The 63,728-nt window shown below is 32.1% G+C and overlaps 2 protein-coding genes across 2 annotated transcripts; one reads left to right on the plus strand and one right to left on the minus strand.

Annotated features, from left to right (window-relative positions):
* The first annotated feature begins 42,466 nt into the window (after positions 1 to 42,466).
* On the plus strand, positions 42,467 to 46,192 carry LOC139841611 (pentatricopeptide repeat-containing protein At2g30100, chloroplastic-like). Its single transcript, XM_071831824.1, has 2 exons — positions 42,467 to 43,297; positions 45,241 to 46,192. The coding sequence occupies exons 1-2, from the start codon at positions 42,596 to 42,598 to the stop codon at positions 46,012 to 46,014; spliced, it is 1,476 nt and encodes a 491-aa protein (XP_071687925.1). The 5' UTR covers positions 42,467 to 42,595; the 3' UTR covers positions 46,015 to 46,192.
* Positions 46,193 to 58,267: 12,075 nt separating this feature from the next.
* LOC139841262 (uncharacterized) lies at positions 58,268 to 59,251 on the minus strand. Its single transcript, XM_071831489.1, has one exon. The coding sequence runs from the start codon at positions 59,249 to 59,251 to the stop codon at positions 58,268 to 58,270; it is 984 nt and encodes a 327-aa protein (XP_071687590.1).
* Positions 59,252 to 63,728: the final 4,477 nt, after the last annotated feature.

The following is a 63,728-nucleotide window of genomic DNA, read 5'->3' on the forward strand; positions in this document are numbered from 1 at the left end:
ATGTCATTGAGTTATCGAGAATCTCAAAGACATTATAATGTCATCACTACTCATATTCATTACTTTTAAATCTTTGATTTCTCGTTATTTTTTATCATTGAATTTTCTTGACGGATGGCGTCTACGAAACTCTAGAATGGAAGGGTTTGGATTACCGATTTAAAGGATCCTATAGCTCAAGCCCCTAGACCTGAATAGGCCATTACGAATTGAAAGTCTTTAATCATTATCTGATTACATACTTATCATTTTTAATCTAGACACGTCATACTGCAATTATTGCATAAATGGAGTATAGACAAATCATATATTATCATATCTATCCCAATAAAAATTTTCTAACACTTTTCCTAAATTTCCTCCGTAAATTACGAAAATCTTTTTGCTACATATACGTATTCAAGGGGACGAATATATCATTCAGTATTCAACACCCACTCATATCAAAAACCCTAATTCCAATCACATAAATGGATTTCTCACTTGATTCCTCGAACTCCTCGAGCTCCAATGGCAGCGTAACCGGAACAAATGAACCAATTAGCTATCATATATTTTGGATGAATTGGGGATGGGTTCATAGTCTACTTAATCAATGAAGAAGTGAAGAAGGTGATCCTTTTCACCCACCACATTGCCCTATTGGCGAAGAACTTGAAGCACTTACCGGCGAACCAATCCGGAACACCATTTTCACCCTCATTTCCAGGATATCTCGTCACGAGTATATAATATCTAAAATTCTAGATCTTATTCATCCCCTTGTCCGAACCGCCAATCATCCCGGGATAATAGAAGAAGTCAAAGAGCTTCGCGCTCGAGTAGTGGCTTTAGAAAATATGGTGCAAAACATACGAGCACCAGCAGTAGCACCATCACCACCAGTACCATCAGCATCACCACCAACAGTGTCAGCTTCACCAACAACAACATCATCAGCATCTCACGTCTTAACATCATAATCGGTACCTCAAACATCGACATCATACGCCCATAGATACCAAGGAATATTAGTAATAATGAGTTAAGATGTATTGACTCATTCTTCCTGAAGAATTATATATGTATACTTTATATATATATGGTTTGGAACAATAATAAATCTTTTCGTACTAAGCTATTACGTGTAAATCTTAACTAGTATGTACTACTTGGTTAATTCATATCACTAATATGCTATGATGTACATCCTTCGTTAATGACTTAACAATCTTTAATCACTGCTTCAGCACAATAAACTCCATTTCATAATAAATCAAGTGTATTATTCAGATACATGTTTGATTTTACACTTCCATTTTCGATGTACTCGAAACTTTTTAGAAAACATTATTCGTGTCTTGTGAATTTCACAAGAATTCCACGAGCACCAACATCATATACCGAGGTATATCAATAACAATGAACGATGAAGTATTGATTCATAACTCCATTAAAGAAATATTGCACGACGATTATGTAATCTCTCAAGTTTTGAAGATTATTTATTCTCGTTCCAACCGTAAATCAAATGAGTTTAATATTATATTAACTCATTAAATCTATATTATATTTGAAGAATACATATATGAACGTATATCTCCATAAAGATTGTAATTAAAGTTCTTTTGTACAAACTGTTAATTGTGAAAATATTTTAACGGGTAGGTAATATTCGAGAAATATTTATATCTCACATTAATATGTTGCATTGTACATTATTCAATTCTGATTCAATAATCAGTAACTATACTACTTACATTCACAAGATATATGTATCCGTTCACTAAAGAACAACCATTTTCATACAAATTCAATTACATATTCTGATTTTGACATATCAGAATCCAAGTAAAGCTTTAGCAGGTGTTATCTTCCTAAAGATTACTAAATTCATATATATATTCATTCGTATTCTGTGATGAATTATCACGTCAAACCACTGAAATTAGAACCATTGATGGTTACATCCTACGCTTAAACACTTCAAATTCAAAATTCTTGAAAACACCTCGGATTGATAATCAATGATTCAGATTTGTTAACCTTGAGAATGCTGACGAAGCAGCAAAAGCTATAGATGGTCTTAATGGCCAAAAGTTTGATGATAAAGAATGACTTATTGAAAAAGCTCAGATTTGGAACTGAAAAACGGATTGAGCTAACCATGAAGGAGACCAAGGACAAATACAAGGACCAAACCCTATATTCAAAGAATCCAGATAATTCTGGATCCGATGAAATCTTTAGAGAATATCTTGCTCCGAAGTCATGTTAAAAGCTTGCGAAAAAATTTTCTTCATCAACTTTCGAACTTAGAAATTCCAAAGTATCATCATAAATATCTTCAATATTTCTGAAGATATTTTCATAAATATTCTCGTCCGAAATTATATACCTCTTCTTGCTATCTGTATTACATTATATTGGAAACTTCTGTAAAACCTAAGTATAAATTATGAATGAATTCTGGAGAAGTGTTAGGAATTGAAGCATGAGTTAGTATAATATAATGACGTCGGGGCCAACGTGATAATATTACAGTAAGTCATGCTGAGTTTCTAATGGGACGTGATAAAGGTTCACAGATCATACCCTCATCATGAACCATGTTACATAACTCTTTCATTCTATTTAACCTCTAAACATATCAAGAAAATATTTTTCTTGATGATTCGGTCTTTTCCGGATATTCTGGTAATTTGACAAATCAAATCGTACTATTACCTTTCCTTTCTGCTTTGTATATTATGATCATTCGAAACTTCATACCTACGAATTCTGGACCATTATTCGCTTGACTTGAAGTCGGGAAGGAAAAATAAAAGCACGGAGCTCTGAATTATAAGGGAAAATATAAGGCCCGATAACAACACAGAAATTACAAACCGTGTATATCAATACGTATTGCAATGTAAAGACAAGGGAGAATTAAAAGCATTATAACCCCAAGGGAATAGTAGAAGAAAATAAATTCCTCTGGTGGTAAATGAAAAAGAAGAATGACTGTATATATGGTCAATATAATAACAAGGATCAATACGGGATTGAGCATATTAACAAATCTTTTAAAAATATGAATTGAGGAAGAAAGTATAGAAGTGGTGAAGATAATGAGATGGAAGAAGCTAATTTATAGCAAAATTCCGAACACATCAATCGAGGCAATTCACCGCATTCAAAGAAATCCAAAAATTCCTTAATTACCGGAGAATCAAATCTTATAAAGATTATGAAGATTTCTTTAAGTCCCTTGAATTCCGAAAATCAACTTTAGCTATGTCAAAAGTTAAGACGAACATTTATTTTCCTCATTTCACTTTTTTACGATAGCTTCACTCGTACTCTTCACGTAATCGAATTGTTTTATTACTCTATAGTGATAAAACTCTATTTTCCAACTCATATCCGTCATGAAAACATACTTATTGTCAACCATGGCGATCTCTGTCAAATTTCGGGACGAAATTTCTTTAACGGGTAGGTACTATAACAACCCTCACATTTCCATACTTGAATTGACTAATTTGCCCCTAGGGTTGTTATCCATACTTAATATATGATTAAATTCGACGTTGATTAAATATTTATTTTTTGTCGACACGTTTTGTTAACTAAAGTTTATACTAATTATATAAAATAACTTTAGTTAATATTAATATTAATGTGTATTATATATAAAACTATATATAACATAATTATTAATTAAATGATAAGTTATTTTAATCATTATTTATATTTTTAGCTTATAAAAAAATAAGATTTTTTTTATAAATTAAATAATGAGCCCATGAATTTTGACTACATATTTTCAAAGACAAAACATATTAAAAACATTTTTAACATGTTTTCTTTTTTTTGTCAAAATTAGCACCTTTATTTTATTTATATTTTTTCTTTTCACCAACTATTTTTTTCCTATAAATACCCACTTCCATTTCATAAAAACTTGTATCAAATCTTTGGAAAAACTCTATCACAAACTTGGAAAACTACTTGAGGTATTTTCTATATTTTTTTATCGAATTGCTTTTATTTTTTGTATATTCTTTATAAATTCGAAATTAATATATATAAATTATGTTTATATATTATAATTAGTATTATAAGTATTATGATGTATAAAAATAATTTTGATAATTTATGGAATATTATTTATAATTAAATACGAATTATGTAGTATTTAAACATAAAAACAATGTAAAATTCGTAATAAATATTTTTAACCAAAAATAAAATATATATAATTTTTTTTGAGTTTATAAAACTTATATAGATGTGAAAAAAATTATAAAAATAATTACTTGGGTTTAATTGGTAATTATTATATAATTAAACTCTATTATTATGTAATTTGAAGGTAAATTAAGAATAAATATAAAATAATAAAAATATTTTGTAAATATATTTTTCAACAGGTTACTAGACTGATAGAAACTTATAATAATTATAAAAATAATTTTTTGGGTTTATTTAGTAATTATGTAGAATTAAACCTGTTTTGTGAATAAATTAAGGGTAAAAACAAAAATATAATAAAAATGTTTTCTTAAATTTTTTTACTGATTTCTATGATTAACTAAGACTATAAAAATTATGTATATAATTTTTAGGTATTTAATTAAGTATTTAGACATTTTTGAATAATGTTTGATTAATAAAACACTATTATCTTTGAAGTAATTTAGGTATTTATTTAAAGGTAATTATATTTAATATATATAAGACATACTAAGGTATAACTAAATATTAAATAATACTTAGGTTATATTATCACATATATAATTATTAAGTACATTAATAATTCGTTGTGTGTATACACCTATAACGTGAAGGTTATAATTAAAAGATAATGTGCACTTTATACAAACCTCACCGCTACTTGTGGCCTAGGGTGATCCTTGTTACCATTATGGGATGCTTGTGGATCTCGAATGCCAAGACTTAGATTCTGGTCAAGAGATCCTGGGCCGCTCGGTAAAAATAGATCATTCGAGTGACTTGCATGTTACCAATGAAGTTTGGGCTAGATTGTACAAAGTCTTTATTGAGGATTATAACCCGAACATTCTTAAACTAGAAGCTTACTATAAGTGAAAGCTTTCCATAAATAGTAGGTTTCCAAAAATAGAAACTTTTGAAAAATAGGAACTTTTCTCGAAAACCGTCACTGTTAATATAGTTGCTATATTAATAAACAAACTTTATGTCTGTTAGATATTAACTAATCAAAGATTATATCTCTAGGTTAAGATCTCCGATCACTTACTCCGTTCATTCTTCTTTGCGTGGAATAACTTACTTGCTACTAAGGTGAACTTCATAGCCCCACTTTTTACTATTTCATAACTATTTTACAACTTTGGGGTGAGACACATGCTTGCTTTTAAACAGTTTTACGCTTAGACACAAGTACTCAACTGTTAGCTATGCTATCTTGCTTTGATTCATCCTAAATCCCTACCGAAATATCGTTAATTGCTACGTATAAATGAAAACTTAATTATTGTGAGTAGTCCTATTGAGAGTAACGTCTCTAACCATTCGACCGTTGATCTTTGGTTACATAATAATGATTCCACGACACTGACAGTACAAGGTGTCATAGGGTAAATTGTTTAGTAGCGATATTACAAACTGCAGCAACACTTTTAGATTGATATATCTATATTGATCAACTTTAAACTAAATCTTGTAGTCTAAAACTTTGGATATTATTTATAAACCTGTGAATTTCACTCAACCTTTTTGGTTGACACATTAAGCATGTTTTGTCTCAGGTAATGATTGAGCTAGCTGTTTGCAACTTTGTGATGATAGATTTGATGCTTGCATGGAGTACACATCGCATATTATATTTCAGTTCATAAACATTTATTTTACATTTTAATAATAATGGTAACATTTATTACTGCTTCCGCTGTTTTATTAACAAAGGTTTTATTTAAAAAGTCTCATATAGAGTCGTTCTCGTTTATACAACTGTGTTATGATATGATTGGTCACAATTACCCTTGGTCCATTTTGGGGGTGTGACACTAATCCTGTGGTTGAGGATTCTCTCGAGCCTACTGAGGAGCCTATTGAAAAACTCGTTGAGGTACCTATCGAGGTGCCTAGTGAGGACGATATTTTGAGAAGAATCCTTCCGCCTCTCCACTTGGTCCATCTGTGACCGCGAGACATTAGAATCCATCTGCTAGACCGCGACCCCGTGGGGTTCCGTTAGGTCACTGGCTTGAGCCGATTGTGTTTATATGTCATATAGGAGGGTTCTATGAGGATGACTATAATTCTAATCCCAAGGCTTCTTAGTTCAGTGATGATAGCCATAATTATGTAAAGAGTGCAAGAAAATCGTGGAATGAAAGTTTGACTTTTTAACTTATGCTCTATCGATATTTATGGCATATTCATCCATCTTCATGCATATTGACCGATATTCATACATTTTGGTACCTACATGTGGTATCAGAGCTTCAGAAACACATATGTATTGCTTTCGTTCCAATTGAATATCATGAATATGTATGAAGATTCATCAAACTTTCTTCTCACCGAATATCAATTTTACCGGATTTCTATAAAAATCACTGAATCCTTTTCTAAACACTAAACATTCTGAGATTTCATCATTCATATCTGATTATCATTTATCACATTCATATTCATAAATCAGAAAAACAAAAATTATATCAGATTCATATACATCTACAGCTTGTTCGTGTTCATCTTCATGAACTCAAAACTCATATTTTCATTTGATGTTCATAAACACAAATTGAACTCAAAATCATGATCCTGAACATAAACCTAGCACTCGACATCTTCCAAGTCGCATGAACAACAACAAATTCGAAGTGAATTGAATCGTGTTTATCATTCACCAAAAAGTCAAAGTGTTTTGGCCTCCGGATCGATTCAGAACAAATTAACAAAAGGTAAAGTTACAGGTCTGTTAGAATTCATATCGTGAATCTCTCTGCAAAGTTTCAGAGTCTAAGTCGATGTATTACGTTCGAATTCGAAGGTCAAAGTTCGAATTACAAAAGTCAACCGACTGTTCATCAGTGGCGGAGCCACATAAAATTTAGAGATGTCAGTTGACATCACTCAACTTTTTGGAGAGCACAGATATGTCTATCAATAATAGGCTAGAAGTATTGGCTTTTTTATGTTTGACCACAACTCAATTCATCAAGACCCCATTAAAAATTACTAATAAATAATTTAATTCTCTGTATATTTTTTAGAATACTCAAAAGTGAAAAATGGACTGAAAAGCAAACTTTTAAATACTCAAACAAACATCCTAAGTTATTGAACATATATGGTCATATTATTTACTAAGGCAATATCAATAAATAAATACTCCGTAAGTACTCGATAATCACTTGATATAATTTAAAAATACGTTTACTTTATCTTTCGTTGATTTTTGAAGACTTTCTTTTCAAACTTTGACTTCAATTTGTTTTGTCTTTGTTATATAATACTTAATGAAAGTTATACCAATGAAAACATTCTTTAAAACACAATTCATGCATATAAATTTTATCAAATATTACATAATACAAGTAAAAATATTTGAAGTCAAAGTTAGTTCAGTTTGACTTCAAAAGTCAAAGTAGGACAATTATTTTAGAAATGGTGGATTAATAATTTGTCATTTAAATATTTAAGATACGGAGCATTATATTATGTTATGACACTACTCATTTGAAATCCTGAATTCGCCAATCATGGATCAAATTCGAATGTTATGTGTTGTTATAGGTTATGAATTCGATCGACGAGTGTTAGGGAAGTAATTTTCAACATTTTTCAAGAAGAAATCACGAGACTTGAAAACATTTAGATAAGGAGTTTGTATTTTGGAACTCAAGTTCAAAACGCTACTACTGTTCGTCCTGAATTTCGAAAATCTATTGAGGTTTTGTACTTAGATCATAACACAACATGTTCGATTCGAGTGCTGAAGAGTGTGTATATCACTTTCTCTTTGAATTTAGTTAGAATTTTCAAAATTAAACTCATTGGAATCTATTGTGTTCTACAACATCTCAAGAACAAACTTGGTGATGTTACTGGATCCGAGGTGCTGATCAGTTTCCAGATTTACAGAATCCGGTAGGGTTGGATTATTTATAAATATGGTAAATGATGTTATTCGAGGTGTATACGAAATAGTTATATTTTTATTGCGAAATACTATTAAATACGATACAATTTTACACAAGTTATTTATTTATTTATAGAGTGGATATACCTAAACCTTGCTACAACACTATAGGCAGTGTACCTAATCGTAGAGTAGTGTAGTTTTTAGTAAGTCCGGTTCGTTCCACAGGGAGCTAGCCAAGTTTAACGCTATATTTTTAAAACTATATATATATATATATATATATATATATATATATATATAAAAGTAATATTATTATTATTATTATAAAAGGGGATTTTTTACCGTTTAATGACAGGTTTGTCGATTTGAAAACTTTAGTCACAATTAAAACCTAATGTAAAATATTAAATATATAAATAACTTAATTTAAAGCGTAAAGTAAATGACGATAAATAAAAATGCGATAATTAAAAGTACGATAATTAAAAGTGCAATAAATAAAATGACAGTAAATAAAAGTGCGATGAGATATAAAATAAAGGAATTATGCTTATTTAAACTTTCGTAATCATGATGTTTGACGTGTTGATTTTAATTTATTACCATAGGTTAATTGTCCTTTGTCCTTGATTATTCGATATGTCCATACGGTTTTGTCCATAATAGTCCATCGGTCATAATTATAAAGTGCGCGGATCTTCGTCAAATTAACCTTATATCTAAAGTCAAATATTTCAACTAATTGGGGATTCGAACTGTAACAAGGTCTTAATACTTTGTTTAATGAATACACCAGGTTATCGACTGCGTGTAGTCCAAAGTTTTACTACTTTGTTAACAATTACACCAATTACCCTTGAATGTAATCCACCCCTGTTTTAATGAGTCCATTAACTATTAATCCATCCCCGTGTCCGCTCAAATGAACAATAATTTGTATTTATAAATATTCCGCCCACCAAACCCGATTAAGCGTATGTGGTTATATATAGATACGTCAAATTGTAACATTTATATTAAATTAATGATGTATCGTTTAGTTAATATAAAGCCCATTAATATCCCATAGTCTAATTTTCACAAGTGTCGTTCTTTTGTCCAAACCCCAATTATAGTACAAAGTCCAATTACCCAATCTTAATATTTAGCCCAACATCACGATTACTTCGGCTTAAATAAACATAATAATAATTTAGCTACGAGACATTAATTTAAAAAGGTTGAACATAACTTACAATGATTAATAATAGCGTAGCGTTACACGGACAGAATTTCGACTTACAAACTTACAACATTCGCTACCATAACCTTAGTATTATTAATCTTAAATTAAAATTAAAATTATAAATATAAATATATATATATATATATATATATATATATATATATATATATATATATATATATATATATATATATATATATATATATATATATATTGAGAGTATGATGATAGATGGATATATATTGGTGTATTTATTCGTCGACCAAACTCTTCAATTTATAGGACCTGACCTGCTACAGCAAGCCATGCGATCGCATGGAATTTAGGCAGGCTAGCCATACGATCGCATGGCAGCCTTTTCCTGCACACAATGATTCCAAAACGTGGGCTGCGCGTATTTATTTAATATATAATATAATATATATAATTTTATATAATTAATTATATATTATATTATATTCTTGTGTATTGTTGACTTGTAATTTTAGCTCCGTTGCGTCGCGCGTTGATAGTTGGTTCATGTCCCGGTTCTGGATTTTCGAACATCCTTGCGTACAATATAATATCTTGTACTTTGCGTTCCGCGGCTTGTACTCTTGTAACTTTAGACGTTTCTCATCAATAATTTGAACCTCTTGGATTGTACTTTGTACTTTTTAGCGTTTTGGTCATTTGCGTCTTTAATTCGTCGAATCTGTCTTTTGTCTTCACCTTTTAATATTTAAATGAATATCACTTGTAAATAGAACAATTGCAACTAAAAGCTTGTATTTCTTGAGGGATAATGCTATGAAATATATGTTCGTTTTTAGCATTATCAAATATTCCCACACTTGAGCATTGCTTGTCCTCAAGCAATATAGATCTTGAATATAACTTTACTAGAATCACTTCTTTATTCTTCACACTTTGTACATCAGTGATTTTAATATGGCGGTATGAACAATGGTAGTAACGATGTGGTTTACAGTCCCAGATGACTATAAAAATTTAGATCCTTTAAGGAAATTGGATCTTTATGAAAACATTTGATCATTTTGAAAATTCAATCTAGCTTTTACTCTAGATAAGTTTTTCAGAATAACCCTTCACCGGTGTTTGCAAAATGTTTATGGGTTTTGTGGGTTTCAGATTTGAAAATTTTAGCTCAAAACTTGCGGTTTTGTGTCACCCACTTGCTAACCTTGTATTAGGAAATCAACACGTCCAGTTTACTTGCTCCGTATATTACCTTTCGGTAAACTACCATTCGGTTGTAAAGGAAAGCGTTGAACAAGCAACTGTTTAAGGCAATGTCTAATGACATACTTTTGATTATGGTCTATATCGTGTCGGATGCAATTACTATCCTTTGTAGGAGCAATAGTAAAGATCACCATATAGTTTTTCAGCCTGGCACAAGGTCCTGTCTTCGACCATGCTATGCAACCACCGTTCTTATGGTTGACACCCTATTTGGTTCAGGTGACCTAGTGAATTCCAGGTGAATTCCTATGATTTTACGTTCAATGGTAATGAACGCATTGAAAATGAGTTTTCAGAAAACAAATCGGTTTGTAATTTGATCAAAATATTTTTTCGTTCAAGCTCGAGTTTAGATATCATCGAATTTTATGAGTTTGAATTCTTAATCTTTAAAGTCAATCTCAAGGATTGAGTAATATCAGGCTTAAAAGCTGATTTTTGATCTTTTAAGGAGATTATCCTTTCTGGGGATCTGATTCATTAGTCTTATAAGCTAATTTGCATGGTGCCCCCCCATTGTACGAGAAAGATCCTCTCATGGTTAGGATAAGTCTGACCACTTGGCGACCCTGTTTGATGCTGAGGTTCGTGAATTTCCAGCTGTTTTCGAGAAAACTTTTCAAGGTTTTTTGTAGACTCTACAACTGGTCTAGACGACAACTTCCTGACCTAAATCAAGAAGCGCGTGTCTTTTTCTCGGAAGACTTTACTTCCTTATAAATTCAATTTAAATTACAATAAACTGGGTAAAACTGATTAATATCGTCCAAAACAAAAGTATTTTCAATTATTCGTACAAAAATATGTGATATATGTTCTAAATAACTTGGTAAATTTTTCCCACACTTGGCTTTTATTTTCCTTTCTTTGCCTTTTTATTCTCCACTATTCCATTTTAAATGAATTCAAGCATTTTGGGTTGTTTCTCAATTTATGTCCTTTCCGAGGTAACAATAATTTCGGTGTTAACACCTAGTTTTATCGTTCATAAAATGTATAAACATGATTTTGAATTCATTTATTTGAAAAAAAAATTTTAAAAAATTTACTAGCAGTGGGTAGTCAGTATATAAGACTAGGGTTGTTCTTTATTATCAGAGAGCACTAGATTCTAATACAACTACTGCGTTACTAGTATTTTTAATGGTAACCAAGTGTTTAAATTAAAATTTTAAAACCCGAAAGAATTTAACCCCTTCCCACACTTAAGATCTTTCAATGCCCTCATTTGCAAGAAATCAGTAGCAATTTAAATTATTGAGGGTGATTAGCGTAGAAAAATGATTAAATTTTACCATAGTTTCCAAACATATTGTTGATTGTGTTGAATGATAAATGGTGCACATCATTTGTTCATTCCGTCTGTTGTTACATCACACTTGTTTTTCATTTTATCGTCAAAATTAATAGCTTTTGCTGAACTTAATGCCAGTCTTTGAAAATGTAATGTTTTTCCCTGTTGTGTACATGAGATAAAATTCATACAATACAAATATAAACATGCATGGTAATTTAAAATGGGACTTAATATCCCACTTTCAAATTACAAAAATGAAATATTAGTACAAAATAATAAAAATATTAAACATTACATTAAAGTATCAAAATGTTAAATGTTTAGCATAAATAGATAAAAATAATAGAAGAGAAGACATCACCAATGGAACACTATTGATTTAGATAGGGGTTTCAGTTCATATCATCGCTCGGGTTCCATGGTTGGTGATAGGTGTTCTGATAGGCTTGATTGGGGTCGTACAGGTCATAGGGTGGTCGCATGTCGGGCTGATGTGGTGGATAGTAAGTTGGTCGAGTTGGGATGTAGTTATTTGGAACATGATATGATAGCTGGCTCATGATTTGGTGCTGATGAACTTGCCAGCTATCGTGTTAGCGTCGCCTGGAAGTCTCATACTCATTCGCGGCTTGCCACTGCTCATACCGACGATGCCTATCCTCATTTTCACCTCATCTATACGCTGGAAAACGTCAGTAAAACTATCCCTAATGACATCCCTGATGTCATCTGCTTCCTCCATCTCCTCATCCGAACCTCTCTCTACCTGTGGATGGTTTCCCCGATATGGCATTGCTTGATTGCGTCTCCTAGTCAATACCTTTGCACCTTGATAGACTTGCAAACTTAAAGTATCTTCTTGTTCCCGAACCACCATCATTGGACCCCCTTGTTCCCTATCTACACCTAAATACTCTCCAATGAGAGTAACAAAAATGTCTCCTCCTATTATTCCCCCGTCCTGTATTCCTTCTACCATTTTGGACAGATAAAAACCAACACAGTAGGGGATATTAACAAAGCTTCCAGTGTCTCGAATGCACTTAAGGTAAAATAAATCGTGTAGGGTCATTTTCTCCTTGTTGTTACCTCTTTATGTAATCGAGTTTGCTAAGAATCTATGTATTATACGAAGCTCGGCTTTATTAATATCTAAATAGGAGTGTCTTCCTCCCCGCGTAAAAACATTATAATTTGACATACGCCTCCAGATGGCGTTAGCGTCAAAATTTCGATCTACTCTCTCACCATGATAAATCAAATTTGTACAATCAGGTGATAGTAATTCAGCAGGAGTGTAAATCTGTAAAGCCCTGGCCATGTCCAGCATGGACATCCTGTACATCCTACGGCCAAGTAAAAATCTAAGAAAACTCTTATCGTCTAACCTATCTACATCCTTATTAAAAGCTATAGTACTCATTAGCTCAACACACCACTCTTTATATACAGGCCTACGAGTGGTAAATAAACTTTCTCAATCGGAAAAAGAAGAGCTGCCAGACCTTTGGATTAGATGCTGCCTAACTGGGTTAGCTAGGTGGACCCTTTCCAAAGGCTCCCAATCTATTACCCTTGGTACTTCTACATTTTTGGTCCAAAGCTTAAATTTGTTACTTTGGTACGTCGGGTAATCTCTCCAACTTCTATCAAATCTTAAATTGGGATGCAACTGTTCTTCATGAATTATTGGGTGTTCTATTATATGATGAACGGGAAATACTACGTAGGCAATAAAAAATTGTGGTTCTGGTTCATAGTATGGCACATGTTGATCATAATGTTGTTGTTGTTCAGGTTGTTGTTCCGATTCGTGATATTGCATCTCTGGCTGTGGTTCCGGATCAGGTTGCCTAGATGATGATGCACCGTTCGTATCTGTAGGTCTCTGCAAAACACATTAAACACAAAATTTGTGCATCCAAATATGCATTAGTGTTAGCAACATAACAAATTAAAACAATTACAATAACATGTTTAATCCATATTAAACTTATACTCATTTTCATATTTTTATCAATTCTACACATTTTTAAATAATCATATATGAAAATTTTTACAAAGTTCATAAGCTTTTATCTCAAATAACATGTCAAAATAATCATTACTAGCAATTAAACAAGTTTCAAATGACATTTATATCAAATTAATCAAGTTCATGAATTTTAGACTTAAAAAGTCCACTTTAATTCTCAAAAATCATGTTTAGGATCAAAGTTTGGATCATTTAGCTACCTAAACATGTTACACTACTTAATTTAGCAATAATTCATGACAAAAATTGGCCATAACTTGTTTATATCAAAAAGCCCCAAATTGCTCAAGAACACAAACCCTAGATTTCTAAAAATTTTGAAGTTTAAGGCTTCAAATCTTGTTAAATAGCATCAATCTAGGTTATACATGCATAATATACTAACAATTTAACTCTAATTACACTAAAAATTATCAAAATCAAATTAGGACAAATATTTGTAATTATCACAAAAATTAGGAAATTTATGAGTTTAGGGGTGAAATTTTTACCTTTCTGCTTCCCCATCTGAGAAAAGACATGATTATAGCGGATTATTGTGACGAATTTTGTGAATTTTGGTGAAAAAATGATGATTTTAGAGAGGGGTTGGGAGTATTTTCGCATATGTGTGTGTGTATTGTGAGGAGACAGAGACCAGCGACTGGAACTTAACAATCTGTCCAGCATTTTGATGCCATGCGATCCCATGGCTTTGCTGTGTAAACCCCATGCGATCGCATGGGTCCTATTTCTTTTTTTTTATATAAAACCTTTGACTAATAAAACAAAAATTAAATTAATTAAAATTTTGTTTCTTTTAAGAATGAGGGCGTTTCGGTACGTCGACCTAGTTCGTCTCTCGACAAAATTTTAAAATTTGTCATTTTAAAGCGCTGTTTTAAAAGAAAAGATTTTTGGGTTTTTTTTTAATGTTTTTGGCATACTTTAAATCAATAAAATTAAAACAATGATAACAAAATTTCTCGTCCCGCCCTTGGGTAAAGCAATTTCGGTTCAACAACCTAGTCTTCAACTCACGACGAATTTTATAAATCAATTTTTAACTTGATGAAGTAAAGTACATTTTTGTTTTTAAATTCACACTAAACTTAAATTTAAAATGCATAAAATTTCATATAAATATTATTAATATTTATATACATTAATTTTACAAACTTTCATTTAAAATATTATAATTATATAATAGTTTTAAAATTTTACAATAATAATTTAATATTTATATATTAATTTTAAAAATAAGGTAAAAATAAAAATCTTTTTGGTCTTTTATTCCACTTTAATCAATCAAATATTAATAAAAATATACGTCCCTCTTTTGGGTAAAGTAATTTTGGCTATATTACCTAGTTTTACTCCTGACGAATTTCTGAAATATTTTGAATTGATTGATTAAAGATATTTATGCCTTATGAATAAACGGTAAATGTCGTAGTGATGTAATAAATTTTTGTATGATATCAATAATTTCGGTTTCGCATACCTAATTTTATTGAATATCAATTTAATACTTTATAGCGAACGATTCAGCGTTTATTATCAAAAGGTTAAAAGTAATAAATAAAAATAAATAAAAATGTACATACTTACCTGTGAGATAGAATTCTCAGAGACCTGCTTTAGCCGACTCATAGGAGAGTCGTGTGATTTGGTTTTCCATAGCTACATAAGCGTAACCTCGATTCTTCAATAACTTTTCTTCTAAACATATGAACGGTCCTTCTCTGCATAGAGTAACAAATTCGGTATTTGAATATGTTTGATTGTTCGAACATTTGCCTTCGTGTGACCATTTTCCGCATTTATGACATCTTTCAAGATGTCGTGCTCTTCTTTTTGTTGCGGATTTTGATTTTCCTTTACCAAAATGTGTCTTATGATGATCTTTCCTGAGTTCTTTCCTTACTTCGTCCATTTTTCCTCTTATGAATGATACCAGTTCACTCGGGAAGGTGTTATTACTACGTTTAGTAATCATAGCGTGTAGTAGTAGACCATGGTTCAGATCAAAGGAATTCTTCATCTCGTAAAACCTAAAAGAAATAAAAATTTAGAATGGAGGGAGAAGACTAGTTCTTTAGGGTCTGCTAGGGAAAGACCATTCGAATTCCATTTTTGAGAACTACACGAAAACAGAAAATCTAACTCTAACAGAAATATATATAATCCTTAAAAGACTTGATTCTCCCCAAACTTAGTTAGCTGTGGTGTTGAAATTATGATTAACTTCATTGTTATCTTCAATTGGATCATCAACAATTTGCATATCTCTGACTTTGGCTTCAAGCCATTGATTGATTTCTTCTGTAACATTCACAAATTCAATTAACATTGCCTTTTCTTTAGGAAACAAATTAGATACTAATCGGTTACATAACTTAAAGTTCCCCTTAATCCTAGCATCTTGAATCCGTTTATAAAGTTTCTTCGTTGAACTGTCAAAAACGGGTTCATCTAATTTCGTATCAACAACGGGGTTCTTCGTTATCGGTTCATCATTAGGTGTTTCTTCATCTTCCCCACACTTAGGCATTTTTATTGGTACAACAGTTTTGGTTGGTGGAGATCTAAACTTTCGGTTCACAAAGGTGACCGATTTGTCACCATCCCTAAGTGTCATTCTACCTTCTCTTACATTAATGAACGCTTTGGTGGTTGCTAAAAATGGGCGACCTAAAATTAGAGGAATATCAAGGTCTTCCTCCATACTAATAACTATGAAGTTTGCAACAAAGGTCAAACTTTCCACTTTAACAAGTAAATTGTTTGCTATTCCAACCGGATGTTTAATGGTTTGGTCGAATAATTGAACACCTATTTTGGTTGGTCTTAATTTACCCACACCTAATCTTTTGTATAAGGAAATAGGCATAACATTTGCACTTGCTCCTAAAGCTGCGAGTCCATTATACATAGCACCATTATTAAGCAAGCAAGAAATGATAAATTCACCTGGGTCTCCTACTTTAGTAAGTAGAGTTGGTTTGTTAACCTTTTCCAAGTGGTCTTTTCTTGGTTCTTTCACTCCTACTTGAACTTCTTGTTCACATTTTTCTTCGTTTCTTGGAATGGGAGGTTTGTATAGGAATTCTTCTTCATCACTCCAATTTGAAGCTTCCCTGTCTTCCAATTTTGGTTTTTCATATGTTGTTGATAACATATTTATGTTTTCATTCTGAGGGTTTTCTTGGGTGGTGAAATTATGATTGACTTCATTGTCAACTTCCATCGGACCATGTATGTAATGTTTAACTCTGTGACCATTAACTTTAAATTCAATCCCATTTGAATTTATTAACTCTATTGTTCCATATGGGAAAACTCTTTTGACTATGAATGGTTTAGACCATCTTGATTTCAATTTTCCAGGAAATAGCTTGAATCTTGAATTGAAATGAAGAACTTTGTCTCCTTCTTTAAATTCTTTTGAACTTCTGATTCTTTTATCATGTCATTTCTTTGTTCTTTCTTTATAGATTAACGAATTTTCGTATGCTTCATGTCTTAATTCTTGTAATTCGTTTAGTTGACTTAACAATAGACATCTAACTTCATGTAAATCAAGCTTACATGTCTTCAAAGCCCAAAATGCTTTATGCTCAATTTCTACTAGAAGGTGGCATGCTTTTCCGTAAACGAGTTTAAAAGGTGTGGTTCCAATTGGAGTTTTGTAGGCTGTTCTAAAAGTCCAGAGTGCATCCTCCAATTTTATGGACCATTCCTTCGGATTTGATCCTACGGTTTTCTCTAAAATACGTTTTAAAGCTCAGTTGGTATTTTCAACTTGTCCACTTGTTTGTGGATGATAAGCGGTTGAGATTTTATTAGTCACTCCATATCTTTTGAGAACTTTCTCAAGTTGATTATTACAAAAATGAGTACCCCGATCACTTATTAAAGCTTTCGGTATTCCGAACCTTGCAAAAAGACGTTTTAAAAAATTAACTACAACTTGTGCATCGTTAGTTGGGAGAGCATGTGCTTCCGCCCATTTAGATACATAATCAATGGCTACGAGAATGTAGAGATTATTATGAGATTTTGGAAATGGACCCATAAAGTCAATACCCCAAACGTCAAATACTTCACATACTTGAATGACATTTTGTGGCATTTCATCACGTTGACTTATTTTTCCGGCCCTTTGACATGCATCGCAGGATTTACAAAGAAGGTGTGCATCTTTGAAAATTGTAGGCCAATAGAATCCAGCGTCATAAACTTTCCTTGCGGTAAGTTGAGGCCCATAATGCCCTCATGTTGGTCATGTGTGACAATAGTTTAAGATTTTACTGGCTTCATCTCCGAATACACATCGGCGTATTATTCCATCGGGACAACTTTTAAATAAATGTGGATCTTCCCAAAAATAGTGTTTTATATCACTAAAGAATTTCTTTCGTTTTTGGTACGACAACCCTTTTTCAAGGAATCCACATACTAAGTAGTTTGCATAGTCTGCAAACCATGGAATTTCACTATAATCATTTTCAATAGATATTCATCAGGAAAGTTATCTTGTATGGCCGATTCATTTAGAACTTCTAATTCGGGATTTTCAAGACGAGAAAGATGATTAGCGGCGAGATTTTCTGCTCCATTTTTGTCTCGAATTTCAATATCGAACTCTTGTAAGAGTAAGATCCAACGGATTAATTGTGGTTTGGCATCTTGTTTTGAAAATAGGTATCTAAGAGCAGAATGGTCAGTATAGACCACCGTTTTAGCTAGAACGAGATATGAACGAAATTTGTCAAAAGTAAAGACAATAGCAAGTAGTTCTTTTTCTGTAGTTGTGTAATTCGTTTGTGCTCCTTGTAATGTCTTACTAGCGTAATAGATAGGTTGAAATCATTTTTCAATCATTTGTCCTAAAACGGCTCCCATTGCAAAATCACTTGCATCGCACATAAGTTCTAATGGTAGATTCCAATTTGGAGTTATCAGGATCGACACATTAATGAGTTTTTCTTTAAGAATATTAAAAGATTTGATGCATTCATCCGAAAAGATGAATGGAGCATCATTTTCTAGGAGTTTATTCATAGGAGTGGCAATTTTAGAAAAGTCTTTTATGAAACATCGGTAAAAACCGGCATGTCCTAGAAAACTCCTAACTCCTTTAACATTGGTGGGATGTGGAAGTTTAGCAATTACATCTACTTTAGCTCTATCCACTTCAATTCCTTCCTTTGAAATTTTATGACCAAGAACGATGCCTTCTTTAACCATGAAATGGCATTTCTCCCAATTAAGTACTAGATTTGATTGTTCACATCTAATTAGCATTCGTTCAAGATTAACTAGACATGATTCAAAAGTATCACCGAAGACGAAAAAGTCATCCATGAAAACTTCCATGCATTCTTCTATCATGTCATGAAAAATCTCCATCATGCACCTTTGAAAGGTTGCAGGGGCATTGCATAGTCCAAATGGCATGTGTTTGTAAGCAAAAGTACCATAAGGGCACGTGAACATGGTTTTCTCTTGTCCTCAGGTGCTATTGGAATTTGAAAGTATCCAGAGAAACCGTCAAGAAAACAATAGTAACTATTCCCAGCTAACCTTTCCAACATTTGATCAATGAAAGGTAAGGGAAAGTGATCTTTTCTGGTGCGTCATTTAATTTTCTATAATCAAAACAAACACGCCATCTTGTTACAGTCCTAGTAGGAATAAGCTCATCTTTTTCATTTTTGATGACAGTCATGCCACCCTTCTTAGGTACAAATTGAACTGGGCTTATCCATGGACTATCAGAGATTGGATAAATTAAACCTGCATCTAGCAGTTTAATAATTTCTTTCTTAACAACATCTTGCATATTTGGATTTAGTCTTCGTTGGCGTTGCACATACGTTTTATGACCTTCTTCCATAAGGATTTTATGTGTGCAATACGAAGGACTTATACCTTTAATGTCATGAATCTTCCATGCAATAGCTGGTTTATGAGCTTTTAGCACAGAAATGAGTAGAGATTTTTCATTTTCCGTAAGAGAAGATGATATTATTACAGGTAATTCAGATTCACCATGTAAATAAGCGTATTCCAAATGGTTTGGAAGTGGCTTTAACTCTAATATCGGTGGTTCTTCTATCGATGATTTGTATCGATATCTGTCTTCCTCTTTTAGTATTTGAAGTTCTTCTGTTGTTGGTTCGTAATCATTAGCTATGAGTGTGGCTAACATTTCAGCTTCATTAATTGGTTCTGTTCCTTCTCCTAAAGAACATTCTCCTGTTCCTTGTAATTCTGGAAATTCTTCTAACAATTCTGCATGTGAATCTATAGTTTGAATATAATAACATGTATCATCTGCAGATTGCGGTTGTTGCATGGCTCTATCAATAGAAAAGGTAACACTCTCGTCCTCTATACTTAGGGTCAGTTTCTTACCGAACACGTCTATTATTGCTTTAGCTGTGTTTAAGAATGGTCTTTCTAATATGAGAGGAACTCGAGAATCTTCTTCCATGTCTAGAATAACAAAGTCTACTGGAAATACTAAGGTACCAATTTAACTAGCATGTTTTCCATTATCCCTCTAGGATATTTTATTGATCGATCGGCTAGTTGTATACTTCTTCGTGTTGGTTTTAATTCTCCAAGGTCTAGTTTAGCGTTTATTGAATACGGCATTAAATTTATACTAGCACCTAAATCTGCCAATGCTTCTATTGAACTAAGACTTCCCAGAAAATATGGAATTGTGAAACTTCCTGGATCTGAGAGTTTCTCTGGTAGTTTATTCAACAGTACTGCAGAACAATTAGCATTCATAGTAACAGCCGAGAGTTCTTCCATTTTCTTTCTATTTGTGATTAGATCTTTCAAGAATTTAGCATATCTTGGCATTCCTGAAATCACATCAATGAAAGGAAGATTGACATTATTTGTTTAAACATATCCAAGAATTTGGATTGCTCGGCTTCAAGTCTTTCTTTTCTCATTTTACTCGGGTAAGGAAGTGATGGTTGGTATGGTTTAACATAAGGTTTAGCTTTAACTGTGTTATTTTCATTAACCTTTTCAACTACCGATTCTGTTTCCTTCTCTTGCTCAGGTTGTGGTGCCTGTGTAGTAGGAATAGAGTCAACAGAAATTACAGGTATTTCAGGTGGTTTAAGTGTAATACCACTTCTCGTGGTAATGACTTTAGCTGTTTCATTCCGGGGGTTAGCATTTGTATCGATAGGTAGACTTTTTGGTTTTCTTTCACCTATCAACCTTGCTAGGTTGCTCACTTCTTGTTCCAGATTTTGAATAGAAGCTTGTTGATTTCTAAATGCTTGAGCATTTTGTTCATTGGTTTGTTTCTGAGATGTGAAAAATTGCGTTTGAGATTCAACTAGCTTCGACATCATGTCTTCTAAATTTGGCTTTTTATCATCGGTTTGTGGTGGTTTATTTGGAAAAATAGGACTTTGCTGGTTGTAAGTATTATTAGATACTTGTTGATTGCTAGGACCTTGTTGGTTGTTGTATGGAACATTTCGGTTATAATTATGATTTTGATTGTAGATTGGTCTTGGCGGTTGATAATTACCTTGATAATTATTTCCAGGTCTTTGGTACATGTATGAAACTTTCTCTCTTTGTTCCATTGTTTGTTCAATACTGAGACAATCTTTTGTCAAATGTGGTCCTCCACACTGCTCACAACTAATTCGTATTGCGTGAATATCTTTAGTTATCTTTTCCATTCATCTATCGAAAGCATCTATCTTTGCGGAAATGGAATCAAAGTCATGGCTAGAATCGGCTCTAGCCGCTTTAGATGATCTAACGATGTCTTTTTCTTGATGCCACTCATGTGAGTGGGAAGCAGTGTTATCAATAATTTTGTAAGCTTCAGTTGCGGTTTTCTTCATAATGGAACCACCAGCTGCTATGTCGATGTCTTTTCGTGTAGTAATGTCGCATCCTTGGTAGAATATTTGTACTATTTGATAAGTGTCTAAACCATGTTGAGGACATCCTCTCAACAACTTTCCGAATCTTGTCCACGCCTCATATAGAGTTTCATTTGGCTTTTGCGTGAACGTAACAATTTCTCCTTGAAGTCTCACGGCTTTAGATGCCGGAAAGAATTGTTTAAGAAATTTTTCAACTAAGACATCCCATGTATCAATCGCCCCTTCAGGTAACAATTCTAACCAATCTTTGGCTTCTCCCTTTAAAGTCTAGGGAAATAACATGAGATAGATCTGTTCATCATCCACTTCTCGGATTTTAAATAGAGTACATATCCTATTAAAGGTTCGAAGATGTTCGTTTGGATCTTCCTTCGGCGCACCACTAAATTGGCATTGATTTGTTACCATGTGTAGGATTTGTCCTTTGATTTCATAATCTGGTGCATTAATATCTGGTTGAGTAATTGCATGGCCTTGGCCAGTGCGTTTAGCCCTCATTCGGTCTTCCATACTTAGAGGTTCCAGATTTTCCATGATTGAAATTGTTGAATCTGAATCACTAGAGGTTTCTGACTTAATGGTTTCTTCCTCGACAATCTCTGGATGAGTGATTTGTGGTTCAGGAGGAATGATTAGTGGTTCAGGATCTCTGAATTGTCCTTGAATATCCTCCAGGTTCTCAATTGTGAGGTCGGGTTCAAAAAATGGATTATCGAAATTTTGAATTGGAGTACTTGGTCGACTTGATGACGATTCTAAAGAAAAATCAACGGCGACAATATTGGCTAGATGTCTTGATCGAGTTACAGGTGGTGAACGTATGAAAGGTGGTGAACGTTTTGCTCGGTGCATTCACTGAATGTCCTATTAGTTATAAAAGATAAAAATTATATAAGTTATTAAATTAATAGACTTTTCTAATTTTGCCCACGTTTTGAATAGCCAATAGATGCAGCAGGTAGCCAGGACCCTTTAAATCGGAAGCCCACAACTCGCCACTAACAAATCCAACTATTACTACGAACCAGAAAATTGTGAATGTCTATCAATTTAACCGCTTAAAATAATTTTTCGTCCAAATTTTGAAAAAAAAATCTATGTCCTAAAAACTAGAGCGTCGAGAAATAAGAAAGAAAAAGAGTGCGTCGAAAAATGTCGAAAAATAAAAGGTCAAAAAATAATAATAAGAAAGTAAAGCTTCGAAACTCAAAAGTCTAAAAACTAAATATTAAAAGTTGCATCTAAAGGTATTAAAGCTTAAAAGGAATTCTATATCCAAAACGGCAATAACTTAAAAGGCACTAAAATCTATTAAATAATAAAGCGATAAGCGACGTCGTAGAATTCTAAAGCGCCTAAATCTTAATCTAAAGAAAAAGCACTTAAGGGATTTTACGGCAAAGCCTAAGAATCTAGAAATAGAAATTAACTACGGCAAAAATTAAATTTAAACTAATTAGGAACGATAAATATACAATTACGTACTAAATAATAAAAAGATTCAAAAATGATAAAATTACTTATTTTATAAAAATATTATTTTTATATTATTATTTTATAATAGTATTAAGTTTATATATTTAATAAAACTAATTATAACTTAAAAATACAAATTAAATAAAACTAAAACTAATTATTATTATATAAAACCCTAATTACTAATTAATAATAATAATAATAATAATAATAATAATAATAATAATAATAATAATAATAATAATAATAATAATAATAATAATAATAATAATAATACGTAACCCTAATTCGATGGTCAAAGGTTTTAGACCAGTCTTTTCAATCCATGCGATCGGATGGATTGTGTGTAGGATTTTCATGCGGTCGCATGGCTTCGGGTTACGGGCCAGATTGTTTGGCCTGCTACAGTGCCAAGCCCGAATGCTTGTTTTTTTTATATTTTTGTATTTTTATGTTTAAAACTTTTTATATTTTTACAAAAATAGTTTAAAAACTTAATAAAAAAAATTTTTATAGCGTTTCGCTTTCGGCTTTGTTGAAGTTCCCCGACAGCGGCGCCAAAAATACTTGATGTTATGCGAGGTGTATACGAAATAGTTATATTTTTATTGCGAAATACTATTAAATACGATACAATTTTACACAAATTATTTATTTATTTATAGAGTGGATATACCTAAACCTTGCTACAACACTATAGGCAGTGTACCTAATCGTAGAGTAGTGTAGTTTTTAGTAAGTCCGGTTCGTTCCGCAGGGAGCTAGCCAAGTTTAACGCTATATTTTTAAAACTATATTTGTATATATATATATATATATATATATATATATATATATATATATATATATATATATATATATATATATATATATTAATATTATTATTATTATAAAAGGGGATTTTTTACCGTTTAATGACCGGTTTGTCGATTTTAAAACTTTAGTCACAATTAAAACCTAATGTAAAATATTAAATATACAAATAACTTAATTTAAAGCGTAAAGTAAATGACGATAAATAAAAATGCGATAATTAAAAGTACGATAATTAAAAGTGCAATAAATAAAATGACAGTAAATAAAAGTGCGATGAGATATAAAAATAAAGGAATTATGCTTATTTAAACTTTCGTAATCATGATGTTTGACGTGTTGATTTTAATTTATTACCATAGGTTAATTGTCCTTTGTCCTGAATTATTCGATATGTCCATACGGTTTTGTCCATAATAGTCCATCGATCGTAATTATAAAGTGCGAGGATCTTCATCAAATTAACCTTATATTCGAAGTCAAATATTCCAACTAATTGGGGATTCGAACTGTAACAAGGTCTTAATACTTTGTTTAATGAATACACCCGGTTATCGACTGCGTGTAGTCCAAGGTTTTACAACTTTGTTAACAATTACACCAATTACCCTTGAATGTAATCCACCCCCGTTTTAATGAGTCCACATTAACTATTAATCCATCCCCGTGTCCGGTCAAATGAACAATAATTTGTATTTATAAATATCCCGCCCACTGTACCCGATTAAGCGTATGTGGTTATATATAGATACATCAAATTGTAACCTTTATATTAAATTAACGAGGTATCGTTTAGTTAATATAAAGCCCATTAATAGCCCATAGTCTAATTTTCACAAGTGTCGTTCTTTTGTCCAAACCCCAATTATGGTAAAAAGTCCAATTACCCAATCTTAATATTTAGCCCAACATCACGATTACTTCGGCTTAAATAAACATAATAATAATTTAGCTACGAGACATTAATTTAAAAAGGTTGAACATAACTTACAATGATTAATAATAGCGTAGCGTTACACGGACAGAATTTCGACTTACAAACTTACAACATTCGCTACCATAACCTTATTATTATTAATCTTAAATTAAAATTATAAATATAAATATATATATATATATATACATATATATATATATATATATATATATACATATATATATATATATACATATATATATATATATACATATATATATATATATATATACATACATATATATATATATATATATATATATATATATATATATATATATATATATATATATATATTGAGAGTGTGATGATAGATGGATATATATTGGTGTATTTATTCGTCGACCAAACGCTTCAATTTATAGGACCTGACCTGCTACAGCAAGCCATGCGATCGCATGAGATTTAGGCAGGCTAGCCATGCGATCGCATGACAGCCTTTTCCTGCACACAATGATTCCAAAACGTGGGCTGCGCGTATTTATTTAATATATAATATAATATATATAATTTTATATAATTAATTATATATTATATTATATTCTTGTGTATTGTTGACTTGTAATTTTAGCTCCGTTGCGTCGCGCGTTGATAGTTGGTTCATGTCCCGATTCCGGATTTTCGAATGTCCTTGCGTACAATTTAATATCTTGTACTTTGCGTTCCGCGGCTTGTACTCTTGTAACTTTTAGACGTTTCTCATCAATAATTTGAACCTCTTGGATTGTACTTTGTACTTTTTAGCGTTTTGGTCATTTGCGTCTTTAATTCATCGAATCTGTCTTTTGTCTTCACCTTTTAATATTTAAACGAATATCACTTGTAAATAGAACAATTGCAACTAAAAGCGTGTATTTCTTTAGGGATAATGCTATGAAATATATGTTCGTTTTTAGCATTATTAGTAAAAGATGCTTACATATTGTGGAGGTTATTACCGGATTTTAATATTGATGCTACATAAAAACAAAATCCGGTACACTTACTTAATTTTGCACGTTACCGGATTTTAGACCTTGACTTGATTACCGAATTTACGATTGGTACCAGATTGTGTGGCCTATGAGTTTATTACTGGATTCTGGTCTGACACTTAGGGCTAATGGTTTGAAGTTTAAGTGTGTACCTGTAACGACCCGTCAAAATTGCTATTGACGCGGATGTTAACTCTGGTCCCAGTGCATGGCTTGACTTCTAAGTACATCAAAGTTCTACAGCGGAAGCATAATATATAAGTACCTGAGACAAAACATGTTTAAAAGTGTCAACCAAAAGGTTGGTGAGTTCATAGGTTTATCATAAACAATGATTTTGATAATAATGATAGATCACAAGATTTAGTTTAAAGTTGATTGATATAGAAATATCAATCTAAAAGTGTTGCTGCAGTTTGTAATATCGCTACTAAACAAAATTTACCCTATGACACCTTGTACTGTCAGTGTCGTGGAATCATTATTATGTAACCAAAGACCAACAGTCGAATGGTTAGAGACGTTACTCTCAATAGGCCTACTCACAATAATTAAGTTTGCATTTATACGTAGCAATTAACGATATTACGATAGGGATTTAGCATGAATTAAATCAAGACAGCATAGTTAACAGTTGAGTACTTGTGTCTAAGCGTAAAATAGTTTAAAAGCAAGCATGTGTCTCACCCCAAAGTTGTAAAACAGTTATGAAATAGTAAAAAGTGGGGCTATGAAGTTCACCTTAGTATCAAGTAAGTTATTCCACGCAAAGAAGAATGAACGAAGTAAGTGATCGGAGATCTTAACCTAGAGATATAATCTTTGATTAGTTAATATCTAACAGACATAAAGTTTGTTTATTAATATAGCAACTATATTAACAGTGACGGTTTTCAAGAAAAGTTTCTATTTCTCAAAAGTTTCTATTTTCGGAAACCTACTATTTATGGAAAGCTTCCACTTATAGTAAGCTCCTAGTTTAAAGAAGTTCGGGTTATAATTCTTCACAAAGATGTTGTACAATCTTGCCCAAACTTCGTTGCTATCATGCAAGTCACTCGAATGATCTGTTGTTACCGGGCGCCCAGGATTCTTGACCAGAATCTAAGTCATGGCATTTGAAATCCACAAGCGGTTCCCATAAGGCAACAAGGACCACCCTAGGCTACAAGTAGAGGTGAGGTTCGTATAAAGTGCACGTCATCTTTTAATTATAACCTTCATGTTATATGTGTATACACAAAACGAATTATTAATGTACTTAACAATTAAATATGTGATAATATAACCTAAGTATTATTTAATATATAGTTATTATACCTTAGTATGTCTTATATATATTAAATATAATTACCTTTAAATAACTACTTAAATTACGTCAAAAATAATAGTATTTTATTAATCGAACATTATCCAAAAATGTCTAAATAATTAATTAAATATCTAAAAATTATATACATAATTTTTATAGTCTTAGTTAATCATATAGATTAGTAGCAAAATTTAAGAAAATGTTTTTATTATATTTTTGTATTTATTTTTGTTTTTACCCTTACTTTATTCACAAAACAAGTTTAATTCTACATAATTACTAAATAAACCCAATAAATTATTTTTATAATTATTATAACTTTCTATCAGTCTAATAACCTGTAAAAAAAATATTTAAAAAATATTTTTTATTATTTTATATTTATTCTTAATTTACCTTCGTATTATATAATAATAGAGTTTAATTATATAATAATTACCAATTCGACCCAAGTAATTATTTTTATAATTTTTTCAGATCTATATAGGTTTTATAAACTCAGAAAAAAATTATATATATTTTATTTTTGGTTAAAAATATTTATTACGAATTTTACATTGTTTTTACGTTTAAATACTACATAATTCGTATTTAATTATAAATAATATTTCATAAATTATCAAAATTATTTTTATACATCATAATACTTATAATACTAATTATAACATATAAACATAATTAATTTCGAATTTTACAAAGAATATACAATAAATATAAATATAATCGACAATATTAAAAAAAAAATTAGAAAGTACCTCAAATTTTCTTCAAGATTTTGAGAGAATAACTTAAGTTTTTATTTTTGGCAAGAAAAAAATGAATGAGGAGTCATGTATTTATTGGTAAAAATGGTTGGTGAAAAGAAAAAAATAAAATAAAATAAAGGTGCCAATTTTGACAAAAAAAGAAAACATGTTAAAAATGTTTTTAATAAGTTTTATCTTTGAAAATAATTAGTCAAAATTCATGGGCTCATTATTTAATTTATAAAAAAATCTTTTTTTATAAGCTAAAAATATATATATAATGATTAAAATAACTTATCATTTAATTAATAATTATGTTACATATAGTTTTAAATATAATACACATTAATATTAATATTAACTAAAGTTATTTTATATGATTAGTGTAAACTTTAGTTAACAAAACGTGTCGACTAAAAATAAATATTTGATTAACGTTGAATTTAATTATATATTACGTATGGATAACAACCCTATATGCAAATTAGTCAATTCAAGTATGGAAATGTGAGGGTTGTTATAGTACCCGATTTCAAACTTGGATGGGCTACCAGATTTCTTTGTGGCCCATCAGGATTTCATAAGCCCAATTTGATTACCGGATTTGGCCCAATAACCAAATTCGGTGGGGACTGCTCATGAAGAATTTATAAATTTGTAACTCTGGTTAAAGAAGAAAAAAATGTGGAGAATTAATGTGATTAAGAAATATTATAGTGGACGCATCTGCTGAACTAAAGAAAAAGGTAATAGGTCACACTATGATAAAGTGGGTTGTTTCAGTTGGTATCAGAGCGGCATTTTAAGTGAATTAGGTTTAGAGAACCTAGTGTTAAACCTTAAATTAGTAACTAAATTAATAGATAACTAAAGGTGAAGTTGGCACATGTGTGACATAAAAAAATTGAAGGTGGCTGATACCTTGAAGAGAGTATAGTCAAGGGTTAGACGAAATATAGAAATAGGTTTTTATAACCTAAGACTAAAATATTGATTACTAAGTTTGGTTGATTGAATTACATGTTTGAGTATTATGAAAAATAAAAAGTGATTGATCGTCCGTCTTGTGAAAAGTAATTTAAAAAATTTGTGTATTATACGTTTTGAAAGAACTAAAACTGGAATGTAATATAGGTGTGTGACGACCCGGAAATTTCTGACCAAATTTAAACCTAACCTTTATATGTTTCCGACACGATAAGCAGAATTTGTAATGTTGAATCTCAAAAAGTTTGGAACTACATTCATGTAATCAATTACCCTTTGACCGTGTTTGACGATTCACGAACAATTATGTGTATATAGATATGTATATATAATATATAATAACTGAAAACATTTACAAAGTATTTGATATATATGATACTTTACATGAACGTATTTGTTTCGATATATTTATTGACAGAATTAAGAGATAATATCAAATGATTGAATTATCAGATACATGATGATATGATTATGGGCCAATGTTATGAGGTCCACTGTGATTTAAGAAATCTATTCTTTTTGACAATATTCGGAAAATGGTAAAGTGATCTATAAGTAAGAATGTGGAGTGTAAATAACTTAGATGTTGGATATCGACAAGTTAAGTAACTCGACATTTTTCATTAAGATGATTTCATACGTTTATTAAACCTTTGGACTTTATCCCATGCTTCACCAACAGACTGTAATTTAAAAACTTAAAACCTAGTATGAATATATATAATTCTACTTTTCTAAAATGTTTTATGATATAACGATTTAAATTAATATTAAATATATTTATACGCGTATTATACGTACATAGTTTTATACTTTTACTATACTTTAACTTTACCTTTACTTTACTTTTACTTTACTTTTACTTTACTTTAACTTTAATAATTCACTTTAATAATTCACTTTAATAATTCATACTTTAATAATTCACTTTAATAATTCATACTTTAATAATTCACTTTAATAATTCATACTTTAATAATTCACTTTAATAATTCATACTTTAATAATTCATACTTTAATAATTCACTTTAATAATTCATACTTTAATAATTCACTTTAATAATTCAAAAATCTATTATAAATAGAATTCAATAGGTTTCATTATTTCATAGAAACTTGAAAATATATTTCTCTAAACTCTCTCAATCGAATTACATATATATATATTTACTTAGTATTATTTCAAGATATTATCAGTATACATAAAATACTACGACGGAGTTATATTCAGACGATTTCAAAATAAGTTTTCAAACGGGATAGAGCTAAGGAAATCATGGGTTATAGCTATGGAGGTTATGGGTATTGTTCGAGGGTATTGCTCGTGAGGTCAACCTAACGTTTATCATTTTCGTTGCGTCTACGTACTTTCCTGCAATATTGAATCACAATATTGATACGTGAGCCTTCATATCTTATATTTTTTATATTCATAGTGTATCCCTGACTAGTGCTCGAGTACATATGATTATGCATGTTTGTATGCTTAGTTTCGTCGTTAAATAGTTTATGATAAATCACGAATTTGATACATATGCTACTGAGATATGGTATATGATATGCATGTCGTTAAAAATCTAAAGAAAAATTAATAACTTTTCATTTAGAAATCGTGTGGGTTCGATGAACGGATTAAAAGATATGGCCAACTGAATTATTATTAATTTTAATATTATTATTAAAACTATTATTATAATTGTTATCAGTTGATGTTATTACTAAAATTATCTTTATTACTAAAAATTAATATTTTTATTGAAACTATCATTTTATTATTTGTATCATTATTATTATTATAAATATTATTTAATCAAATAATTATGCGTACAAAGATATTTTTACCACAAGTAATATAATTACATTAATAATACATACCACTATATTTTTATGATATCAAGTGAATTTTATAAATTTTATTACTTGAGATTTATAAAAGTATATTTTTATCATATATGAATTTAAATATAAATTTTTATTTATTAATAAATGACTTGTATTATTTAGTATAATAAGATCTGATAAATATATTTAAATATATAAAACGACTATATATAAGTTATATAATAAACATGTATAGATTTTGGAAGTCATTTTGGGTCAAGTTGACTTTTGTTGACTTTTGCATGTCGGTCTCGAGCATTAAGATTGTGATACACTACGACTTGACCTAAATTGTTAGACAGATATTGACCAACATATAAATATATATACTTAATATAGGTTCGTGAATCCGAGACAAACTCTGCACTTGTTCAGTTCCATCATATACATAATTGCTATGAAATACAGTATTGTGAGTTTCATTTGCTCCCTTTTTAATTGCTTTTGCAATATATATTTTTGGGCTGAGAATACATGCGTTGTTTTATAAATGTTTTACGAAGTAGGCACAAGTACTAAAACTAATTCTATGTGGGTTTAAACCAGAAATATACCCTTAGCTTGGTAACATTAAACTACTTGTCTATGTACGGTAGGCGCGAATCCTAAAGATAGATCTATTGGGCCTGACAAACCCCATCCTGACTATGGGATGCTTTAGTACTTCGAGGTTATTTTAAACACACCTGATCTGGTGTACTTCAGAGGGTAAAACATGAACGTTAAGGCTTGTTACCGGGTGCCTACAACTTATAGAATACTTTTATACACTTGCGAGTGTACATATATTTATAAACAGAAATCTTGTGGTCTATTACTATTACGAAAATGATTGATTATGATTGTAACATCCCGCATTTTTCCGTTAAATTATTTTAACGCCCGTCTTTTTCTTTTTAAATAATACCCTTCGTATCTAGATTCGTATCCTTTGTTATGTAACGTTTTAAATATTCTCGTTATCGGATTTCAATATCTCCCGTACTCCCGTGTAACTTAAAACAAATCGTTTGGTTATATCCCGCACCCGATTTGAACTCGAAGGACTAAAGTCGCCAAAGGGTCAAACTAGTGACTAGGTCAACTAGTCAACCCTTCTCCTCCATCCATTCATTTCACCTCCTTCTTCCTTTTTGATACTTTCAAACTCTCTCAACATTCAAACCTTAAATCATCATCCAAATCCGTTCAAGCGAGCTTCAATCCAAACAAACTACATATTCTTGATCCTCTCATCATCCTCTTCGATTTGATGCTAACCACTTCGATTTTGGGTAACATTTCTTAAACACTAGATTTCTTTAAATTCGTGTTCTTGACTTAAAAGTATGTTAATTGGTGTCTATGGCTCATTGTGATGTCGTGTATGTAATTTGTATGCTCGATTTGTTGTTTTTGGGAGTAACTAGTTCATTATGAAAATTGCTTGCTAAATCCTTGATTTTGGATGATCAAATGTTGTTAGATTGTTAAAGTGCATGTTTTAAAAGTGTTACTAGTATCTTTAGCTTCGTTTTGATGTATAGGTTGATTAAGGAAACATCAAACTCTTGACTATTGATTTTTGTGAATTTTCGTTAGAGTTTGATAGACTTTAAATGAACTTTTGATGATTTAAATGCCATGAAATGTTGTTAGTAAGTGTTTAGTTGTATTACATGTTTCATTACCTTCAAAACGGCATATCATATGTATAAATTGGATTCTCGGAACTTGAATTGCAATTGATGAACTTGAAACCTTGTTCTGGAACGTTTAACGAACTTTCGACGAGATTTTTGTTGTCTAAAATGATAAATTTGATTTAGGAAATGTATCTAGTTGTGTTCCTTGTCGAAATAGCTTTCCGGTGATATAAAATACATGTCTTGATTGTTTGCGGATCATAAACTAGGATTGATTGAAGTTTGGCTCGTGCCTTGTGTTTTCTGCAACAGGACCTGTAAGCCTTTTGGGACGCCGTCCCAACCACCTAGACGCCGTCCCACCCTTCATATTGGGACGTCGTCCTGACAATTGGGACGCCGTCCCACTCTTCATATCAGGACCCCGTCCTGATTTTTGGGACACCGTCCTGATACACTAAAATGGGCTGTTTGCTTTGATCTTTTAACGTAAAAATGTTTGCTATGCTACGGACCTCCGATTAACATGAAACTTGGCCAACATGCTCATATATGATTACATAACTTAGAAAAATTGTCGGATACCCAACCTGACCCCGTTGACTTTTCCGTTGACTTTGACCCGACCAAGTTTGACTTTTTGTCAAACTTAACCAAATACTTATGCAACCTTTCTAACATGATTATTTACTTGTAACTTACATGAAACTTGACTAGTTGATTCACATGTTAATATAATCGAGTCGTAACGAGCCATAGGACTAATTGAACATCTTTGACCGTTTGTGCTTACCGATATTGATATAACCTATATGTTTAGGTCAAGACTAGCTTTGTCTTTGCACGCGTTTACTTGTTGAAGTACTTTATTAACTCTCACGCTCAAGGTGAGATCATAGTCCCACCTTTTCAACAACTTTTATACTTTTAAATCGTGGGCTGAGGAAACATATACTTCGTTACATCTTGTACTACTTACTTTTATGTTTTGAACACAAGTGTGAAAACAAACATTCTACGTGCGAGTTAGAACAAAAATGCCTCAATTCGATTATCATTAGTTACACTTGCAGGGTGTAAGCGAGAACTTATATTGTGTGGCCATACGGGTTTAACAAACCCTCATTCGGACGGTTCGCTACCGTTATGCGGATGAAATATATTTTTGTGTTTTAGTGTGGGTTCTAGCACTGTGTGATGGGGTAACATTGGTTAAGTTTTGATAATTGAGTGCTCGCGTATAACAACACTTTTGGAATGCAAATGATTTGGATAATCTACGTTATGGAAATACAAAATCTTGTGGTTCAAAAACAACGTTTAATACTTACTAAACCTATGATTTCACCAACGTTTTCGTTGACAGATTCTTCTATGTTTTCTCAGGTTTTGAATGCTTAGTGATACATGCTTCCGCACTCTTTTGATACTTGCTTGGATGTCGAGTATACATGCATTTTGGAGCATCTTTTGAACTTATTTAAACTGTGTCGCATAGTTTTCATTTGTACTTAACGTTGTAACTTAACTTGTGGGCAATTATCTTTGTAAACTTTGAAATAATCTTTACACTTGAATGGATGCGACATATTTTGGGCCAAACGTCTGTTTTAAAGACTTATGACCAGGTAATGGGACCTACGTAGTCGACGCCGTCACTTGACGATTTGTCGGGGTCGCTAACTAATGAACTCACCAACCTTTTGGTTGACACTTTAAAGCATGTTTATTCTCAGGTATTAAAGAAATCTTCCGCTGTGCATTAGCTCATTTTAAGGATATTACTTGGAGTCATTCATGACATACTTTGAAAGACGTTGCATTCGAGTCGTTGAGTTCATCAAGATTAATATTAAGTCAATTATAGTTGGATGTAATATGAAATGGTATGCATGCCGTCAATTTTAGATGTAAAGAAAGTTTGTCTTTTAAAAACGAATGCAATGTTTGTAAAACGTATCATATAGAGGTCAAATACCTCGCGATGTAATCAACTATTGTGAATCGTTTATAATGTATATGAACGGGTCCTTTCAGTTGGTATCAGAGCGGTGGTCTTAGCGAACCAGGTCTTGCATTAGTGTGTCTAACTGATAGTTGTTAAGATGCATTAGTGAGTCTGGACTTCGACCGTATCTGCATGTCAAAAGTTTTGCCTATCATTTTTAGTCAGAAATCATCTACTTACCATCCTTAGGAAATTACCTGCTTATCATTCTTAAGTCTAGACGCGTTTTCCTACATTTATTGCATAATAATGTATAGACGAATTCTTATCTTAGCATATCTGTTACTGTGAACTTTGATTGACATCTTTCAAAGATTCCTCCGTAATTTATGGGATTTTGGTATTATATATACATATGTAAATTATGTATTGAAGAATACCAAATCTAAATTCTACAATCTATTTCATACAAAAAAAATTCTTTCCCTGATCATACAAGATGGATCCCTCAACCAGTTTGAGTTCCTCGGATTCCGACAGCTATGCCGATATGGATTTCCACATGAGCTCCGAAAGCAGCGTGACCGGAATGGATCAACCAATTAGCCATCATCTATTCTGGATGAATTAGGGATGGGTTCGTAATCTACTTAACCATTGGAGACAAGAAGAAGGTGATCCCTTTCATCCACCACATTGCCCTCTTGGCAATGAACCTGAAGCACTTACTGGCGAACCTGTCCGAAACACCATTTTCTCTCTCATTTCCAGAGTATCTCGTCATGATTATATACTACACCAAATTCTAGATCTTATTTATCCGCTCGTCCGAACCGACAATCACTCCGGTGTAATAGAAGAAGTCAACGAGCTTCGCGCTCGGGTAGTGGCTTTGGAGAATATGGTGCAAAGGTTACAAACACCAGCAGCAGCACCATCAGCATAACCAGTACCACCATCAACAACATCAACAGTACCATTACCACCACCAACAACAACCGCATCGCAAACCTCAACTTCACAATCTGTCCCACGAGCATCGACGTCATACGCCATGTAGATACCAAGGAATACCACAACGATTAAGTATTGATTCATAACTTCATTGGAGAAACATTCTACGGCGATTATGTAATTTCTAAAGTTTAGAAATTATCTATCCTAGCCTTAACCATAAATCAAATGAGTTTAATTTAATATTAACTCATTAAATCTATATTACATCTGAAGAAATATACACATATATATTTCCATAAAGACTGTAATAAAATTCTTTTGTACAAAATATTAATTGTGAATTTTTTTTTAACGGGTAGGTAATACCCGAGAAATATATAAATTCACAATTAATATGTTACATTCTTCGAATCTGATTCAGCAAGTCATCCATTATACTCCCTACTTTCACAACAATATACATTCTTTTATAGAAATCAAAACAACCATACTCATTCAAAATCTAATTACATATTCTGATTTTAAAATCTCAGAATTCGATTCAAGATATAACTGAAATCATCACTCTTAGATTCCTACATCTTTCAAAACTATACTTTGACTTCAAAACTGTCCTAGAACCTCATTTCTATTCATGGAACTCACAAAAATATTTGTATCATTCAAAATCTTAGAACATCATATGTATATTAACAATTACATTATGTGTTCAAACACTTCGAAATTCTTAAAGACATGCGAGATGATGATCCAACCACACATTACCCACTGTCATGCACCTGAAAAGCTCTCGAAACCAAAGTTATAGTTTAACACGTATCCGTGTCAGATCCTTTGATATTTATTACCAAATATAATTTTTCAATCTCTTTCCAAAATAGACAATTTTGTCAAAGCTTCAACAAATCACCTTCATTTGTTTATACGAATAAACCTTATTATAACAATTACCCCTTCATCATTGTTACCGGGGAACCTTTCATATCTCGCCACATTAGCAGTAAACTTATCAACAACTTCATTAACCTTCGACTTAAGCCTCTTCGAAAAGTCACTATACTTATTCATTAAAACCCCATCATGTACTTACCTACATCCTGTAACAATAATTGTCACACCAACTACTGGGAATTAGCAATCAGTATTTTTAATTTCGCTACAATTTTACGTCAAAAGTTATATGTATACATATAACGTCTATCTCCTAGACTTACATACTTCGAATGTGAATTTTCTGAAAAACATCCCAAACTATGAACTAGTTCTCCGAAATTGGAAAAATGCTGATGAAGCAGCAAAAACTGTAAACGACTTTAACAGTCAAAAGTTTGATGATAAAGAATAGTATGGTGGTAAAGCTGAGAAAAAGAGAAGGTTTGAAACTGGAAAATGGATTGAGCAGACCATGAAGGAGGCAGTGGACAAATTACAAAGACTAAACCTGCCTTCAAAGGATCTAAATGTTTCAGTGTCTACTGAAATCGTTAGCAAACACCTTACTTCTTATTCTAAACCTTCACAGACAAATCTTCTTCATCATCCATCTATGTTAAGAATTCTAAGATATCATCGTATCTTTTATTATAAATATCTTCGATATTCCTGAAGATATTTTCACAACTATTCTTATCCGAAATCTTTTATCTCTTCGCAATATCTGCGTTACAACATAAAAAGAAACTGTGTTAGTTTCTAAATTCCGAAGAGAAAAAAATTCGAATTTAAAATAGGAATGTTTTTAAAGCAGTGTTGGGAACTGAAACATGAGTTAGTATAATATAATGACACTTGATCAACGTGATTATATTACAGTAAGTCATGCTGAGTTTCTAATGGAACGTGATGATTCATAGAACATACCGTCATCATGTACTATTTACACGACTCTTACATTCTACCCAATTTCCAAACATATTAAGAAAATATCATCTTGATAGCTCTATATTTTCAGATATTCTGGTAAGTTGCCAAATTAAGATCGTGCCATTACGATTTTCTTCTTAGAACATTAACTATGTTCATCCAAAAATTCATATCTACGAATTCTGGACCATTATCCGCTTGACTTAAGGCTGGAAAGAGAAAATGAAAGCATGAAGCTCCGAAATATAATGGAGAATATAAAGCCCGATAACAATCTCGAAATTACAAACCGTGTATATCAATGCGTATAGCAATATAAAGACACGGGAGAATGAAAAACACAATAATCCCAAGGTAATGGTAGAAGAAAATAACTTCCTCCGGTGGTAGATGAAAAAGAAGAATGACAGATATGAAAGTTAAGAGTATATCAAGAATCAATACTGGATGAAGCATATTAACGAATGCTTTAAAGTATGAATTGGGGAGAAAGACTAGAAGGTGTGAGCTGTGGAAATAAAGAAACGAAGGGGGTGGATTTATAGTAAAATATCAGACAGAGAAATCGAGACAGATTATCGTATTTAATCAAATAAGATCATGATTTCCTTAATCGCCGAAGAACCAAATCTTATAGCAAAGATTTTCCTTAAATTCCATGAATTCCGGAAATCAATCATAACTACGTCATCGGTTAAAACGAATATACGTTCACTCATTTCACTCTCTTACGATAGCTTCACTTATACTATTCGCGTAATCAAATTGTTTTATCTATATTACTCAATGATGATAAAACTCTATTTATCAACTCATATTCGTCATGAAAACATTTTTAAAGTTAGCCATGACGACCTCGATCAAATTTCGGGACGAAATTTCTTTAACGGGTAGGTACTGTGATGACCCGGAAATTTTCGACCAAATTTAAACCTAACCTTTATATGTTTCCGACACGATAAGCAGAATTTGTAATGTTGAATCTCAAAAAGTTTGGAACTACATTCATGTAATCAATTACCCTTTGACCGTGTTTGACGATTCACGAACAATTATGTGTATATAGATATGTATATATAATATATAATAACTGAAAACATTTACAAAGTATTTGATATATATGATACTTTACATGAACGTATTTGTTTCGATATATTTATCGACAGAATTAAGAGATAATATCAAATGATTGAATTATCAAATACATGATGATATGATTATGGGCCAATGTTATGAGGTCCACTGTGATTTAAGAAATCTATTCTTTTTGACAATATTCGGAAAATGGTAAAGTGATCTATAAGTAAGAATGTGGAGTGTAAATAACTTAGATGTTGGATATCGACAAGTTAAGTAACTCGACATTTTTCATTAAGATGATTTCATACGTTTATTAAACCTTTGGACTTTATCCCATGCTTCACCAACAGACTGTAATTTAAAAACTTGAAACCTATTATGAATATATATAATTCTACTTTTCTAAAATGTTTTATGATATAACGATTTAAATTAATATTAAATATATTTATACGCGTATTATACGTACATAGTTTTATACTTTTACTATACTTTAACTTTACCTTTACTTTACTTCTACTTTACTTTTACTTTACTTTAACTTTAATAATTCACTTTAATAATTCACTTTAATAATTCATACTTTAATAATTCACTTTAATAATTCATACTTTAATAATTCACTTTAATAATTCATACTTTAATAATTCACTTTAATAATTCATACTTTAATAATTCATACTTTAATAATTCACTTTAATAATTCATACTTTAATAATTTACTTTAATAATTCACTTTAATAATTCAAAAATCTATTATAAATAGAATTCAATAGGTTTCATTATTTCATAGAAACTTGAAAATATATTTCTCTAAACTCTCTCAATCGAATTACATATATATATATATTTACTTAGTATTATTTCAAGATATTATTAGTATACATAAAATACTACGACGGAGTTATATTCAGACGATTTCAAAATAAGTTTTCAAACGGGATAGAGCTAAGGAAATCATGGGTTATAGCTATGGAGGTTATGGGTATTGTTCGAGGGTATTGCTCGTGAGGTCAACCTAACGTTTATCATTTTCGTTGCGTCTACGTACTTTCCTGCAATATTGAATCACAATATTGATACGTGAGCATTCATATCTTATATTTTTTATATTCATAGTGTATCCCTGACTAGTGCTCGAGTACATATGATTATGCATGTTTGTATGCTTAGTTTCGTCGTTAAATAGTTTATGATAAATCACGAATTTGATACATATGCTACTGAGATATGGTATATGATATGCATGTCGTTAAAAAGCTAAAGAAAAATTAATAACTTTTCATTTAGAAATCGTGTGGGTTAGATGAACGGATTAAAAGATATGGCCAACTGAATTATTATTAATTTTAATATTATTATTAAAACTATTATTATAATTGTTATCAGTTGATGTTATTACTAAAATTATCTTTATTACTAAAAATTAATATTTTTATTGAAACTATCATTTTATTATTTGTATCATTATTATTATTATCAATATTATTTAATCAAATAATTATGCGTACAAAGATATTTTTACCACACGTAATATAATTACATTAATAATACATACCACTATATTTTTATGATATCAAGTGAATTTTATAAATTTTATTACTTGAGATATATAAAAGTATATTTTTATCATATATGAATTTAAATATAAATTTTTATTTATTAATAAATGACTTGTATTATTTAGTATAATAAGATCTGATAAATATATTTAAATATATAAAACGACTATATATAAGTTATATAATAAACATGTATAGATTTTGGAAGTCATTTTGGGTCAAGTTGACTTTTGTTGACTTTTGCATGTCGGTCTCGAGCATTAGGATTGTGATACAATACGACTTGACCTAAATTGTTAGACAGATATTGACCAACATATAAATATATATACTTAATATAGGTTCGTGAATCCGAGACAAACCCTGCACTTGTTCAGTTCCATCATATACATAATTGCTACGAAATACAGTATTGTGAGTTTCATTTGCTCCCTTTTTAATTGCTTTTGCAATATATATTTTTGGGCTGAGAATACATGCGCTGTTTTATAAATGTTTTACGAAGTAGGCACAAGTACTAAAACTAATTCTATGTGGGTTTAAACCGGAAATATACCCTTAGCTTGGTAACATTAAACTACTTGTCTATGTACGGTAGGCGCGAATCCTAAAGATAGATCTATTGGGCCTGACAAACCCCATCCTGACTATAGGATGCTTTAGTACTTCGAGGTTATTTTAAACAAACCTGATCTGGTGTACTTCAGAGGGTAAAACATGAACGTTAAGGCTTGTTACCGGGTGCCTACAACTTATAGAATACTTTTATACACTTGCGAGTGTACATATATTTATAAACAGAAATCTTGTGGTCTATTACTATTACGAAAATGATTGATTATGATAAACTAATGAACTCACCAACCTTTTGGTTGACACTTTAAAGCATGTTTATTCTCAGGTATTAAAGAAATCTTCCGCTGTGCATTAGCTCATTTTAAGGATATTACTTGGAGTCATTCATGACATACTTTGAAAGACGTTGCATTCGAGTCGTTGAGTTCATCAAGATTAATATTAAGTCAATTATAGTTGGATGTAATATGAAATGGTATGCATGCCGTCAATTTTAGATGTAAAGAAAGTTTGTCTTTTAAAAACGAATGCAATGTTTGTAAAACGTATCATATAGAGGTCAAATACCTCGCGATGTAATCAACTATTGTGAATCGTTTATAATGTATATGAACGGGTCCTTTCAAGGTGCTAAACAAACTGATGAATAAAACGTACTAATAGTTTGACAATTTGATTTGTGAGGATATAATTATTTTGAGAGAAGAAGAGTTGTAACACCCGTTAATAAAATTTATTAATGTTATTATTATAAATTGTGAGGGTTAAATTCTCAAACATCCTATGAGGTGATATGTTATATCAATGGAAATAATTTGAAGGTAATTTCAAACTTTATTTTCGGTGATTTCGGAGACGAATCATTCTTTTAAAAGGATATGTTATAATGACCAAAAATTTAATATTTGAGATATATGGAGTTTAATAATAATATTATTATTAATTTCCGGGAAAATTATTTTTAAAGGTGTATGTTATAATAGCCTAAAAAAACAAGTATACAGAGTTAATGAGTTATTAATAGAGATGTATTAATAGTTCGTTCCTTAATTTCTTATTTACGCTATATATACATATAGCGTAAATAAGAAATGTGCCCCTCTCCCGCTGGTATAAAAACCCCTCTCCCCTGCCCCCGTAACATAGTGTGCGAAAGATGACTTTGAGTGAATTTCAAGGTCATCCCACTTAGAATTTTCTGTAACACTCTAATAACCTAGATTATTTTATCATACGTTATTTCTGAGAGTTATACCTATTGCTCTGTTGTCTTCATCCATATATGTGTAAACATTTTCTTCACAAAATGATCCATTACCTAGTATAAGTACATGGGATCGAAAGGGGTGTTTGCTTCCCAAGATTCTGAACAAACTTGGAACCTACAACAATTAAAAAAAAGTGAACAATAAGAAAACAACTAACAAACATTAAACAAAAAACCAAACTCCATTATACAACATCGTCGTCCTCCTATCCGGTATTCTTAGAATCCGATCCATCTCCTACACAAGCCTTAAACGAAAAGGATGAACCATTTCCGGTCCTATCCTCGGTGTCAGAACCCGTCAGATTGAAACCGCGCTTTCTAAATGCCTCGAAAAAACTCCATTTTTCTAACGATCGACTCGATCCCTAGCCCACGAAAGATCACTTGCAAGAACCGTCCACTTAAACGTTTTTAAACGAATTTTGTATCGCTTTCCTAACCGTATCATCATCGTACAATCCCGTAAACAAAAGGAGTTATCTGACACCTCCTTATACCCTTTTATTATTATTCACCATTTTCATGTCACAAGTTCAATTCAACACCTTATAAACCGCATAAATAAATTCAAAAAAAAATAAAAAAATATAAGAAAACTCTTAATTTTCTCTTGCACACTCTTATCCAATAATAATTCCACCGTCAATTAACTGCCAGTTCCGTTATCAATCTCATGGTTTCCCTCTAATTTCATTTCCTACTTTTTCAATTTCCCCAAATTATGGAATCCATATGCGGAATTACATCTTTTATGAATTGCGTATCAGTTAATCGAAACCCTAATCGTTTAATTCCCCAATCTAACTCCTCAATTTCCGTCAATTCATACTCTAGGGTTTCAATCGCACACAGAAACCCTAATACATATATCTTCTGTAAGTCTACAAAATTAGATACAGTCATAACTAGTGACAACGAAGATGAAATGAGCGAAGGTTTCTTTGAAGCAATAGAAGAATTAGAAAGAATGAATAGAGAACCATCAGATATATTAGAAGAAATGAATTCAAAGTTATCATCTAAAGAGTTACAATTAATGTTAGTTTATTTCTTAACACAAGAAGGAAGGGATTCATGGTGTGCATTAGAAGTATTTGAATGGTTAAAAAAAGAAAATAAAGTTGATGATGAAACAATGGAACTTATGGTTAGTTTGATGTGTGGTTGGGTTAAGAAGTTAGTTGATGGTAGACATGAGATTAAAGAGGTGGTTGATTTACTTGTTGATATGGATTGTGTTGGGTTGAAACCTAGTTTTAGTATGATTGAAAAAGTGATTTCTTTGTATTGGGATAATGGTGAGAAAAGTAAAGGTGTTTTGTTTGTGAATGAGGTTTTGAAGAGAGGGATTGGGTGGTATGAAGACGGTGAGATACGCGGACGAAAAGGTGGCCCGACTGGGTATCTTGTTTGGAAGATGATGGTATGTTTTGTTTTTCGGCTTTCATGATCGGTTATGGATGAATATAGATACTTTTTTTATAGTTCATATGTTTAGTTTTGTTATGTACAACTGGTCCTCTTAGGTAGGTTAGTTGTGGTTTGATTGTTTTGGAATGATATATGATAGGCAAACATGTGAATGTGTGACGTGTCTCGAAAATAAGCTACTTTTGACAGTTAGGTGCTTTCGAATGTTTAGACGCATGTTTTACAGGAAACGACATAATTCCCATATTTAGTAAAGAAATCGTAGCATAATTAATTATTAACATAGTCTTGACTTTCGAATTTAGTAATTTTGAAGAGTGTGATTTGGTTATGTATTTTATTTTAATTTCTGCACTTTTGTGCGATTGTGCATTATAACTGATGTGATCTTTATAAGCATTTGTTTTATCCTTACCTTAGTTAATAGAAATATTGATATTTTTTCCGGTCCCTTGGTGCGACATTTCTCGTTTTGTCATGTTTTTGTTTAAAGTTACCTCTTCACTCATAATATTATCTTGGTATGCATGATTCTTCTGGTTTATAATTGTCGAGGGATCTTTAGATTATGTACTAATAGCTTAAAACGTCCATTAAACTGCGTGCTTTTAAAAGTTTGCATTTTTTTTTTAATTGGGAAGACTATTTAATCTGCAAATTTTCGAGTGAGGTATTTTCACTTGCGTGTCCACAAATTTATTCATATTATAGGAAAGGCTTGTATGATCTATATTTTAAATGATGCACACATCTAGGTTTCTACATGCTTATATTGTGTCTTACTCGATGCAGAAAAATTTCATGTTTACTTATGAAATTATTTGGTGAATGTGTTACTTCTTTTCTTCCTTTATTTATTTTTTTTTTTTTTTTTATTTTTTATTTTTTTATTTTTTTTTTCTCTCCCTTTTTTACAGAAAAGCAAAACGTGTGACATTTCTATCGGCATAATATAGTAGTAACACGTCATCATACTGTGTTTTGACATATGTTTAATCTCGTTTATTTATAGGATGTTTTTGTGTAGCATTTATATCTTGATAGCAAATTTTTAAATGAACAATTGGGCTAATAAGCTACGGAGTACTACGTTTTGTGCAATTCGAATTGCCTGCTGATTCGTACTGTCAAGCAGTGAAATTTTAGCGTTAGCATTGAATAGATTTCTGTATTTATTGATAGATTCCAATAATAATTATTACCCTTAACATACATCGACTAGATTAGGCTAGTTGCTTCGAGATCCCTTTTTATATCGTTAGAGTGAGTCAAGGCTTGAAGAGTCTGTTATCAAATTGTCTGTGGTCGTGAATCGATTGTGGGAGCTCAATAATTTTTAACGTATTACACAAATGATCGTTTGGAAAACTTTTAATTTTGATATTCGAAATTAAACTCTTTTCAAGTAATCTGCTTTTTTGCAATTCATTTATAAGGAAGGTTTAAATGCAGTACTATGCGATTATCACTCTGGGGATTGATATTTCCACAATCACTTTTACTAGATCCACCTAAAAGTACTAAAATACTCTTAATGATGGCTTACACAGATTTCTTATTATCGTTATTGCAATTGCAATCATTCAATACTGAAATTCTACGGAAAATATGAATTACTTTTTACATCAATAATATACACAAATGGATAAAGGCAACTTCAGTCCACATCATTCATGTGGTCATGGCTTGAAATATAGTGTAGTATTATTGAGGTCACGAAATCTTACACATTGAGGAGTAAGGAATACATGAAAATTTAGGTTATATTACCGTAACAATTTTTTAATACAGATTTATCGCTAAATGCCTCATGATGTAACCTTAATGAGCCTTTCTTTCTTTCTTTCTTTCTTTCTTTCTTTCTTTCTTTCTTTTTTATTTTTATTCCTTCTATAATACCTAACTATTTTAATTTCTGATTATCTGTTCAATCAGGAGGATGGTAACTACAGGGATGCAATCAAGTTAGTGATCCAAATTCGAGAATCTAATTTGAAACCCGAGGTCTACAGCTATTTAATAGCCATGACTGCTGTAGTCAAAGAACTTAATGAATTTGGAAAAGCTTTACGCAAGTTGAAAAACTTCACGAAAACTGGTTTAGTTTCCACTCTAGATACAGAAGACACTCAGCTCATCCAAAATTACCAATCTACCCTCTTGGAAGATGGAGTCCGCTTATCTAATTGGGTAATCGAAGAAGGAGGCCCATCATTTAATGGAGTGGTTTATGAACGTCTTTTAGCCATGTACATCTGTGCGGGCCGTGGGCTCGAGGCTGAGAGACAATTATGGAAAATGAAATTAGTAGGAAAAGAACCCGACTCAAATCTTTATGACATTGTGTTAGCAATATGTGCGTCACAAAAGGAAACAAACGCCATTTCACGATTACTTACAAGAATTGAAGTAACGAGCGTGTTGAATAAGAAGAAAACGTTGACATGGCTATTAAGGGGTTACATCAAAGGTTCTCATTATGAAGATGCAGCTGAAACAGTGTTTAAGATGCTCGATTTGGGTTTGTATCCCGAGTTTTTGGACCGGGCTGCAGTTTTGCATGGATTAAGGAAAAGAATTAATCAATCTGAAAATTTGGAGACTTATTTCAAACTTTGCAAGAAGTTATCTGATGCAGGTTTGACTGGACCTTGTCTTATATACATGTATATAAAGAAATATAAGCTTTGGGTGATCAAAATGCTTTGAATTTGCGAATTAGAAACTATGACTTTTATATAGTGTATAAAGATCATTATGTATATGTGTAATGTTGTAATGTGCAATGTGTATAGAGGTAATAATTTGTGAGGTGTACTAAAAATGTTGATATTGCAAGTTCCCATGTGTATCCTGTAATTTTTGTTTATCAAGATTTAAATGTCTCTTATGGTATCTTTACTCAAGCTGTTACATTTTGGATCAATGATCTTGAAATTCTTGAACTTTATTGGGTAAGTTGTAAGAATCTTTGTCCTAGTTTTTACAATTTGTATCAAGAATCTTGAAATGCCTCGAAATTTTATTTTGGTTGGAGCCAATGGCTTCTTAACTAAAGTTCTTATCCTTGTTAAAGTTGTACAATGTAGATTAATGATGTTGAAATCGTCATCTTGAACTGAGTATGTACAATTGTTTTGGTTCAAGTTCGTACCCATTGGAGCAACAATCTTGAAATGCATAAAGATCCAGTTTTGGTCAAGGTATGTCGTGAAGTTATTACAGTACATTTTAAATCTCAGTACATTTTAAATCAGGGAACTTGGAACTCTTTCCAGATTAGAATAACTTTAGATTTAGGTAAAATGAAAGTCATGTAAATACCCTTCAGAAGTATAGAGTCAAGTATTCAACTAGGTTTTGCTAGTTTTGGAGTGTTTCACTCCGAGTAGAGAAATGACTTCTTCTTATTCTAGAATAGAGGAATGATTGTCTACATTCCCCATAATAAGACATGTGAGATTGAGTTTTGTTGTTGTCTTGTCTGTTTTTTGTTTAGGTCCTTTCCCTTGGCTAGTTCGGTTAGTTTGTTAAGGTTGGTTCGGGGTGTCTATGGGGTTTTGTGTTTGGCTTTATTTTCTCATGGTTTTTTGGTTCTGTTTAGCAGTTTGTATCGTTTTGTTTGAGTTCTAGGATGAAGTTTTCCTTTTGTTACTACTCCATCTGTCTTAATTTAATGTGGTCTTGTTTTGACCTTATTTTTTAATTTAAATAACACAATGTTATATGATACTTAATAATGAAAATTATATCAAATGAAAGTACATATAAAATTTAATTGATCATAGAAATTTCTTAAAGTACTACGTATATAACACAAAAAAGTTAGTTAAATAAAATGTATAACTATAAATAATTTTCGAGAGAAAAAATAGACTAAGGGCTACACAATGTAGTTATGGATGGCGATATGCCAGTGAATGACCATTATGCCCTTTAGGCCACTCCCTATCGTTCACCTCTTTCACAGAACTTCTCTCCTCCACATGAACGCCACATCAACATAAATACCTTTTAACATTCCTTTCACAAATCTCTCCTATCATAATATCATACTAAAATATTACCCACAATTATACTACTAAAATAATATATGGTACAATTCATTAAACATGAGGTACAAACTAAAAGGACATGTGGTCTCATCTCAAATCGTTAAAGGCTAGTTGCAGTATTAACAAACGGATATGATGACAAATTGCTCCTTATGCATGTGAGTGAGTTTATGCATGTGAGTGAGTGACGGACCAAAATAGGCTTTCACAATGCTCTTTCACGAGCCATAGGCTAGGCTGGGGCCTTATTCAAACAATATTTTAAACTAAACAATCTTAACATAACCAATTCATCACACTCCACTCATCAATAACAAACAATCATGATTTCCATCGTCCCACCCAATATTTCTCCGACTTTTATGACCGGTACAAATAAAATACCACTAACTTTTGCACCACAGCTTCATTGCAACAAGCCAACAAATCTATCTTATTTCAGTTAAATCTGTAATAGTATTCAATCACAAAATAGAAAATACTACAATTGTATCCTTGACATGGTCAACTTTTATTTAAACCAAAACATTGATTAATATAGCCTAACTCATAAATATTCAGGCTACAAGTAGAAGCAATTATCTTAACCATAACTATAGTTAATACTACCCTTAATACTATAATGTTTTGATTTTGAATCAAAACAGTGAACAATATGTCACATATTCACAATGTGTTCAAATATTACTACAGTCCTAGTACCGTTGTTGTAACGACCCGTCAAAATCGCTATTGACGCGGCACGTTAATCATTGATTTCACAGTGAGGTTTTGACCTCTATATGATACGTTTTGATAAAATATTGCATTCATTAAAATAAGTGACTTTCTAAACATAGAAAGTTATTAACATGTGGGCGAGTGCTTAGGTATAAGCAAAACCCCGAAATACATAAGTCTTTAATTTACAGGTTGACATCACAGTCCAATTACTTATTACACAACGCAGTTTTATTTTGAATGCAATAAACTTTGTACAAAGCATGAGAGACTCCATGCAGGCAACAAGCACATCACAGCGGAAGCATTCTAAGGACCTGAGAATAAAACATGCTAAAAAGTCAACACGAATGTTGGTGAGTTATAGGTTTAATTGCTCGAGTCATAAACATGTATAAAGATAGACCACAAGATTTCATCAAAAGTTTATCAATAGATTCTACGTAACAGAGCACCCTGGTAACTAAACTTAACGCTATAGTGATAATTACCCCATTCGTTTTAATACACGCAAACCAACGTGTCTTAAACTCAAATAACATACGTCCGTTAAAAGGCTAGCGCTCTAGCTCAGACGGGGATGTCAAGCCCTATGGATCCATATACAATTATTCGCGCCCACCAGTCCATATCCTATGTACTGGCAGCTACTAGTTACCAAAGCTAAGGGATTTCCGGTTTAACTCAGTGTAGAATTTAGTATGTACTTGTGTCTTATCGCGTTTAAAATAAATTGCATGTATTCTCAGCCCAAAAATATTTAAAGTATTTAAAAAGGGAGACTATAAACTCACAGTTCAATATTGCGATTCAATATTGTAGGCAAATTGCGTAGACGTAATGATGGTAGATGACTGTATGGTTGGCCTTGGATTCAAGAACAATACCCCGAATAATACCTAATATTTCCTTAGCTTAAAGCGGTTTGAAACCCGAATTAAAAACACCCTCGTATATACCTTATTATTATTAAACTTAAATTTAAAATTATAATTATAATATAAATATAAATATTAAGAGATAAATGTGAAAAACTTCGTCGAACAAACTGCGTATTTATATTACTTTTCGATTTACTGTAGCTCATGCGATCGCATGAGTTTTCAGTGTTTTTGCCATGCGATCGCATGGCCGCCTTTTCCGTTTTTGTTTGCTAGTTCGTCGACATCAAATAGTGTTTACTGTAGCAAATAGTGTTTACTGTAGCAAATCAATGTAGCAAAGTCGTTTTCACTGTAGCACTGTAGCAAAATACGGTTTCACTGTAGCAAATAGTGTTTACTGTAGCAAATAGTGTTTTACTGTAGCAAAGTAATTTTTACTGTAGCAACTAGCGTTTTACTGTAGTAAAGTCGTTTTTACTTGTACATATATGTATATATATATACATACATATAATTGTTCATGAATCGTTGAGAGTAGTCAAAGGTAATTGTATATATGAAACAGTTCTAAAATTTTGAGACTCAATCTAACAGACTTTGTTTAACGTGCCAAAATAATAAATCGTATAGAGAATTGGTTTAAATTAGTCGAAATTTTTCGGGTCATCACAGTACCTCCCCGTTAAAGAAAATTTCGTCCCGAAATTTTGAGTAGTACCTGTTTCATGAGCGATATCAGTGAACAAATGTGGATACTTTTGCTTCATCTGATCTTCACGTTCCCAAGTAAACTCGGGTCCTCGTCTTGCGTTCCAACGAACTCTAACTATCGGTATTTTGCTTTGTTTTAATTGTTTGACCTCACGGTCCATGATTTCAACAGGTTCTTCGACAAAATGGAGTTTATCATTAATTCGTATTTCGTCAAGAGGAATTACGACATCCTCTTCAGCTAAACATTTCTTCAAATTTGACACGTGAAATGTGTCGTGAACACTACTAAGTTCTTGCGGTAGCTTTAATCGATAAGCAACTGCTCCAATTCTTTCGGTGATTTCAAAGGGTCCTACGTACCTAGGACTTAGCTTTCCTCGTTTACCGAATCGTACAACGCCTTTTCAGGGTGACACTTTCAACATGACTTTGTCGCTCACTTGAAATTCTAGCGGTTTTCTTCTTACATCAGCATAACTCTTTTGGCGACTCATGGCCGTTTTCAATCGCTGTTGTATTTGAATGATCTTTTCGGTGGTTTCGTGAATAATTTCTGGTCCAGTAAGTTGTCTTTCTCCTACTTCACTCCAACAAATAGGAGATCTGCACTTTCTACCGTAAAGTGCTTCAAATGGTGCTGCGTTGATGCTCGTATGATAGCTGTTATTGTATGAAAATTCTGCCAACGGTAAGTGTCGATCCCAACTGGTTCCAAAGTCAATCACGCATGCCCGTAACATGTCTTCCAATGTTTGTATTGTTCTTTCACTTTGACCATCTGTCTGTGGGTGATAAGCGGTGCTCATATCTAATCGAGTTCCCAATGCTTTTTGTAATGATTGCCAAAAACGTGATGTGAATCGGGTGTCGCGATCAGATATGATGGAGATGGGTACACCATGCCTGGAAACTACTTCCTTCAAATATAGGCGTGCTAATTTCTCCATACTGTCTGTCTCCTTTATTGGTAGGAAGTGAGCTGATTTAGTTAGACGATCAACTATCACCCAAATAGTATCATGACTACTTGCAGTCCTTGGCAATTTCGTAATGAAATCCATGGTTATTCTTTCCCATTTCCACTGCGGAATTTCTGGTTGTTGCAGTAATCCTGACGGCTTTTGGTACTCAGCTTTAACCTTTGCACACGTCAAACATTTGCTTACATAAGTAGCAATTTCTGTCTTCATATTAGGCCACCAATAGAACTTCTTGAGATCGTGGTACATTTTCCCATTTCCTGGGTGAATTGAGTACCTCGTTTTATGTGCTTCATCTAGTACTAGTTGCCTTAGGTTACCATGTCTTGGTACCCATATCCTACCAGCAAAATACAGGGTTCCATCGGCTTTTACTTCAAGTTGTTTTTCTAACCCTTTGCTCATTTCACTTTTTTCGTTTTCTTCTTTTAAAGCTTCTAACTGTGCTGCTTGAATTTGCTTTGTGAGATCAGTACGAATTGTAATATTCAAAGCTCGGACCCTAAGAGGTTTTACTCTTTCTTTTCGACTTAGGGCATCAGCTACAACATTAGCTTTTCCGGGGTGGTAACGGATTTCACAATCGTAATCGTTTAACAACTCTACCCAGCGACGTTGCCTCATATTGAGTTGTTTTTGATCAAAAATATGCTGAAGACTCTTATGGTCGGTGTACACTGTACACTTGGTGCCATATAGATAGTGTCTCCATATTTTGAGTGCAAAAACTACTGCTCCAAGTTCCAAATCGTGCGTCGTATAGTTCTTTTCATGAATTTTTAGTTGTCGTGAGGCATATGCGATAACTTTTCTGCGTTGCATTAATACACATCCTAAACCTTGGCGCGAAGCGTCACAATAGATCACGAAATCATCATTTCCTTCCGGTAATGACAAAATGGGTGCAGACGTTAACTTCTTCTTTAATAACTGGAATGAGGATTCCTGTTCCGTGGACCAATCATACTTCTTTCCCTTTTGAGTCAATGCAGTTAAGGGTTTGGCGATTCTAGAGAAATCTTGAATGAATCTTCGGTAGTAACCAGCAAGACCTAAGAATTGGCGGATTTGTGTTGGAGTCTTCGGTGTTTCCCATTTACTAATGGCTTCGATCTTGGCGGGGTCAACTTTAATTCCATGTTTACTGACAACATGACCCAAAAATTGTACTTCTTGTAACCAGAAATCACACTTCGAAAATTTTACGTACAATTCTTCTTTCTTGAGTATCTCTAGTACCAGTCTTAAGTGTTGCTCATGTTCTTCCTTGTTCTTCGAGTAAATCAATATGTCGTCGATAAAAACAATGACAAATTTGTCTAAATACGGTCTACAGATGCGATTCATTAGATCCATGAATACTGCTGGAGCATTAGTCAATCCAAAAGGCATGACTAAAAATTCATAGTGACCGTAACGGGTTCTGAACGCTGTTTTAGGAACATCTTCTTCCTTCACTCTCAGCTGATGATATCCGGAGCGTAGATCAATCTTAGAATAAACACTTGATCCTTGCAATTGATCAAATAAATCATCAATCCTCGGTAATGGGTACCGATTCTTGATCGTTAATTTATTTAATTCTCGGTAATCTATGCACATTCTCATAGATCCATCCTTCTTCTTGACGAACAGAATAGGAGCACCCCAAGGTGAAAAACTAGGACGAATAAATCCACGGTCCGATAATTCTTGCAACTGGTCTTGTAATTCTTGCATTTCTGAAGGTGCAAGTCTATATGGAGATCGGGCTACAGGTGCAGCTCCTGGTATGAGATCAATCTGGAATTCTACACATCTGTGTGGAGGTAGCCCCGGTAATTATTCTGGAAATACTCCGGGATATTCTCTTACAACCGGCATGTCATCAATGCTTCTTTCTTCAGTATCGATCTTCTTTACGTGTGCTAGAATAGCATAAAAACCTTTTCTTATAAGTTTCTGGGCCTTCATACAGCTGATAAAGTTCAGTTTTGAGTTGTTCTTCTCCCCATAAATCATTAATGACGTTTCATCCTTACGAGGGATGCGGATTGCTTTCTCAGCGCAAACAACTTCCGCTCTTGTTTTGGACATCCAGTCCATGCCAACGATTACATCAAAACTTCCTAATTCTACGGGTATCAAATCAATTTTGAAGGTTTCACCAGCGAGATTCATTTCGCAACCATGGCAAATTTTATCGGCTTTTATCAGTTTACCATTAGCTAATTCAATAGTATATTTATCGTCTAGAGGTAATGATGCACATTTTAGTTTAAAACTAAAGTCTTTACACATATAACTTCTATCAGCACCCGTATCAAACATAATAGAATCTAGTTAATTATTAACGGTAAACGTACCCGTGACAAGATTAGGATCCTCACGTGCTTTACTGGCACTAACATTAAATGCCCTCCCACGTGCGGGTTCTTTGTTCTTCTCCTTATCAGGGCATTGATTTATAAAGTGACCAGACTTCCCGCATCCATAACATTTCTTGACATCGGTCAATTTTGTCTTTACTTCAGAAACGGTGGCATAACAATCTTTCGCCACATGTCCTTTCTTGTTGCACTTATCACAGACCACTTGGCAATAGCCTGCATGATGTGTGTAACACCTTTTGCAGAACGGATGAGGTCCCTTATAGTTTGGACTTGCAGTTGCCCCATCTTGTTTACCTTTAAAAGTTTCTTGTTTCTTCAGGTGAGTACTTTTGCCCTTATAGTCTTCCCATTTTCTCTTTCCTTCAGTTGTCTTGACTTCGGTAATTGGTGCCTTAATCGAACTCTCTGTGATCTGGTCCATAAGTTGGTGTGCCATTGTCATGGCTTCCTGCATCGTATTCGGTTTGGACGATGTAACATTTCCTTTGATATTGATCGATAAACCGTCAATATACATTTCTATCTTTCGTTTCTCGTTTGGCACCAATTCGGGACACAACAAGGCTAGTTCCATGAAATCCTTTTCATAGTTATTGAGATTCGCGCCGATAACCTTCAGATTACGTAACTCATATTCCATTTTTCTGATCTCGTTTCGAGGACAGTACTCTTCGATTAGCATCTTTTTCAGTTCTTCCCAAGAGATATCATATGCCGTATCTATTCCTTCTGCTTTAGCATAATTATTCCACCAAGTAAGTGCACCATCTTGCAACGTGCACGAAGCATACTTTGACTTGTCTCCGTTCGCACAATTACTGATTTTGAAAACGGACTCCATCTTTTCAAACCATCGGGTTAGACCGACTGGTCCCTCGGTTCCACTAAACGTCTGTAGTTTGCATCCTTGAAAAGTTTTGTATGAGCATCCGTTTCGTGAGTTTGTGTTTACGGCTGCTGCTTTGGCTGCTGCTTCGGCTGTTGCTTTTGCTGCTTCGGTTGCAGCAATTCTTTCATTCACACGTTTCTCGACTAGTTGTTCAAACTCAGCATCCGACATTTGAGACATGTTTCTTCAATAAACACAACAGATATAATTTAATCATATAGAATATTATAGGTAAAATGAGTTGTCAATAGTTAATCGTAGCATATTAATAATATGAACCAATTATTATAAAAGCCTTTTCTTCTTATTAGAATTTTATAATTATTTCTAGGGTATTACCTACCCGTTAAGTTCATACATAATAGCTAGTACAAGGAATTAACTACTAAAATCCTAATAATATTCCACTATGAAAAATTATAGCGAGTTACTACATTATTATGTAATAATAATAATAATAATAAGTAGTAATAATACAAATAATCATTCCATGCATTTATTATTAATAAACCAAAATAATACAATACCATACAATACTGATATTTTACATATGCTTATTTTACATAACAAGATAGAGTAGCACACATAAGCAATAAAATAGCGCATGGAAGATTTATGGTTGCGAGGTCGTTTATTCAGAACTATCAGAAACTTCTTCCCATTTGGTTCTCTCTGCCAATTGTTTGTGTGCACATAGTCCGACAGACATTCTGGCAGTGTATTTTATTTTTAGTTGGGGTTTTGAGGTACCCGTTGCCTCAGTGGGTTTAATACAATAAGGGTGGTTACGGATCGAATGGTCCTGTTCTTTTTTAATAATTAAGGACATTTTATTATTGTGGTTGTTTTTATTATCTATAGCAAGTTGGAATTTCTCCTTAGTGATCTCTTTTATTTCATTAGCGAAATCCTCCTCCTTACTGATCTCGTCTGATGACGAACTGTCTGAGTCATGTGTAGGAGAATATGATGACGAACTGCAAGAATATGTACCGGTGGTCATGAACCGAAATCTGCCAGGCGTAATCGGCACAACCCGCCCGTCGGCTGCATATCTGGACCAATGTCCATATTTGTTTAGAAATGGACGATCCTCGTTTACTCCAGGGATCATGGGTCCATGCCAACGATACTGTGGCTCCGGAAAACTAAAGCTGGGTGGAGCTGGAACCTCCTCTGGGTTTACCGGGAGTTGAGATTCCCCGGCTAACACAATTTCTTCTTTAATAGGTATTGGAACGCCCTTTTCAGTTGTGGATAGAATAGATTCAGTGTCCGATTCCGAGTCGTACAAAATGATAGGATTAGAGGAAGTCATCTATCACATAATTGAAACAACAATTACGTTAGCATATAAATATATCACATATAATGTTTTTGACCAAATAATAAGCAAAAATCAGTAAAAACAGATATGGTCATAGTCCAGACTTACTAATGCATCCTAACAATTACCAGTTAAACACACTAATGTAATTTCTGGTTCCCTATGACCTCAAGCTCGGATACCAACTGTAACGACCCGTCAAAATCGCTATTGACGCGGCACGTTAATCATTGATTCCACAGTGAGGTTTTGACCTCTATATGATACGTTTTGATAAAATATTGCATTCATTAAAATAAGTGACTTTCTAAATATAGAAAGTTATTAACATGTGGGCGAGTGCTTAGGTATAAGCAAAACCCCGAAATACATAAGTCTTTAATTTACAGGTTGACATCACAGTCCAATTATTTATTACACAACGCAGTTTTATTTTGAATGCAATAAACTTTGTACAAAGCATGAGAGACTCCATGCAGGCAACAAGCACATCACAGCGGAAGCATTCTAAGGATCTGAGAATAAAACATGCTAAAAAATCAACACGAATGTTGGTGAGTTATAGGTTTAATTGCTCGAGTCATAAACATGTATAAAGATAGACCACAAGATTTCATCAAAAGTTTATCAATAGATTCTACGTAACAGAGCACCCTGGTAACTAAACTTAACGCTATAGTGATAATTACCCCATTCGTTTTAACGCTCTAGCTCGGACGGGGATGTCAAGCCCTATGGATCCATATACAATTATTCGCGCCCACCAGTCCATATCCTATGTACTGGCAGCTACTAGTTACCAAAGCTAAGGGATTTCCGGTTTAACTCAGTGTAGAATTTAGTATGTACTTGTGTCTTATCGCGTTTAAAATAAATTGCATGTATTCTCAGCCCAAAAATATTTAAAGTATTTAAAAAGGGAGACTATAAACTCACAGTTCAATATTGCGATTCAATATTGTAGGCAAATTGCGTAGACGTAATGATGGTAGATGACTGTATGGTTGGCCTTGGATTCAAGAACAATACCCCGAATAATACCTAATATTTCCTTAGCTTAAAGCGGTTTGAAACCCGAATTAAAAACACCCTCGTATATACCTTATTATTATTAAACTTAAATTTAAAATTATAATTATAATATAAATATAAATATTAAGAGATAAATGTGAAAAACTTCGTCGAACAAACTGCGTATTTATATTACTTTTCGATTTACTGTAGCTCATGCGATCGCATGAGTTTTCAGTGTTTTTTGCCATGCGATCGCATGGCCGCCTTTTCCGTTTTTGTTTGCTAGTTCGTCGACATCAAATAGTGTTTACTGTAGCAATAGTCTTTACTGTAGCAAATAGTGTGTTACTGTAACAAATAGTGTTTACTGTAGCAAATCAATGTAGCAAAGTCGTTTTCACTGTAGCACCGTAGCAAAATACGGTTTCACTGTAGCAAATAGTGTTTTACTGTAGCAAAGTAATTTTTATTGTAGCAACTAGCGTTTTACTGTAGGAAAGTCGTTTTTACTTGTACATATATATATATATACATACATATAATTGTTCATGAATCGTTGAGAGTAGTCAAAGGTAATTGTATATATGAAACAGTTCTAAAATTTTGAGACTCAATCTAACAGACTTTGTTTAACGTGCCAAAATAATAAATCGTATAGAGAATTGGTTTAAATTAGTCGAAATTTTTCGGGTCATCACAGTTGTCATTTATGAATAATTTACAGGAATACTATAAACTAGGGGTGGGCAAAACCGGATATCTGAAATTTCGGATATCCGAAAATTCGGATAGTGAATTCGGCCGTCCGAAATTTCGGATATCCGAAATTTCGGATATCCGAATTTGGATATCCGAAATTTCGGATTCAGATACCGGATTATCCGAATGTCCGATCTATATCTAATAAATACAAAAAATACAAATGACAAAACTCATATTACATAACAAGTCACATACATGTAAGTTTAACATTTTGAATTTCGTGTTACAAAAGTTCAAAACACGATTAACACATTATCGTAACAAACATAACTAATTCAAAATACGATTATCACATCATCGTAACACAAACATAACAATTATCTGGTTAGCTGTTTATATAAAGATATTCATACTAATTATATGCTTAACCTATAATGCTATATTTCTTATAACTTTAGATGTACTGTGATATATTATTTATATTTATATAGTGATTTATTCTATATCATATAATAACTTCTTGTTTTTTTCATTAATGTAAATATAATATAGTTCTAGAACGTGAATCAAGTTATAATTAGTATGCCATAATCGTTACAATAAAAATGATACACATCCATCTTTTGAGGATGAACCAAACAAAAATACGTATACAAATAAGAATGCAAGTGAGTTTCAGGAAAGAAAAAAAAAGCGTATTCAAATATGAATGCAAGTCAGTTTCAGCAAAAAAAAAGAGTATTAATAAATCACAGTATACTACTTTACTATTTTTAATGATTGATTGTTTCTATATGCCATCTTTGATATTTTTACTTTTAAAAGTTAAAATGTTAGTTTACCTTGAAAGTTATATGACCCATAAGTCATAACTCTACTAATCTATAAATATAAATATAAATGTACTAATAATAAGTGTATTTTATTTCGGATATCGGATTATCCGAATATCCGAAAAATTTGAAAATCGATCCGATATTCGAATCCAAAAATCCGGATATTCGATTTTCGGATATCCGAAAATCCGTATATCCGAATTTTCGGATATTTTCGGATCGGGTTTTCGTATAATTCAGATTACGGATTCGGATTCGAATATTATGCACACTCCTACTATAAACCTAATAAAAATTTACCCAACTAAATCTACATAAATTAGAAGAAACAAAATTTATGCAAAGAATACAAACTCCTCAATTTTTCTGCATATTTTCAAAAAACTCATTAGACACTAATGTATATCACATTTGCTAAAATCATTTCATTATTATGATGATAATGATAATGATGATTGTATATATTTAATTAACTACAAGAACAAGATGGACACCTGATAAGACCATTTTCATTACACTCCAAACATGTTCTAAATCCACCATGATCATCTATGTAACATTTATGGCTTCCATTACATTCATAACACAATATAAACCGGAACCCACCACAACTTTCACAAACTCCACCGGTCACAGCCGGTAATCCGGATACAAACTTCTTCAATTCACCAATTTCATGCAACTCAACCACCTCATCGGCCCCACCGATGTACCGGCCACCTATAAACACTCTAGGTAATGTTATCCTTTTGTCACCAAATCCTGCTTGACCCATTTGGCGCATTATCTTTTTTATTTCATCACTAAATGATGCGTCCATACACAAGTCTCGTTCGTCAATGGGTACACGAAATCCTTGTAAAATTGATCGTACGGTCCTGCACGCTTCAAAAGTGGGCCGGACCGCACGAATGCTTGTCATGTAAACGACTACTCGTTTTTCTCCTCCCGGGACATTTATCCGCGGGCGGGGTGTAACGAATGTCTCAGGCTTCACCACATTTTTAACATCGTCCAAATTTTCAGGTTGTTCTGATCTATTCGATTCTGATGAGAATATATCGTCTGATTTATTTGATTTTGGTGAGATTTCGTCTTGTTTAATTGATTCTGATAAAATTTCTTCTGGTCTTGGCCTCGGGGTGAAAAGGCGGGAAAAGCGGTTAGCCAGGTGGACACGGTGAAAAATGGAAGGTTTTGTGGGGCCCATGCACGGGGCGGAACGAATTTGTGGGGAAAAAGTTGATGACGGTTCATGATATTCTTCAACGATTGTATCTAATTGTGAATTTATTCGATCATCACTAGATATGAGAGTTTCAATATTCTTTAGCGAATGAGGATTGAAATCGGGGTTGGATGGTATTCTACGAATTTTCGGACTAGTACAAGCGTTGTTGTTGTTATTGTTATCATTATCGTAATTGTTGGATTGTCTCCGGTAAGGCCACATTTCAATGTGGAGAATTCGACCGGAAAATTCAAATAAAATTTCTGAAAATCGAAAGGATCAATACTTTGTTTTTTGTTTGTGTTGATGAAATGAAATCGTAATTGATTAGATGAAGGAAGATGAAAACGTAAATGCAAATGGGATTGAAGGGGTGTGCTTTTATTAGATTTAATAATTTGGTTTGTGTTTGATAATGTAAGATTATGAATCATGAAAACATAATAATAGTAATAAGGAAAGAAGATGAGAGAGCTTAAAGGAGAGATCAAAAGTTGATGTGAGAAAACAATGATGGGAGAAAAAGAAATGAAATATTTTTAGACGGCTGTAATAACAGATCGGGAATATTATATAAGGAACTCTTAACTCCGTCGCTAATGTTTATTAGTACGATGTACGTAGCGATTAATATTGACTTTTTAACCGCAGTTATTGAAAATTTCAAGTTTTTTTTTATGTATGACACTCCTAATGATTGTCCTTAGAAAAATCCATTATATGTTGAAGATTTATCAATTTTTATGACAAAACGAATTTTTCTAACCGTCTTAAAAGCTGTCGTTAGTACATAAAAATTATATACGTAGTGATAGTTATTTAATTTAAAGTGACTGTTATGAAATTGTATAAGACGTATATACAACTTAATGACAACTTTAAGAAGTGTCGAAAATAATTTTTTTAACGATAATTTTAAGAGTAGATTAAAGTGCATAAAATCGTAGCGGTAGATAGTGAGTAAGAAACTACTATTAACTACGCATGTGAATGACCACGTGAAGATGTTGAACCAAATCCTCTTGAAGGAAACGAGTCATGTGTTATACGATCCATGATCGAAAGGACCACAAACTTTAACAAATGTAATATAAACAAGAGTACATTATCGACTATAACGATGTATCGCCGCTATACATATATAATTTAATGGTAGTTTCTTGTACCTTTATCTTTGACCGCAATAAATATAATTAACTACATTAAACATTTTTAACTAAGTATTTATGTCATATGTTACGATACCTACTTTTCAACTATATTATAATATGTGACTAGTTAAATACCCGCGATTTCGCGGGATTTTTGAAGAGTCTAATCATTTAAACTATAAAGTTAAATATATAAATTAAAAACTATTATTATATCTAGATGAACATTAAACCAAATATTTTTTAGGGGTTTGAAATTTTTAAAAGCTTCAAAATGTACTAACGTACTATTGTTAAGTCTATGATGAACATCAATCCAAATATTTTATAGGGGATTCAAATTTTTAAAGTTTCAAAATGTACTAACGAATAAATAAAAAAACAAAATATTGATTCAAATTAAATAAATCATCTCCGATATCGTGATGTAGTTTTAGGCGAATGAATTAAGAATTGTGGATGGTTATCTCATATCTTCGTTGTATTTTCCCACATATTCGACAATGTAGTTATTCTTGTTAGATGATCATAAATTGTGAATAATGTCATAACTCTTTGTCTTGTTGTTAGTACTTTGTGCATCCATGAGAAAGTCTTATGTCGTAATTTGTGAGCCTATAATGACTTGAAACATTATATTTGTAATAAAATGCATAATATTGTAATATTTTTTTTAATTATTTAGAAGATGTATCAAGTTTATGATTTAGTATTCCTCATCCATAAAGTTGTGCATAATAGTAATCTTTCCAACTAAAAATGACATAGAATTGTGATAACTTGACATTGCCGCTTCGTCTCCTTTATTCACAAAATCTTTTCCTGTTAAAGTATTTGATATTGTGGCTTCTAAATTTTGTAGTAAGTGCAATCTCTTCGTTCGTAATTTCAGATGTTAAAAATTTCATTTTTTCAAGTTTAGGTCTAAAAACTTCAATATGATTGTTGATTAACTGTCACAGTCAAGATTAAGTTAATGTATGTTAATCTCGAAATTGAAATATGAAAAAGTAGTTAATATAAAACTAATAATAATAAATAAGGTAAAGAAATAATTTCATGTACTTGCATGTAGCATATCAGTTGGACGTAATCCAACAATCCACATTATACACTGCTGAGTAGGACACATCCAAGTACCATATGTAATACTAAAGACATCAAATTTAGTAGCAAATTTTTTTCATATTAAATAAGCTATAGAAATGTGATAATATGTTTTTGATAATCGGTAGATTGTCGTTTTCAATGAATTCTCCAATCAATCTTCTACGTAGTTGTAATATACATTGGTGATGTTCAGCAAACCAATCAGTATACTTTTTGCTAAAGTTAATCGGATCTTCAGGAAATATATAAACAAAAACTTATAAGGTATACATAGTATTGTTTTATAAAAGATTAAAGTATATAAATTATATTAAATTAAGATGTACCACAATTGAGGTCTTGGTTCCTGACAATCTGTAAATGTGATATAATACTTTAGCAATGTAATTGTTAATGGATTGAGAATTGAAACTCATAATTCGTATATTTTCTATTTTTTGGTGAACATGTATTAAAAAAGTTTATTTTGTAGTAGTTCGTTTTTTAGTTGTACTTCTCTATTCAGTTGTATAACGTTTTCTTCCATCTTAGTGAAGTACGTCTACAATAAAAAAAAATATTTGTACGTTAATTATAACAGTTTAATATTAACAATTACTATTGTCATTCTAACAATTGGAACTTTTTTTTTGCGGTATTTCATAACTTCTTCTCTATTCTTTGCTTTTTTCTTTTCTTTCTGCAAATTAAAAAAAAAAATGTATTACTTATATTTGACCTCATGTAAATGTAGTTAGAATAAATTATTTCAGTTTTTGTAATCTCATACTTTATAAGTTAATAAAACATATTATTAATGCTTTTGTCCTTTTAGAACTTCTACCAAAGTAAATATTGTGCATATATCAGTGGCCTCCTACATATTATGTACTAATATTCCTACCGATCTTAATTTTCTACCGGCAATTCAATCAACATATCTCGCTCCCTAAACACTAAACCCTAAACCTAAACCCTAAATCTAAACCTTAAACTTACTAACCCTAAACTCTAAACCCTAAACAATAAACCGTAAACTCTAAAACCTAAACCCTATACCCTAAACCATAAATTCTAAAATCTAAACCCTAAACCCTAACGTGTAAACCATAAACCCTAAACACTAAACCCTAAACCCTATACACTAAACTATAAACCCCAAACCCTAAATCCTATACACTAAACTATAAACCCCAAACCCTAAACTCTAAACCCTAAACCACCAACCCTTTACCCCACACCCTAAACCCGAAACCCTAAACCTTATACTCTAAAGCCCAAACCCTAAACCGTAAACCTTAAATTCTAAATCTAAACCCTAAACTCTAAACCCTAACCATATACCCTAAATCCTATACACTAAACCATAAATCATAAACCCTAAATCGTATACAGTAAACCATAAACCCTAAACTATATCTATACTCTAAACCATAAATTGTAAAAACTAAACCCTAAGCGCTAAACCCTAAACCCTAAACCATAAATTCTAAAATCTAAACCTTAAACCTTAAAGTTACCAAAAACCCTAATCACTAAACCCTATACACTAAACTCTAAACCCTATAACTAAACCCTAAACCCAAAATCAACCCTAAACTCTAAACCACCAACCCTTAACCCTACACACTAAACCCTAAACGCTAAACCCTAAACCATAAATTCTAAACTCTAAACTCTAAAACCTAAACCCTATACATTAAACCCTAAACCCTATATCTAAACCCTAAACACTAAATCCTAAACCATAAACCATAAACTCTATACCATATATTCTAAAAACTAAACCCCAAACTCTAAAGCCTAAACCCTTAACCCTAAACAGTAAACCGTAAACCCTATACACTAAACCCTAAACCATAAACCCTAAACTCTAATGCATAAATTCTAAAATCTTAACCCTAAACTCTAAATCTTAAACTGTAAACCATAAAACGTAAACCCTAAATAGCAATTCCTAAACCTTAAACCATTAACTCTCAACGTTAATCTTTTTTATCCATTAAGCTTATATTAGTTGTCAAAATGAATTTAGTTTGTACTATAAGTATATATAATTAGAGATGTACAAAAAATATTCAAATGATATTTAACCATAGAACATGTACATCCCAGTCAAGTATGTCTCAAGACTTTCTTATAAACAACATTCTTGGTGGTATTTGATTCATTCACGTTGTCATCCGGTTTTAATCTGTTTTTGTAGTCAAATACGCATGTCTACAATGATTTTTTATTCATTTTATTGAAAGAGGTAAATACATATTAATAGTTTTTTTTTAATATGATGTATATGCTACATGACAAATATAATGTGTCAGTATTTTTTTTTTTTCCTTTTATCATCACAATGTGAGATGGAAAGATACAATATAAGAATAATATAAGAATAAACAAAGACAATCAAAAAGCACTCACAATTTGACCAGTAGCTAATTTTAGTTGAGAATTACCATTTT

This window comes from Rutidosis leptorrhynchoides, chromosome 4, assembly GCF_046630445.1.
Source record: "Rutidosis leptorrhynchoides isolate AG116_Rl617_1_P2 chromosome 4, CSIRO_AGI_Rlap_v1, whole genome shotgun sequence".
Taxonomy (NCBI): Eukaryota; Viridiplantae; Streptophyta; class Magnoliopsida; order Asterales; family Asteraceae; genus Rutidosis; species Rutidosis leptorrhynchoides.

Bases quoted from the DNA above. Each gene is read 5' to 3' on its own strand.
- LOC139841611 (XM_071831824.1), top strand. From the start codon at position 42,596: ATGGAATCCATATGCGGAATTACATCTTTTATGAATTGCGTATCAGTT. The intron at 43,298-45,240 runs GTATGTTTTGTT...CTGTTCAATCAG, and splicing joins ATCTTGTTTGGAAGATGATG to GAGGATGGTAACTACAGGGA.
- LOC139841262 (XM_071831489.1), bottom strand. From the start codon at position 59,251: ATGTGGCCTTACCGGAGACAATCCAACAATTACGATAATGATAACAAT.